This window comes from Arachis hypogaea, chromosome 12 (genome assembly GCF_003086295.3).
Source record: "Arachis hypogaea cultivar Tifrunner chromosome 12, arahy.Tifrunner.gnm2.J5K5, whole genome shotgun sequence".
Taxonomy (NCBI): domain Eukaryota; kingdom Viridiplantae; phylum Streptophyta; class Magnoliopsida; order Fabales; family Fabaceae; genus Arachis; species Arachis hypogaea.
Genome location: NC_092047.1, coordinates 31,417,127 through 31,489,215, shown reverse-complemented (window position 1 = coordinate 31,489,215; position 72,089 = coordinate 31,417,127). Strand labels below are relative to the sequence as shown.

The 72,089-nt window shown below is 36.9% G+C and overlaps 3 protein-coding genes across 5 annotated transcripts; 2 read left to right on the top strand and 1 right to left on the bottom strand.

Annotated features, from left to right (window-relative positions):
* Positions 1-4,440: 4,440 nt before the first annotated feature.
* On the top strand, positions 4,441-5,335 carry LOC112729221 (zinc finger protein ZAT11). Its single transcript, XM_025779535.2, has one exon. The coding sequence runs from the start codon at positions 4,602-4,604 to the stop codon at positions 5,187-5,189; it is 588 nt and encodes a 195-aa protein (XP_025635320.1). The 5' UTR covers positions 4,441-4,601; the 3' UTR covers positions 5,190-5,335.
* A 35,732-nt stretch (positions 5,336-41,067) lies between these two features.
* LOC112727267 (RAN GTPase-activating protein 1) lies at positions 41,068-46,046 on the top strand. 3 transcript variants are annotated; one of them, XM_025776944.3, is made up of 3 exons: positions 41,068-41,195; positions 42,105-42,525; positions 44,189-46,046. In XM_025776944.3, the coding sequence occupies exon 3, from the start codon at positions 44,199-44,201 to the stop codon at positions 45,798-45,800; it is 1,602 nt and encodes a 533-aa protein (XP_025632729.1). In that variant the 5' UTR covers positions 41,068-41,195; positions 42,105-42,525; positions 44,189-44,198; the 3' UTR covers positions 45,801-46,046. The 3 variants fall into 3 exon arrangements, with proteins under 3 accessions (XP_025632729.1, XP_025632730.1, XP_072065251.1); XM_025776945.3 differs by having other exon boundaries at positions 41,071-41,195; positions 42,126-42,525; XM_072209150.1 differs by lacking the exons at positions 41,068-41,195; positions 42,105-42,525 and adding an exon at positions 42,835-43,000.
* Positions 46,047-64,959: 18,913 nt separating this feature from the next.
* Positions 64,960-66,342, bottom strand: LOC112729933 (uncharacterized). The gene has a single exon (XM_025780064.1). It carries the CDS (start codon positions 66,340-66,342, stop codon positions 64,960-64,962), a length of 1,383 nt encoding a protein of 460 aa, XP_025635849.1.
* Between the last annotated feature and the right edge of the window lie 5,747 nt (positions 66,343-72,089).

The following is a 72,089-nucleotide window of genomic DNA, read 5'->3' as shown; positions in this document are numbered from 1 at the left end:
GGGATGAATTTGAACTAAAAAAAAAACCTCAAGGACGATTTTGATTTTCAAGCTAAATCTTAGAGATCAAAATCGTACTTAACCCTTTTTATTATCATATTTTTTAATTTGTTATATATAAATATATACAATACAAAATATATTTAAAATACATAAGAGTTTTTTAACAATACATTTTCAAAATTTTTAAAACAATTTAATTCTTCAAATATAACAATTTCTCTTTATGACTGTTATTTTTTTTGATAGAAAAATTTTAGCCTGTTAAAAAATAATGGCTTAGCTCCCACCCCTAGCGATGGGCATGGTTTCGATTTTAAAAAATTCAAACTGCATCCACTTTAGAATTCGTTTTGTTGTTTCAAATTCAATTTTTTAAAAAATTCAATTTTAAAATTAGATTTTTGTATTTGAGGCATGAGTATTATTTGTATCTTTTTTATGTGATTCAATGGTTTCTATTGAATTGTTAAAAAATTTTAGTAGATTATTTTCCATTGGATGTTACTTTGAATTTTGTGCCTTTTGATTGATTTTAGATAGTATTCTGATGAAGAATTAATGAAAAAGCGCATGAAGAAGCAAAGGAGGCTCATGTGTACACATCACTGGAGTAGAAAAGGAGATCGTCCACACATACGACTAAAAAAGCTTAAACAAAGACCATTTCCCTCTGGATGCCTGGCACTAAATGCCATGACCCGACGTTAAGTGTCCAAAACTTCGTAATTTGTGCCTCAATTTAGGAGACCTGTGCGCTAAACACTCAGCCACTGACATTTAGTGTCCAATCCCATATTTCACGTGCAACCCTTGCTACCTGGGTGGCGCTAAACGCGCAGTACCTGGCATTTAGCGCCAAGTGCATGCACAAGAATGGGGACCACATATTATAATGCAACAAATCAACAAGGATTGTGGATATTTGATTTTGTAAATTACATGACTATTAGAAAAGATCTCTTAGGATTTTATTTAAGTTTTAAATCAATTTTAATTAGGACTATTTTTGAGATCCGCCCATGCGGGGACGTCTCTTCTCCTAATTTTCATTCCGCACTTTTTACACTTTTCTCTGCTAGAATTTTTTATACCATGAGCAACTAAAACCTCAATTGTTAAGGTTAGGAGCTCTGTTTACTTGAATAGATTAATAAATATTTGTTCTTCTACTCTTGATTAATGCTTTGATTATTGTTTTCGTTCTTCATCCTAAGAATTGGTGATTATTGAAAAATAACTCTAATTCAACTTGAATTCTATTTGAGTCTTGAAAAAGTTATATCATTAGAATTACAGTTTGAAACCAATCTCTCATAATTCCTAATTATCTAGACTTAGTGTAGTACGTGACATATAACTGCATTATGCTTTTGGGTTCTTAGGGTTGTGTGGTATATAAATCGAAATTTGAACTTCACCTTCTAATACAATTTAGTGATCAAGGGATTGATGGTTGGGTGCATTAGAGGAGATTAGATTGCCTAGGAATAGGAATTTAATCACCTGCGATTTGCCATAAACATAATCATTGAACAATCAAAATAGTTGATATTGAATATTAATCCGGGCATTTAAACATCTCCAAAACTTTAACTCCATTCTCATGCCGTTTTCTCAACTGTTTATTGTTTGCTTTGTTAATTCATTGCTTTTTATGCTATTTGACAATCAAAACCCTCATTTCAACTTGTCTAACTAGCACAACTAGTCGATAATTGCTTGCTTAGTCCGTTAATTCTCGTGGAATCGACACTCACTCACCGTGAGTTATTACTTGGTATGACCTGATGCATTTGTTGGTAAATTGTGATTTGTAAATTCAGCACCAATATCAAAAGTCGGGTTTTAAATTCAATTTTTCTAAAAATATTGTTTTAGGTTTTCAAAACATATTTTTGTATCGAAAGTCCGATTTTAAATCCGATACTTTATAAACCAGTTTTAGAACCAGATTTTTAACCAAAAATTTATTTTAAAATTAATTTTTAAAAATTCAATTTTTAAACCTTTTTTTTTTACCAAAAATTTAATTTTAAAATTAATTTTTTGCTACAAATTTTGACAGTAAAAAAGATGATTGAATATTAGTAGACATATTTACTGCCTCAATACTATTATTATCAGTCATCTGATTTTGCATATAATATAAGAACAATATTAATAACGCCAACTTATTTTTTTTCCAATGTCAACTCTTTTTAATTTAATTAGACAAATATAAAAATATAAGAAGACAATAAGTATAATAGGTAACATATCTAAGCTAGTTTTTCTCCGTCCCCTGTCCCAAATTTAAACTTTTAACTGTATCAAACAAACAAACAAAAGGTCTAACAAGCAATATTACAATACACTATAGCTTTTAAATGAACATAATAACAATCTATACGAAAAGAAAAAGAAAATATAATACCCACAAGGAATACAACATGTCATTCACAGTCACTGCACTACAAAATCATGATTATACAAGTTAATGCACACCTGCTCTAATATAAACTGAAATTCACACATTGCAGTTTGATTTTCAAGAACAAAATTTGAAAGCTTACAGAAGTTTGGATTGGAAGTTTAAACGACGATAAATATCATAGTTTGCAATGTGAAGCAAGCTTTCAGAGAACGGAGAAGAATGGAATTGGGTCACAATAAGGAAAGGCGGTGTAGAATAGCAAACGGCGGTTATTTTTCTTTTTTTATGATATGAATTGGGATCTGGATTTAAATACGGATTTGAGATCGGTTAAATAGTTTGAATTAAAAAAACTAAAATATAAAATTGATATAATTTAGTTTGGACTTTGGACATTTTTTACTTAATATTGGTTTTTTTTTTCTCAAATGATCTAACTTGGATTGGATTTAAAATCTTGCACATCCTTACTCGCCCCTATATCTTAGAATCCTTGTTTCTGCCAACGATAATAATTAAAAATGTTATTTTTATATCAAAATTATTTACTAGGATCAGCTACCAATGTATTTATGTATAAATATATGTGTAGTTTAATTTATTTTTAATATGTATTTATATTTTAACATGTATTTTATATTTGTGGTTGATTTTGGTGTACACGTAACATAATCGATAATAATAAGACGTATTTTAACTTTACTAAAAAGAAAAAGACAAAAATAAATAAAGAAAGTAAAAGAAATATAAAGATGGTGTATATAAGCATATTTATATATAGTATGAAAGAGAACAAATTAAATCCTAGTTACATTTGCATGCATAGTACATGAGAATTTCTGATTCAAGTTTCAAACCATGACAAATGCAAGTTGATAGCTTCTTCGATTGTATATGGAAGCAGCTAGCTCGCCTCAAACGACTCGATCATTCAGTGTGTATTACTATTACTATTTAGCACGCCAATAAACGCGAAAACAAGTTGCTTCCACAAAGAACAAACACGCTTATTTTGTTATTACAAATAAAATAGTAAGCTCAACTTTCACGAGGCCAACAAATACTTTTTATTACATGGAATGTTCAATCCCAAATTATATATGAATATGATGAAAACATCAATTACCAATTACCGATTAGTTATTTATATAAAAATGTATATCAAAATGCGAACGATCATATATTTATATATGCAATAATATAATCAAATTAAATTTAAATTTATTTTTAAAATATGCATAAAAGTATACAAATATAATAGTGACCAATTTTCTTTGTTCATGAAAAGTTTGATTATGTTATCGTTAAACTTGATTCTTCTAAACCATATATAAAATGTTTGATTATTTATCTCCATCAAAAGTTTTATTATTTTGTAGAAGCAATGCGTAAAATAATATACATAAATAAAAAAAAAACACGCAGTGATTACTTTAATTTGATAGTTTATTTTTAATATATACATGAAACATTTTTTTTAATGCCAAATTTGCATTTATTCAACACCTAAGAAATTTAAAAAAAAAAAAAACAAGTTTCTAATATTAAAATAAATTAAAAGATCCAATATTGAAAAATAATAAAATTAATTAATATCGACAGAGAATATTATATCCAAGTGTTCAAAATATATTTTTCATGTTTATTATGCCAACAAAACTGTCACCAAAATTAACACATGCAAATAATCTATTACGCAAAGAAGGGACCTACATAGATACGTAATACACGTTCATTTATTTAATTGTAGTAAATTGGCTCACAAGTTAATTAGTTATGGATATATGTATCAATGTATATTGGTCAAATAGGCACTCCAACAACCATTAACTTAACTAAAGACTCTGATGCCTTCAAATTTAATTTTCATATATTTGAATCATACTAATAGTCAACATTCAATAAAAAGCAAAAAATGCCTCCAAGAATTCGTTGAATTTATATTAGTCAAAATCTTTGACTTTTTCCCCTAGCGGCCTATATATACCTATCTCCATCCCCAAGCCAGTGTTCCTCATATTCATCACATACATCTCAATCTCAAATAATCTCAAATCTCATCATCTCAGATTCTTTTTTCACCCTACACGAATTATACCAATATACTTATTAGCTTGTATTAATCTTTAATTCTAGGCCAATACTTTAGATACAGAGTAATAATATACATAGAATACAGAGAGATATGAAAAGACAACGAGATCATCAAGTAATAATGGATAGTAATAGCATTGACTTGGCACAATGTCTAATGCTACTTTCTCATCAAAACCCTAAAGATCAAAGCAAAGTCCACCATTATCATCGTCACCAGAAACATTTTCACCCAACGGAATTTGAGTGTAGCATATGCAACCGCAAATTCTCTTCATTTCAAGCCCTTGGTGGTCACAAAGCTAGCCACAAGAAACAAAAGATGGAGAAGAATAACAAAGAAGAAGCCACAACTACTCTCAGCTTAGGAGTAGGGAACAATAATAATGTTTTTGTTAACAAACCCAATAAAATGCATGAGTGTTCAATTTGTGGTCAAAGATTCTCTCAAGGGCAAGCACTTGGAGGGCACATGAGAAAGCATAGACTACTTGCCAATCAAGAAACGTTTCTAATTCCTTCTATAAACGACGTCGTCCTGGGAAAAATCCCACCAGTTCTAAAGAGATCTAATAGCTTCAGGGTTATGAGTTTGGATTTGAACCTAACACCTCTGCAGAATGATTTGAACGTATTGTTTGGAAACATGGCACCAAAAGTTGATCCAAGCTGGGTTTGACTCTTAATTTATTTCTTGTAATTAACTTTGTCATATAGTTTCTTTATGAAATTTGTATTTAATTAGAAATAGTCTTCATTATAATATTCTTTTTTATATTGATCTCAAAATAAGGTAGTTATTTTTAACAGTATGTATTCTTTCAATTCTTTAGTGTCAACTTTGTAATCTTATTTTAGTTATTTTTGTATTCATGACTACAACACAACTGACATTTTGCGGCGGTTCTAGGGCATATATTGCGGCAGTTAAACTAAACGCTGGAAGATGGGCCACGGGTAAACGATTAGCGGCGGTTTTAGCTAACCGCTGGAATAACCGCGCGCGTAATAAAAATGGTTTCGCGCTGCTAAATGGCAGGGAATTGAAAACGACACTCGATTTGCGGCGGTTGAAAACTGCCACATCAACCGCCGCTAAATGTCAGAAAAAATACAATATGCATATTTTGCGACGATTAGAAACCACCGTTGCCGAATTCAGTATGTCCTTTAAAATTCTAACTTTTTTTATTATTTTGCCTCTTTTAAAATAGTATGTTTATTCAACTTTACTTTATTAGTTACCGATTAATTTAAAGAACTTCAAATAAAATAAAACAAGCAAATAAACACAACAAACCAAATTATATATATGCAAACATTACTTATATAAAGATATTGTCATAAGTGCATGATTCAATATAAAGTAAAATTTCATAATTTGAAGAAAATAAACATAAAGCACTAAACCAACTTAAATTCAATAGTGTCTAATAACATTGATTGAAAGTAATTATTTTTGTTGGGGGTCATGGTTGCCAGATGAAGATGGCCTTGCGCACGCCGAGGTCGGTGTACTGCCCAAATCATCCAGCGCTACAGCAGCGTCAGCTAGCAAATTGCCTCCTTGCTGTTGGATTATATACCCCAAAACCTTTCCCATTGACTGTCTCTTCGCCTGCTCTTCTTCTATCTTAGTAGTTAATTCTGCAATCCTCCTCTCATACTCCTCATTTTGCTCACCAGAACCCGACGGTTGTCCAGCAGTGTTAACAAATACTTGGGTGGGACATGGTCCAGCACCTAAGGCACAAACTCGTCCTGGGTCCTCCTTTCCAAGAACTTGTGCTAGCGAATCATTTTGTGAAAGGTGCTTAGAGGATTCATCCTGCCTCTCAACATTCGCAATTGCTTCCTACAAATATACAAGAAATTGGAAAGGCATGATTTAACATTAGCACGATATATACAGTACTCTAAGTTTAAAATTTTCAGACGTTACTTACACTAACAACACGCGCATCGGGATGGATATACGAGCCATTTTTTTCTTATGAGTGATGATAAACAACTCTCCTCTACCAACGGGCCTACCTTGTTCTTTCTTCTATATCATTAATATCGATACAATTATGTAAATAACAACACCATATTCAGGAACATTAATCAAAATCTCAATGCAAATAATTACTTATTACCACTTCGTCTTTTTTTCTTGCCAATATTTTGGAGCCCCCAGTATGTGTGTAAAGTTGCTTGCTCTGATTTAAAGCATTTTATTTACACTTTTTCTATGAACAAATAATAGAACAAATATAAATGAGAAAGGGATGTTGAATATAAAATGTAAGGGGTATAATATGTATACACATGTATGTTTTTGTGGAAATAATAAAAAATACCAAGGCTTACCTTTGTTTCTTCCTTCTAGCGATAGTCAAGGAACCTTTTCCATTCATTTTCTTCTATTCCTAATGGGCGATGCTTAAGATTTTTCTTAAAAGTCCTTGTTTCTTTGTAACACTTATGATACAAGTTGTTTCTTGTATCCTTCCAGTTTTTTCCTATCCTTTTCATAATTCTGCACTTTATTTTTTCTCCGGCATCATCCTCATAATGAAAGACCCGCTGCAATTAGTTGCCATTGTGATTAACCAAAACCAACTAACAAGTATAAGACTGGTAATTTGAAGAATATCCACAACCATTACAGGCCACTTTAAATTGAAAAAGTATAACACTCAAATCCAGTACAAGCAGTCGCAATTACATATAAGATAGAAATGCTGAAATAAACATGTGGAAAATGAAATTTGAAAATTTAACCAGCCATATAATTTACCCATCCAAAAACTCTTACACAAAAAAAAATTGGATACTAAAATTGCTTAAAATGTTGAAGCTGAAAGATGTACCTTAATCATGTTGTATGTATGTTCCTTCTTAGTTTTGCTCACGTGCTTCCAACTCTCTTCACATATAGGGAACTGGGAATAGTCAGCTGATAAACTACTATTCTATGGTTTATCTTGTGCTAATTTGAGTGGTTTTCATCAACTCTTTACTCACTTATTCATATAAATTGCATGGTTTTACATTTTCCTTCCTAATTTTGTTCTATAATTGGAAACTTGCTTCCCAAGCCTTTAAATTACCAAAAATTCATTCTCCTTTATACCATTCGATATCGTGATATGTGTGTTAAGTGATTTCAGAGATTACAGGGCAGCAATGGCTTAGAGGATGGAAAGGAAGCATGTAAAAATGGAAGGAATACAAGAAGCTGAAGGAACTGCAAAGCTGTCCAGCCTGACCTCTTGGTACTTAACTGACCATAACTTGAGCTACAGAGGTCCAAATGAGGCGGTTCTAGTTGCGTTGGAAAGCTAACATTCGGGGCTTCGCAATGATATATAATTTGTCATAGCTGCTCTGAATCCAGGTGACGCGCATGCGTGACCTGGCAAAAATCCAATCCACGCTCACGCGTGACTTTGCAGCGTGCTGGATGTATCCGAAATCACTGGGGGCGATTTCTGGACTGTTTTTGACCCAGTTTTTAGCCCAGAAAACACAAATTAGAGACTATAAAGTGGGAGAATCCATTCATTCATCAGACAACACTCAAAATTCACAAACTTAGGTTTTAGATGTAGCTTTTAGAGAGAGAGGCTCTCTCCTCTCTCTTAGGTTAGGATTAGGATTTCTTCATTTCTTCATTCCAGGTTCAATATTCCTTTAATTTAATTTCTCTTCTACTTTTATTTACTTTATCACTTAGTTGTTTATTTTCCCCAATTTGATTTATGAAATTTCCCATGTTAGAATTGATTTTTTTATTTAATATAATTTGAGGTATTTCAGATTTATGATTGCTTTCTTTTATTTATGATATAAATAATTTGGATTTTTCCCTTTTGACTTTGGTTGAGTAATTGGTGACACTTGAGTTGTCAAACTCAGCTGTTGATTGAAAATTGGAATTTGCTGATTGATTTGGATCCCTCTAAAGCTAGTCTTTCCATAGGAGTTGACTAGGACTTGAGGAATCAAGTTGATTAGTCCACTTGACTTTCCTTTATTTATTAAGGGTTAACTAAGTGAGAGCAATAAACGATTCTCATCACACCTGATAAGGATAACTAGGATGGAATTTTCAGTTCTCATACCTTGCCAAGAGATTTTCTAATTATTAATTTATTTTTCTTGTCATTTAAATTACTTGTTACTTATTTCAAAAACCCAAAACAAAGATACTTTTTCCATAACCAATAATAAATCATACTTCCCTGCAATTCCTTGAGAGACGACCCGAGGTTTAAATACTTTGGTTTATTATTTTTATTGGGTTTGCTTAAGTGACAACCAAAGTTTTTATACGAAAGGATTCTCTGTTGGTTTAGAAACTATACTTACAACGCGAATATATTTGTGATTTCTTTACCGACAAAAATCCATTCGTCATTAGCACCCAAACTCCCTAAGAAACCACTGAATAGTCCAGCTGCCTGACCAATTGGTTGCAACTCATTGTTAAATAGGAGTATTATCTTTGTATTGGAAGAAAGTGCTATAGCCTCCTTCAGGCTCAGCTTAGACCCTTTTCTCATCCCGTCCTCTAAGAAGTGTATGGAAAAAAATTACTGTCTAATCATTTCACAAAAGAGAAATAGAAGTAAAGAACTTTCAAAATAACTATTTATAAAAATAGGAGAAAAACATTATATACCGATGATAGTAACATTCCAGTAATCTGTATCTTTGCGTTTCTCGTCGTTGTTTTAACCTTCGCCTTCTCGGACAGTAAGCAAGTCGTCAATGTGGTCATCAAATGACGGAACTTCATCCGCCTCCGGGTCGTAATCCTCATCCTCCGGTGTCCAATGTGATTGCAAATTTGTCAGCATTTTTTTGAGAACTTTGTGGGCAAGCCATAAACCCTATGCAGCTAGCTAACCTTCAGAATCATGTTATGCAAACCCTGTGTCAGATGGAAATAATTTTTCCTCCATCCTTCTTCACCGTCATGGTTCACCTGATGGTGCATCTCGTTGATGAGGTAACTTTTGGTGGACCAGTACATTATCGGTGGATGTATCCAATAGAAAGGTTAGTTTGCTGATAAACCCCTTTAATACAATCAGTTAAATTAATTGTGTATTTACTGAGCGTTATGTTGTATTTATATAAAAGGTATCTAGGACGTTTAAAGAAATATGTTTATAATAGGGCACAACCAGAAGGCTCAATTGCAGAAGGCTATATATCTGAGGAAATCCTGACTTTCTGTTCTAGATATTTGGATAATATTGAGACTAGAATCAACCGACTAGGGCGAGTTGATGATCAATCCGTTGATGTTACACATAATTCAGGGAAAACTATGTTCCCAACTAGTGGAAAGGCATTAGGGGCTATTTCGTATTTCGAACTTACTCCAATGGAAAAACATCAAGCACATCGTCATGTGCGAGACAACTACGATGCCGTGGTTCCGTTTGTTGAGTAAGTATACACATGTATTTTTAAAACACCAATATAAGTCTTTTCTCCCACTGACTAGTTGGACTAATTTTCTTTTCTCTTGTAAAGTACATTTAGGAAAAAGACAAAGCAAAGCTTACTGTAACACCCTACCATACAAAGTCTTATGCTTAAGTCATAATTCAGAGATGGCAAGGTATTACGACCTCTAAAACAAAAATTTAGTACGTATAGTAGTATGAATAATTGATTATAACTAGGAGCCTTTGTAGAAAAAGGGGGTAAACAAAAACCGTAACTCGAACGCGCAACACTCCGATCGATAACGTAACGAACCGGGATAAGCTAACGCGAGGTCATATATATAAAGAGTGTCAAAAACAAGAATATCAAGACTCAAAATCCGGCTGCGAAGATAACCGGTCCGAGCATAGCAATATATACATATGATAGAATAAGGAAAACCCCAAAGGAAACCCAAAGGGACACAAATACAGAAATCTAATCTCCAAAAATCCCCTCTAGAAGGAGTCATCACAGTTTGTATTATTTAATGGAGATAAAAGTAACTAAACAAGATATATAACCCCAAATAGAATCCCGAGAACAAAGGATCTTCGCCAATCCAGAAGTCTCCAGCATGCCTCAACGAGAAGCCTCGCGTCCTGCATCTGAAAACCATAAAATCCGCATGGGTGAGAACCAGAGGTCCCCAGTACGGTAACAGCTTCCACATATATAATACATAATAATAGAGGAAAGCCGAAGGCAATCCTAGAACTTCCTCCAGATAATATCAAAGCTTATAAACAAGCTAAGCCGTAAGTGGCAACTGACTAAAGATTTTTCAGTCTAACTAATACTTCCCTTTCCAATTCCTTCAGACCTCCCAACCACCAGCAGGAGTATAATATAGCAAACACAGTTATATCAGACAAGAGATTTACAAATAGGAACAGATAAGGCATTTAGGCAATTAGCAAGTAATATGCAGTCAAATAGGCAATCTCAAACAATTCATGTAGTATGCTTATGATGCATGCCTATCCCTAGTGGCTGATGATATCATCTGTCGGTTATAGAGCCAACCCGACAAGTCCTGGTAGCTAACCATTGGACTGTCCCTCTGTCGTGCATCCCCAACTCGAGTTATACTCATCATAAAATTGATCATAATCATGATCTATATCCATCACCATCACTGGTGAATATTTATCCATCACCATCACTGGTGAATATTTATGGGGGAGAGCTCATCCGGGCCTTTCACAGTGCCCGGCCACACTTACGACATTGGGTTAACAGAGCTTCGAGTCTCAACCTGGAGCACATGGTGGCTAGCCATTACTACTACCCAGGGAAACCCTCATCTCCAATGGTGGAAGTGCAGACATTCACAATTCAATCAACAGCATATATGCATTTATACTTAGCCATAAACATGGCTCCGCCGCCACACGGCATAATCCAGCCATCCGGCTCACGGTTAAATCCATAACCAGCCAATTCATTAACAATTACGGCCATTCGGCCCATGGCATAACAAGCACTTCCACCGCCATCCTCCACATCTCACATAATCATCTTTGATCCTCATGGATCATTCATTTTTCCCTTGCTTCACTCGCAAGTTACCACATTCACTAGCCCTTTTCCTCATGCTAGGCATATCATAATGATTTAAGACATAAGTGGTGAGATCGGAGGCTTAGAAGTATGAAGTTTGGCTTTTAAAACTCAAAAATCAACTTTGGGATGAAAACAGGGCCACGCGTACGCGCACTCCACGCGCATGCGTGGATGATGCTTTCTCGAAGAACGGCGCATACGCGCCAAGTGCGCCTACGCGCGAGGGGTCATTCTGCTAAAAATTTTCTAAGTTAAAAGCTGCAGAATTCACAGATTCAACCCCCCAATCTTCCGACGGTCATAACTCTCTCATTTTAAATCATTTTTCACCCGTTCTTCGAACGGCATGGACATCCCGGATCCAATTTCATTTCTAAACAGATTTGGCACAAATCAAAGATCCGTAGTCCAAGTTATGTCCCGTCAAAGTATGCCCAAAAACCATATTTTCATTCAAAACCACAAAGTGCCATTTTCAAAACAAGCCACTTTCAACTCTTTTCAAGATCAATCAAAACATGCCAATTTCAACCCTTCTCTTTGAAATCATTCAAAATGTACCAAAATCAACAAAAGCCATCCTCAACTCACACATTGACATTTTACCAAAATTCCCAAAACTACCTCCAACCATTTTAACACTTCTCAATCAATGGCTAAAGGACAAACACAATCTCATGTCATACATCCTTCTCATCCCAATTTCCAATAATACCAATTTCCAAATCAACCATCATTATACATGATCAACATCATACTCACCATCAACATGATACCACCCATCAATTCAACCTCAATCATCCATCAAGCACATATCACAACATGCATTTCTCATATATCACACAATCAAGGCATCAATATTCATAATCACATATATGAACACATCATATATCCCAACCATTCAACAACACCAACAATTCAATGCCTATCTTAGGGCCTCTAGCCTAAGTATTTCCTACCACATTACATATTAGATACGGGAAACCGAAACCATACCTTAGCCGATTTCCCAAGCTCAACCGGAGCACTTCCAAACCACTTGTCCACAAGCTCTCAAGGTCTCAACACCTCCAAGAACAGATTTTGTCACACAAAACCCTCTCCCAAGCTTTCCAAAATCACCAATCAAGCTCCAATATTTACATATACACAACCTAAGCCACAATCATCATATCCATACACAACATCTCAATACCCAAACATCATAGAACAACAAATTGCACTAGAGTTGAGAATCTTACCACACCCAAGGTCCAAGGAGACAAGATTAACCTTCTCCTTCAAGAGAGTTGGGTCCTATAACATCAAAGAACCCAAAATCTCAATATTTTTGCTCATAAAACTCGAAATCAAGGACTGAAATTTCGAACAGTAAAACATGGCTTACCTCAAGGTTAATTGTATGGCTTTTGTAGAGCTCTCCATGGTGAACGCGTGGCCGCAAACGGAGCGGCGATCGGAGCTCTAGATCAAAAGTTATGGTGGTTTGAAGATCAAGTGAGAGATAGAACTTGAGAGAGTGTTCTTCTCCTCCCTCACTCCATTTCAGCGTGTGTGTGTGTTTAATGAGGAGAGAGAATGTTGAAAACTAGGGTTTTGGTTTAGTTATGTTGGGCCAAGGGCCCACTTTGGGTCCGGTCGGTCCGGTTTGGCCCGTTCGGTCCAATCTTGGTCCGATTTTTATAAAATTGGTACCGAAATTCTCGTCTCAATCTCCTCTATCATATTAAGCCATAAAAATAACATTTTTGGCTTTCTAGAATAAATTCTCATTTATGGGTTAATTAGCCGTTAATTAACCGGGTTTTACATTCTACCCACCTAATTGGGAATTTTGCCCACAAAATTCAAATCAAATTACCTGAGAATAAGTGCGGATAATCCGTACGCATCTTCGACTCAAGTTCCCAAGTGTGTTCCTCAACACCGCCTCGATTCCAAGCCACTTTGACTAATGAAACCTCTTTTTCACGCAACCGTTTGATACTAGTATCATCAATTCTAACTGGAGCCACTGGAAGCGTCAAATCTTCTCTCAACTGAACCGATTCAGGTTCTAACACATGGCTAGCATCAGGGGTGTACTTCCGAAGCTGCGACACGTGAAACACATCGTGCAGGTTCGAAAGATGAGGCGGTAGAGCCACTCGATACGCCACCGGCCCAATCCTCTCTAGGATCTGAAATGGACCAATGTATCGAGGATTCAACCTCTTTGCTTTAATCGCTCTACCTACTCCTATGGTCGGAGTAACCTTAAGGAAAACATGATCTCCTGCCTCAAATTCCAAGGGCTTCCGCCTCTGATCGGCGTAACTCTTCTGACGACTCTGCACCGTAAGTATCCTATCTCGGATTTTCTTGACTTGTTCAGTGGTCTCAGCTATCATTTCCGGTCCCAACAAGCCTTTCTCTCCAGCTTCATACCAACATAGCGGAGATTGACATTTCCTCTCATACAATGCCTCATACGGAGCCATTCCGATGCTCGCATGGTAACTATTATTGTATGCAAACTCCACTAACGGCATATACCGATCCCAACTCACCGGTTGGTCCAAAACACAAGCTCTCAACATATCCTCTAGTGTTTGGATCGTCCTCTCGGATTGACCATCTGTTTGAGGATGGTAAGTTGTACTCAAGCTTAATCGGGTTCCAAAAGCTTTCTAAAATGCACCCCAGAACCTCGAAGTGAAACGAGGATCTCTATCAGAGATTATAGTAGCAGGTACACCATGGAGTCTCACAATCTCCTTTATGTATAACCGTGCTAGCTCCTCGAGGGTGTAAGTCATCCGAATGGTCAAAAAGTGAGCTGACTTCGTCAGTCGGTCCACAATCACCCAGATGGCATCAAAACCAGTCTTAGTCCTTGGCAATCCCGACACAAAGTCCATTGCAATATTTTCCCACTTCCATTGCGGAACCTCTAAGGGTTGCAACATCCCGGAAGGTCTTTGATGTTCAATCTTTACCTTTTGACAAGTTAAGCACTTTGAAACATATTCCGCCACATCATTCTTCATACTCGGCCACCAAAACATCGCCTTTAAATCATGGTACATCTTAGTACTCCCCGGGTGAATGGAGAATCCGCTTTTGTGTGCCTCCTTTAAGATATCTTGCCTCAAAGTGCCAACATCCGGCACAATGATCCTACCCTTGAATCTCTATAACCCATCTTTTTCTTCCGACACTCTCCACTGTTTTCCTTGCTCGATAGCCGGTAACACCTTCCATAACGCTTCATCATTTTCATGAGCCTTTAGGAGTTCGGACTTAAAGTCACTCGAGATTTCTAATCGGCTCAAACACAAGGTTCCAGATACTTCTCGAGCACCAATTTTTAGACTCTCGATTCCCTTGAGCATCTTCTCCTCTTGAAGCATCATCCAAGACGCATATAACGACTTCCGACTTAACGCATCCGCCACTATATTCGCCTTTCCAGGATGGTAATTTAACTCAAAGTCATAGTCTTTCAACAATTCCATCCACCTCCTTTGCCTCATATTAAGCTCTTTCTGATCAAAGAGGTATTTCAAGCTCTTGTGATCGGAGAAGACTTGGAACTTAACCCCATAGAGATAATGCCTCCACACCTTCAAGGCAAACACAACCGCAGCGAGTTCCAAATCGTGCGTAGGATAACTAACTTCGTGAGGTCTCAACTGTCGTGAGGCATACGCCACCACATTATGATGTTGCATCAGCACGCACCCTAGGCCCTTTAACGATGCATCACAGTACACCTCAAAAGGCTCGTTCGGCTCAGGTAACACTAACACAGGTGCAGTGGTCAACTTTTTCTTCAATGTCTGAAAGCTCTCCTCGCACTCAGGAGTCCAAACAAATGGAGTGTCTTTGTGAGTTAACTTTGTCAACGGCAAAGCTAATTGCGAAAAGCCTTTGATGAACCTTCGGTAATAGCCAGCTAAACCCAGAAAACTCCTTATCTCAGTTACTGTGGTTGGTTGCTTCCAATCCATCACAGCTTCTACCTTGGTTGGATCTACGGCTATTCCCTTCTTACTCACCACGTGACCCAAAAACTTCACCTCACTCTTCCAGAACTCACACTTAGACAGTTTCGCATAGAGTTTCTTCTCCTTTAAAATCTGCAACACGGTCCGCAAGTGTTCCGCATGCTCTTCTTCAGTCTTGGAGTAAATTAGTATATCATCAATGAAGACAACCACAAATTTATCCAGAAACGGACGGAACACTCTATTCATGTAATCCATGAATACTGCAGGAGCGTTCGTCAACCCAAAGGACATTACAGTGTACTCGTAATGACCATAACGAGTCCTGAAAGCGGTCTTAGGGATATCCTCACCCCTCACCCTTATCTGGTGATAACCGGATCGCAAATCGATCTTAGAGAAAACCCCAGCTCCTTGTAACTGATCCATGAGATCATCAATCCTCGGCAATGGGTACTTATTCTTTATGGTGACCTTGTTCAGCTGCCTGTAATCCACACAGAGTCGCATACTTCCATCTTTCTTCTTTACCAGTAACACTGGAGCACCCCACGGGGAAACACTTGGTCGGATAAAGTTCTTACCCAACAATTCCTCTAACTGAGACTTTAGCTCGGCCATCTCTAACGGTGACATCCTATAAGGAGCACTTGAGATTGGTCCCGCCCCAGGCACCAATTCAATAGCAAACTCGACCTCTCGGTTAGGTGAAAATTCCTCAATATCATCGGGAAACACTTCCGGAAACTCACACACTACCGGAATCTGATCCAACCTTTGATCATCACCCGAAACACCCGCGGTTAACAACAGGATACCCTGACATTCGGTTCCAGAACAGTTCACCATCATTGAATTCAAGTAATAATTATTCACCACAACCGGCCCTTCTGTATCCTCCGGCATAAAGTACATCGACTTGGTAGAACAATCAAGCAGGACATGGTTTTCGGATAACCAGTCCAATCCCAAGATAAGATCAAGACCGATCATCGGTAAGCAGATTAGATTATGGACAAAATCACGCTGCTTGAACCTAAACGAAACTTTCGGGCATCCTAGTCTAGTTACCATGGCTTCATGGGTAGCATTATACACTTTTAAGTCATAACCTAAGGTTACGATCTTCAACCCTAACTCATGGGCTTTCTCAAATGCAATGAATGAATGCGATGCTCCCGAATCAAATAAAGCATTTAAAGTTTGACCAGCCATTTCACAGTTACCTCGAATGAGTGTCTCGGATCCCTCTGCACCCACAGCTGAGGTGGTGAACACCCGACCAGTCTGTTGTGCTTTCCCAGCACCTTGCTTTTGCTTCTCTGGACAACTTGCGGCTTTATGCCCCGCCTTTCCACAATTGTAGCACAAACCCCATCCGGCCTTGCATGGTACTCCCGGATGGTGACTCCCACACCTAGTACAAGCTTGATCATTCTGAGGCTGCTTCCCAAACCTTTTCCCTTGGGAGTAGTTGTTGTTGGGCCTCCTAAAAGAACCTCCCCTCTTGAAAGGCGGACCTCTAGGTGCAAAGCTCTTCCCTCGGTTCTGTAAAAATGATCCTTTGTGACTTCCTTTCTCAGCGGTTGCCCTCTTCACACACTCTTCAGCAACCCTACACTTGTTCACCAACTCGGAGAAAGTCCTAATCTCCATTGGTCCCACTGAACTGAAAATATCGCTCCGGAGTCCTCCTTCGTACTTAACACACTTCCATTCCTCATATTCCACCGGAGTCCCTTGACACATACGAGAAAATCTGAACAGCTCCTCAAACTTGTCAGTATACTCAGATACAGACATAGCACCCTGCTTCAGCTGCAACAATTCAAGCTCCTTGGCTGTCCTGGCAGAAGTCGGAAAGTACTTCTTATAGAACTCCTCTTGGAAGACATCCCAGGTGATATAGTCATCACCCTGCTGCAGGAGGCGTCAGATACCCTGCCACCAATGCGACGCTTCACCAGTGAGCAAATAGGTAGCGAACTCCACACGCTGCCCTTCAGGTACCACCTGCGCTTGCAGTGCTCGTTCCATAGCCTGAAACCATGTATCGGCTTCAGTCGGACTAGTAGTTCCCTTGAACTTCGGTGGATTAACCTTCAAAAAGTTCGCCAGTGTCATCGGGCCCTGAACTCCACCTCCGTCATTACCATGGTTGTTCATCTGTTGACCAAGAGCCTCAGCAGTGGCTTGCATAGCAGCAGCCATGTTTCCAACGCAGTCATAAAGTTCACTGGATCATTAGGGTTAGTCTCCGGTGCCCGAGCATTAGTACGACCTCTCCCACGACCTCTACCGTGTACACAAGGCGCCATCTGGTCCCTATACACACCAAACAATCGATATTAAGTTGATCAGTCTCAATATCGGAAGTTTAATGCTTCAAAGTCCCAAATGCATGCTCATGAACGTTTATGCCAATTATATCAAGCAGATATACTAACAGCACATAACACACATACAGAGAATGCACAGAAGCATAGTCAGTTCATTCCTCAGGCTCTACAGGAACGAACTGCTCTGATACCATAATGTAACACCCTACCATACAAAGTCTTATGCTTAAGTCATAATTCAGAGATGGCAAGGTATTACGACCTCTAAAACAAAAATTTAGTACGTATAGTAGTATGAATAATTGATTATAACTAGGAGCCTTTGTAGAAAAAGGGGGTAAACAAAAACCGTAACTCGAACGCGCAACACTCCGATCGATAACGTAACGAACCGGGATAAGCTAACGCGAGGTCATATATATAAAGAGTGTCAAAAACAAGAATATCAAGACTCAAAATCCGGCTGCGAAGATAACCGGTCCGAGCATAGCAATATATACATATGATAGAATAAGGAAACCCCAAAGGAAACCCAAAGGGACACAAATACAGAAATCTAATCTCCAAAAATCCCCTCTAGAAGGAGTCATCACAATTTGTATTATTTAATGGAGATAAAAGTAACTAAACAAGATATATAACCCCAAATAGAATCCCGAGAACAAAGGATCTTCGCCAATCCAGAAGTCTCCAGCATGCCTCAACGAGAAGCCTCGCGTCCTGCATCTGAAAACCACAAAATCCGCATGAGTGAGAACTAGAGGTCCCCAGTACGGTAACAGCTTCCACATATATAATACATAATAATAGAGGAAAGCCGAAGGCAATCCTAGAACTTCCTCCAGATAATATCAAAGCTTATAAACAAGCTAAACCGTAAGTGGCAACTGACTAAAGATTCTTCAGTCTAACTAATACTTCCCTTTCCAATTCCTTCAGACCTCCCAACCACCAGCAGGAGTATAATATAGCAAACACAGTTATATCAGACAAGAGATTTACAAATAGGAACAGATAAGGCATTTAGGCAATTAGCAAGTAATATGCAGTCAAATAGGCAATCTCAAACAATTCATGTAGTATGCTTATGATGCATGCCTATCCCTAGTGGCTGATGATATCATCTGTCGGTTATAGAGCCAACCCGACAAGTCCTGGTAGCTAACCATTGGACTGTCCCTCTGTCGTGCATCCCCAACTCGAGTTATACTCATCATAAAATTGATCATAATCATGATCTATATCCATCACCCTCACTGGTGAATATTTATCCATCACCATCACTGGTGAATATTTATGGGGGCGAGCTCATCCGGGCCTTTCACAGTGCCCGGCCACACTTACGACATTGGGTTAACAGAGCTTCGAGTCTCAACCTGGAGCACATGGTGGCTAGCCATTGCTACTACCCAGGGAAACCCTCATCTCCAATGGTGGAAGTGCAGACATTCACAATTCAATCAACAGCATATATGCATTTATACTTAGCCATAAACATGGCTCCGCCGCCACACGGCATAATCCAGCCATCCGGCTCACGGTTAAATCCATAACCAGCCAATTCATTAACAATTACGGCCATTCGGCCCATGGCATGACAAGCACTTCCACCGCCATCCTCCACATCTCACATAATCATCTTTGATCCTCATGGATCATTCATTTTTCCCTTGCTTCACTCGCAAGTTACCACATTCACTAGCCCTTTTCCTCATGCTAGGCATATCATAATGATTTAAGACATGAGTGGTGTGATCGGAGGCTTAGAAGTATGAAGTTTGGCTTTTAAAACTCAAAAATCAACTTTGGGATGAAAACAGGGCCACGCGTACGCGCACTCCACGCGCATGCGTGGATGATGCTTTCTCGAAGAACGGCGCATACGCGCCAAGTGCGCCTACGCGCGAGGGGTCATTCTGCTAAAAATTTTCTAAGTTAAAAGCTGCAGAATTCACAGATTCAACCCCCAATCTTCCGACGGTCATAACTCTCTCATTTTAAATCATTTTTCACCCGTTCTTCGAACGGCATGGACATCCCGGATCCAATTTCATTTCTAAACAGATTTGGCACAAATCAAAGATCCGTAGTCCAAGTTATGTCCCGTCAAAGTATGCCCAAAAACCATATTTTCATTCAAAACCACAAAGTGCCATTTTCAAAACAAGCCACTTTCAACTCTTTTCAAGATCAATCAAAACATGCCAATTTCAACCCTTCTCTTTGAAATCATTCAAAATGTACCAAAATCAACAACAAGCCATCCTCAACTCACACATTGACATTTTACCAAAATTCCCAAAACTACCTCCAACCATTTTAACACTTCTCAATCAATGGCTAAAGGACAAACACAATCTCATGTCATACATCCTTCTCATCCCAATTTCCAATAATACCAATTTCCAAATCAACCATCATTATACATGATCAACATCATACTCACCATCAACATGATACCACCCATCAATTCAACCTCAATCATCCATCAAGCACATATCACAACATGCATTTCTCATATATCACACAATCAAGGCATCAATATTCATAATCACATATATGAACACATCATATATCTCAACCATTCAACAACACCAATAATTCAATGCCTATCTTAGGGCCTCTAGCCTAAGTATTTCCTACCACATTACATATTAGATACGGGAAACCGAAACCATACCTTAGCCGATTTCCCAAGCTCAACCGGAGCACTTCCAAACCACTTGTCCACAAGCTCTCAAGGTCTCAACACCTCCAAGAACAGATTTTGTCACACAAAACCCTCTCCCAAGCTTTCCAAAATCACCAATCAAGCTCCAATATTCACATATACACAACCTAAGCCACAATCATCATATCCATACACAACATCTCAATACCCAAACATCATAGAACAACAAATTACACTAGGGTTGAGAATCTTACCACACCCAAGGTCCAAGGAGACAAGATTAACCTTCTCCTTCAAGAGAGTTGGGTCCTATAACATCAAAGAACCCAAAATCTCAATATTTTTGCTCATGAAACTCGAAATCAAGGACTGGAATTTCGAACAATAAAACGTGGCTTACCTCAAGGTTAATTGTATAGGTTTTGTAGAGCTCTCTGCGGTGAACGCGTGGCCGCAAACGGAGCGGCGATCGGAGCTCTAGATCAAAAGTTATGGTGGTTTGAAGATCAAGTGAGAGATAGAACTTGAGAGAGTGTTCTTCTCCTCCCTCACTCCATTTCAGCGTGTGTGTGTGTTTAATGAGGAGAGAGAATGCTGAAAACTAGGGTTTTGGTTTAGTTATGTTGGGCCAAGGGCCCACTTTGGGTCCGGTCGGTCCGGTTTGGCCCGTTCGGTCCAATCTTGGTCCGATTTCTATAAAATTGGTACCGAAATTCTCGTCTCAATCTCCTCTATCATATTAAGCCATAAAAATAAAATTTTTGGCTTTCTAGAATAAATTCTCATTTATGGATTAATTAGCCGTTAATTAACCGGGTTTTACACTTACGGGCTCAGACAATGTCACAATCTAAGATAGACAGTGTTGTGCATGCGGAATTTTCTTGGTGGTTTAAGCATGAGGTTGATAGAATATTAACCTGATCAATGTGTTTTTAGCCTAGAATTAGTACTTTATGAAATCCGATTTTAATATAAAGCATGAATGTTATGTGGTTCCAGGTTCCAATGGAAAGTACGCTTCATTTGAAAGAAATGAAGTTGTTTGCGTGCGATCCCATGATTCAGGCAAGATGTTTTAGGGCGTACAACGTTAACGGATACAAGTTTAGAACTATCACAAAGGAAGACGGACTGAAAACTCAAAATAGTGGAGTATATGTATCATCTAATATAAGAAGTTATGCAAGCATGCATGATAATAGAGTCGCTGTTGGCAGTGTTTCATATTACAAAAAATTATGGACATAATTGAATTGAATTATAGCTATCATTTCACAGTGGTATTGTTCAAATGTGTTTGGGCTGATACCACTACCAGTAGAGGCATCAAACAAGACCATTTGGGACTTACCAGCGTTAATTTCTCTCGTCCGATACACACTAATGTTCGAGAAGAAGATGAACCATACATAATGGCCTCAGAAGCTCAGCTTGTATACTATGTGGATGATGAAGTAGCTAAGGAATGGGGTGTTGTGGTTCATGTGAAACCACGAGATTTGTATGACATGGGAGAAAAGAATGAAGAAGCTGAAGTTAGTTTTTTTCCACAGCCAGGATTGAACATGTCAGTGGAAGGTGACATTGAAGATTTGCAGTTGACAAGGGAGGATGATATAGAAGACCCCACAGAGAATGCTTCAGAGAATATCGATGATGTTGCGTAATGCTTATATGAAAAATTTAAACGTAATTTAAAAAGAATCTTTGTGTCATGAAATAAGTTAAATAAACCCAATGTTGTACGTTATTTTCTTTGGTTACAAAAAATTTGGTGTTTCTTCGATTTGCAGTTAAGTACTTATTGTATTGTGAATTTTTGTGAGTAAAAGCATATTTTCTGTTTCTTTAAGCAGGTTTTTTCATCAGAAGTTAGTTTACGTTAAGTTAATATTGTTTCAGTTGTTGTTGTTCTTAACGTTGCAGTTTTGATAATCTTGATATCTAATAATCAATATCAATTCCAATAGTGTTACGTTTTTAAAACATTAGTGAACATAACATGACGGTGAAACAGGACAAATAAAAATTGAGGACTTTTCATCATCCTCTGCAAGCACAACATTCACTATAGAGCTTCTGTCTAAGAAATTTGCCCAAACTACCAACAAAGAAAATGGTTATTGTGGATAATTTGTGTTTAGTTTTAAAATTGTCTTATCATATTGTCGTCCTTTTTTTTCTAAGTCAGTATCTAATGACTTGGGAGTTCTCAATTTCTTCTAGGTATACTTATTTTGTTGTATGCATATTGATATTTTCAGTATCACCTGAATATTCTGGAGAAATAGTCCCTGACAGTCTAGATGGGGAAGAGTGTGATTCAGAAGACAATTTAGATGATATCTCCTCTGTTCGAATTGACAGATCCATACAGTTTGATCTCAATAAAGTTTCGGAAGAAGACAATGAAATTTTAGAAGACCAACAAAGAGAAGATGATATACATTTTAAAAAAAAGGTGCTTTAATTTGAACAAAAAGCCATGGTATGGAAATAAAATATCAGATCCTGTAAAACGTGAAACCCATAGATTCTTGACAGAGTATTTTTCGCCAGGTCAATACAATGTTAAAGAGAAATTTTGATCTTTTATTATAAGAGTTACGTTGATTCCTTAATTTAATGATTTGGGTCGTAGTTTTACATGTTTATCTACTTTTAGAGTTTCTTGATTTAGGTTTAGTAAGGCATAACTTCAAAGAGGAGTAACTTTTATTTATGCTCATTAGAACTTTATTTTAACTTTATAAATTCAGAGTTTGACTTCATTTTCTTCTTTTACATTTATGTTTGAATGCAAATTTAAATGCCAATAAAGTAAACAAGGAAATTTTATTGGTAAATTTGTTCACATGAGTTAACATATATAGCTTATTTAATTTGTGAAATTTTTTACATAAAAGTGTTACGAGTTTAAGTAACAATGATTTGAACATATGTAGCTTAAAATAGTCGTGTTTACTTAACTAGATTATACCCAGATGGTTATTACTAAAAAAAACATTGTAATATGTGGTAATACACATTTTGCGACGGTTCGAAGAAAACCGCCGCAAAATGTTAAATGATAACTCACTTGATGGTACATATAGCGGCGGTTCTAGAACAACTGCCACTAAATACAAGGCTGATTGCAGTCCAACCCCTAACCACCGCTATATGCGCCATAGGTGGTCATTTTACGGCGATTTTATAAAATAGCCGCAAAATTTCCGCCGCTATCTATTGAAATTGTTGTAATGCATTTATATTGACTTGAAATGTAATTGCTTATAGGTCTTAATTAATTAACAAAAATACACAGTAACATAAAAAAATTATTTATGGTTGTATATATATATATATGTTCTGGGGCAACTTTTTATAACATACAGAATATATTGATTATCTGAAAGAATAATATAACAATGCTTTTAATTTGATGATAGGTCATTCTAATAAAAAGAAATGATAATTTTTTTGCTTCTAATATCACATCAAATTTGAGAAATTTTTTGGTGACTTCTTTTATACCCTTTTAATTTGAGGGTATTGTATACCCTTTTTGTAACAATCTAGATTTTTCAAATTTTATACATTAGGATTCATAAAATTTGAATGACCAGTTAGATTTAGTTTGGCGAGCTGATTATGGAATATGCAAAAAATTAAATAACAATATTTTAAGGTAATAATAATATTTTATTATAAATTTTATAAGAGTCACTTTATAATTCCCATAGTCTCACCACATCTGGCCACCTCCTACTTGTTTTTTTTCTTCGTATATCATATCAAGAACTATCTTTTGCTTCCTTTCTTCTTTTTTTTTTTTGTACGTGATTTGGAGAAAAGGTAAATGAGAGAGAGAAGCTGGAAATGTAACACCCTCACTATCTGAATGTCATGCTTTCGGTTGCATTTAAAATACTTTTTCATTTAAAACACACACACACACACACACATATATATATATATACACAAACCAGATACAATACTTTAAAATTATATATATACATAGCAATAATTTACAAGCATACATATCACAAATTCCTATTCCTCTTACAAAATTGGTAGAGATAAAGGGGAGGGAAAAATAACAACTAAGATAATACAAAAATATCGAATAAATAGAAAATGAAATAACTCTTCTAAAACTTTGTCGTCCATATCCTGAAAAGAGAAAACCTGTAGGGGAGTGAGAACATCGTCCTCGCTGGTTCTCACTATAGGTTTACAGAATTGCTATAATAAGATATGTAAAATAAACTATTTCTAATGTACAGTGGTCATTGCTCCTCTTATGTATCTTTTCAAAAACCAAGGGTTCACATTCAAAATCCAAAAATCCTTTTTAAAAGAGACTTGATTAATTCCTCAAAATAAAAAACCTTTTTTCTTTCTTGTAAAATCTTAAAATTTTTCCTAGACAGTATGAATGACTAACATGTCCCAAGCATAGGTTCAATTAAGTCTATGCTGTAAGAGTTTGATTTTTCATACTTTACTAGACCATAAACATAAAAGAAGTTACCTAAGCTGTATAAATGACCATCCTGTTCCAAGCATAGGTTCATTAAGTCTATGCTGAACCAGCTTTATTTTTTTATACAGAACTAGACCTCAATCATACCAATCACAGCCTTAGGCCCATCCAAAATCCAACACGTCCCCCGGCCCAAACAACTCAATCATCAACAAATCACCACAAACCAAACAATTTTAGACACAAATACAAGTAAAGAGGTTCAAACACAATCAAAGCAGTTACATCAAGTATAGCAATTAGCAGTTAAACATAATTATTCACATAGGCAAACCAATTACAATATGCAAACCCAAACAATGTCACATAGAAGCATATGATGAATGTCTGTCCTACTGGCTGTGATATCACATGTCGGTTCAACTGCCAAATGCTGGGTGCCGAAAAAAAGGCGTTAGGTGCCGGGGATGCGTTAAACATTTTTCATGCCTCGAAGGTGGTAGACGCCAATTGTGGGCGCTAAGCACCATGCTTTGTGAATAATAAAATTAACGAGGTTTCGAAAGTGGTTAAGAGAAGAAATGTAAGTTATTAAAGTTACGAAGTAAAATTTGGTTAAATAAAAATATTGAGAAAGTAGTTAAAATGTTGTAAAGTTGAAGTATAATTAATTAAAACTCATATATTAAATTATAAACAAATATAATATGTAAGGATAATATTTAGGAAGTTAAAAGATATAAAAAGAATTTAAGTAACGGTAGAAGTAAATAATGTAACATTTAAGAGTATAGTAGTAACTATAGTAAAAGACGCAGAAAAAAATATTTAGTAACCTAAACTTTAGGAACTTCTTCATAAAACTCTTAGGGAAAGGCTCGAGAAAATAATTATAATTGGTCATAGTACTAAATAAAAATTAAGAATATCAAGAGAAGATATTAATACAAGAAAAAAGAAAAATAAGATTAATAGAACCAGGCTAAATAAATAGCGTACAGCACGTAAAGCGGCATGCCAGTGTTCGGTGCGTGGATTTTGTATGAATTGGTATAACATGTGAATACTGTAGGCTAGATCAGGCCGAGTAAAACACAAATAAATCAGTATTCCAATAAGCCAACGATATATGCTAGGATCGGATAAAAGAGAACCTGTAGCTGACCCCAGACGATGATTTTCTTCACATGGTGTTGCTACAGGCTTAGCACCTAGAGGTCCTGTTTCGATGATTATGTCCAAAGTATATTTTCTTTAGCACAGGAAGATTCCAGTCCGAGATCTGACAACCTCAACTCCCAAGAAGTACTTCAACCAGCCTAAATCTTTCATATGAAAATATTTGTGTAAATACTCTTTGAAATGTTGAATTGCAGCACTATTATTTCCTGCAATTACAAGGTCAACAACATACACCAAAACTACCAATTGCATGCTATTGTGGTGAAGGCTAAACAAGGAATGGTCTTGTGGGGATTGTTGAAAACCATATCGAAGAAGGACAGATGAAAATTTTGCAAACCAGCAACGTGGAGCCTACCACAGGCCATAGAGAGATTTTTAAAGTTTACAGACCAGTCCTTGTTGAGGCACTTGAAAACCAGGCGGAAGCTTCATGTAAACATCCTCATCAAGCTCTCCATGAAGAAATGCATTATGGCCATCCATCTGGTGGAGTTCCTAATCTTGGGCTGCTGCCACTGCGAGTGTTGTGCGAATTGTTACCATCTTTACCACTGGGGATAACGTTTTATTGTAATTCGAGCCTTTCACTTGATTATTTCCCAAAATTACAGTCTTGCTTTGAACCTCTCTATTGTCCCATCAGAATTTATTTAATTTTATAAACCTACTTACATCCATGGGCTTTCTTTCCTGGGGGAAGGGTTGTGAGTTTCCAAGTGTTATTGATTTGAAGCATACGAATTTCTTGGGACATAACTTCATGCCAACGCTTATCTCTAACTGCTTCTGAGAAAAATAAGGGCTCCTGTTTTTTCTGGAGAAAAGCAAGAAAACTGTGATGTTGTTTGGAAAAAGAATTATAATTCACAAAATTTTGTATAGGATAGAACACACTTAAGGATTTTGATGGAGAGGGAGGTTGGTCAGTAGAGCTTATTGGTATCGTAGCAGTAGAGACAAATTCGCACAACCTGACTGAGGGTGTCTTCATGTAGTGACCCCGACCAAGTGGAACTTACATCGTGACTAGTGGTAGATTGGAAGTCGGCGTTGTTTCTGCTGTCGTCAGCGATGTACTCTTCAATCTCTTCATTGAGTTCATGTCCCCCTTGTTTGTCAATAGATGCTTCAATGAGGGATTTTCCAGCACAGTCATTTAAATGTGGAGTACTAGGCCCAAGTGTGGATTTTGAACTTGGCCCATTATGTGTGTCTTCTTTAACATTTGTTTCTATTACAGGAGGCCCAATATCTTCAATCCTTGGTGACGGTGCTAAAGCCTGAGCCTCTTGAAAAGGAAATATATCTTCAACAAAATGGACATTACGAGGGCAAAAAAAACTTTTTTTTCCAAGTCAAATAGTTTTCATTCGTTTTGCCCAAAAGGGTACCCGACAAACACACATTTTCTACTACGGCTAGCAAATTTTTCCCGTTGCCTATTTTGATTTTGAGCATAACACAAAGAGCCAAACACCGTTAAGTGCTCATAACTTAGAATTGTTCCATGAAAGACCTCATACGGAGTCCTACCCTTCAATATTGAGGATGGGGTACAATTAATTAAATAGCTAGCAGTAATTCACATTCTCCCCAAAATCGAATAGGAAGATTGCCTTGAAAGTGTAATGATCTAGCAACATTGAGAGTATGTTGATGTTTGCGCTCCACTCGTCCATTTTGTTGCGGTGTATTAACACATGACAATTGGTGAACAATGCCTTGTTGTAAGAAGTATTGTTCTAAATACATAAATTTCGTCCCATTATATCGCACCATTTTAACATATTTGTTATATTGGCGTTCAACCAACGTGAAAAATTTTTTCAACGTGATTGATACCTCAGCCTTTTCTTTCAACAAATATATCCAAACTGCTCGTGAACAATCATATATAATAGTTAAGAAATACGAAGAACCACACCAGGAGGGAGTTCTATAGGGTCCCCACAAGTCACAATGGATTAAATAAAAAATATTAGAAGCTTGATAGTCACTTAAAGGACACTTATCTCTTGTTTGTTTGGATTTTTCACAAGTTTCACAAACCTCATTGCTTGTAGATTTCTCATTTACATTGGGGAGCATTTGCACAATTTTAAATGATGGATGCCTTAATCTCTTATACCAAAGCGCTAGTTGATTCTCTGTTCTGGCATGACAAGCTTGAATCTTGTGTGCCCCATGATACCAATAGAACCATGATAAACCACTATTTTATGGTTTATCTTATGCTCAATTGAGTGGTTTTTATCAAGTCCTTGCCCACTTATTCATACAATTTGTATGTTTTATATTTTCCTTCCTGATTTTGTGCCATGATTGAAAACATGCTTCTTTGGTCTTTAAATTGCTAATATTAATCCTCTCTTATTACCATTCGATGCCTTGATATGTGTGTTAAGTGTTTTCAGAGATTACATGACAGGAATGGCTTGGAGGATGGAAAAGAAGCATGCAAAAATGGAAGGAATACAAGAAGTTGAAGGAACTGCAAAGCTGTCAGCCTGACCCTCTCGCACTAAAACAGTCATAACTTGAGCTTTAGAAGCCCAAACGGCGCGGTTCCAGTTGCGTTGGAAAGCTAACATCTGGGGCTTCGATTTGATATATAATATGCCATAGTTTCTCTGAAGCTAGGCAACACGAACGCGTGCTCCACGCGGATGCGTCGCAGTAACGAAAATCAGCATGGCAGATTTCTTCTCCAGCGATTTCTGGACTGTTTTCGACCCAGTTTGCGGCCCAGAAAACACAAATTAGAGGCTATAAAGTGGAAAAATCCATTCATTCATGATCATAAGCTCATAATTCATAATTTTAGGATTAGATGTAGTTTTTAGAGAGAGAGGTTCTCTCCTCTCTCTTGGGATTAGGATTAGGATTTCTCTTAGTTTTAGGATTTAGGATTATTTCTTCTTCATCACAGGTTCAATGTTCCTTTAATTTATTTTCTACTTTTATTTTATTACTTTAATTGATATTTATCTTTTCAATTTAGCGTATAAACATTTCCATGTTAGATTTGAATTTATATTTAAACGTAGTTTGAGGTATATCAGATTTATGATTCTTATTTAGCTTTTTGTTATATTCTTGGCTTTAATTAATTAACTGGAGGCTCTTGAGTTATTAAACTTATCGTGATTGTTAATTAATTCCTCTAATTGACTGGAATTCCACTAACTCTAGTCTTTCCTTAGGAGTTGGCTAGGACTTGGGAATCTAACTAATTAGTCCACTTGACTTTCCCTTGGTCTCGTAAGGGTTAACTAAGTGGGGTTAAACTCAATTCTCATAAGAATAACTAGGATAGGACTTTCGAATTTTCATACCTTGCCAAGAGTTTATTTTATAATTATTTATTTATTTTATTTATCATTTAAATTACATGTTTCTTATTTTCAAAACCCCCAATTTACAAAACTCATAACCAATAATAAGAACACCTCCCTGCAATTCCTTGAGAGACGACCCGAGGTTTAAATACTTCGGTTATCAATTTATTTAGAGGTTTGTTACTTGTGACAACCAAAACGTTTGTAAGAAAGGATGATTGCTCGGTTTAGAAACTATACTTGCAACGAGAATTTATTCTAAATTCTAAACCGTCAATCTTCAGTTCTTCAAAATGGCGCCGTTGCCGGAGAATTGCAAACGTGTGCCTTATTATTGGTTATTGTAAATATTTGATTTTTGCTTGTTTATTTGTTTTTATTTTTGCTTTTTCGTAAATTAAGAGGTTATTGGTTTTTATTTAGTTATTAAAAATTTTTCAAAAATTTGTTCTTGGTGTTCATCTTGATCTTCAAAGTTGTTCTTCGTGTTCATCTTGACCTTCAAAGTTGTTCTTGGTTGTTTTCTTTGTTTTGATCTAAAAATTTTTAAGTTTGGTGTCATTTTATTATTTTTCTCTTTCCTCATTAAATTCAAAAATATCTTTTCTCTTTATTTTAATTAAATTTTCAAAATTTGCATTCAAAATTTTTTTTTTCAGATTTTTATTTTAAAATTTTTATCTTATCTTATCTTAGTTTTAAATTTCAAAATTCAAATCTTTTTCAAAAATCATATCTTTTTCAAAATCTTATCTTATCTTATTTCAAAAATCAAATTTCAAATTTCAATATTTAAATTCCAAAATTCAAAATTTAAATCTTTTTGAAGTCTTTATCTTATATTGTTGACTTTTTCAAAATTTAAAATTCAAATTTCAAAATTTAAAATTCAAAAAATCAAAATTCAAATTCAAAATTTAAATTTCAATAACCTTTTAATTTAAAATTGTTTTTATTTTTTGTTTTTAATTTTTATTTGTTACTATGAACTCTCACCCTTTGGCTATGAGTCTGGTTACAATTATGTTGCAGGAAGAGGAAATTACAATGAGAACAGGCATCAAGGTTGGAACAATCAAAGATGAGAGGAGCCACAAGGATTTGATCAACCCTCTTGGCAACAACCCCCTCCAATGCACTATAACCAACAAGCCCCGCCATATGCTTATGAACCACCTCCTCAACACAACTCTGGACCACCATACTCACAAGCCCCTTACCACCAAACACCACCATATGACCCTAATCCTTACCCACCGCACCAACCATAATATGAACCACACCCAGAACCACCACCTCAATATTCACCATCTCCATATCCTTATCAAGAAGAACCACCTTCCTATTATGAACTCTTTCTCCAAAATAATGAACCCTCATATCCACCCCAACCTCCAGTGGATGACAAACTTCGTGTTCTTCTTCAAGGGCAAGCGAAGATGCAAAAGGCTGTACTGGAACTCGCGACTGCCTTAACTGAGTTAGTAAATAAATTAGCTTCCCAACATCTGAGCACTCAAAGTACTCCCATGGCTACATGTGGAGAATCAAAAGAAGAGCGTAGCATGAAGGAGACACTAGAAACTTCGGTGGATAATGAGGAACATGGCTTTGTATTGGAACAAGTGGAGGAAGCCATAATAGTTGCAGAGGAAGAAGTGGTTACAGACTTAGGAGATGCAGAACCTCCATGGGAAAGTCCAATCATAGAACCTCCTTCAAAGACGTTTGAAATTGATGTTGAGGAGGATGTACAACCTCCAAGGCATATCACGGCTAAAGACTTTGAAGAAGTTGATCAAGAGATGGAGATTAAAGAAGAAGAAGAAGCTTGCAAAGAGGTGGAAGTTGTCAAAGAAGAACTCAAGAGAGTGGAGCTTGATATCACTTTGCCAAAGTTGCTGGAAACCTCTCCACTTAAGTCACCATCATCCTTCACAAAATTCAAGTGGGTAAAATTCATATCTCTTAGCTTTCTCATTCCACTTGAATATGGTTTACTTGAGACAGATGGTCAGCTTAGAGCTCTTTGTGGCTTTAAAAGCAAGAGGGAGATGGTTAGTGGTTGGCAACACAATCCTAGGTTCCTCATGGTTGGAAGCTCGAAATCTAAATGCAAGAGTTGGTGTACAGCTCAACTGAATGGGTCTAGGAAGTTGTTTGGCCGCTTTAGTGAGAATTCAGATCGCCTGCCACCCGGTTGGAACATTAATGATCAACAAGAAGACGAGTGCAAAAGCAAGGTTTGGGACCCCATAATTCATTCCAACAATCAACACTCTCGGGGCCTTGTCACTTGCTTTAACTTGAAGGTTTCTACGCCTAGTTTGGGACCCTAGAGGTTACTGGAAGTACAAACATTGGTGGAGATTCCTGGATGAGTTCAAGCACAAGCCACCATAATAGGGAGCTCACCAAGTGTCCAACTTAAGGACTTTAACTAAAAGTGCTAGGTGGGAGACAACCCACCATGGTATGATCGTTCCTTTTTCAATTTTAATTTTATTTCGTTTTGCATGCTTTTAAGTTTTATTTTATTCTATTTTTTTGAACCTGGAATCATGCATAACATTCTTATTAGCATTGCATTCTGCATACTGCATAACTATAAAAAAAAATCGCACGCGACGCGACAGCGTCGCCGACGCGTCCGCGTCATATGTGCGTTGGGAAGAAAACAAGATTGAATAGAGAGTCACGCGAAAGCATGGCTGGAGGCGTGCCTTTGGCACAAATTGATCCACGTGACCGTGTCATTGATGCGTCTGCGTCATTTGCGAAAAATGCCTCCCACGCGTCCGCGTCACCTACGCGAACGCGTGCCCTAACAATCGACGTAAAAAGGGTGTATGGCAGCAAGTTGTGATGGAGTGGGGTTGGAACCGCACTAGAAGCACAAGCACCACCACGCGAACGCGTGCCCCACGCGTCCACGTCGTTTTTCAAAGTATGGCCATTCACGCGATCGCGTCAACCACGCTACCGCGTCACCCAGATTTTTGGCAAAATGCATTTAAAACAGAGAGTTGCGCGGCCGCGAGGCTGCTCTCACGCTACTGGCACAAATCACTCCACGCGAACGCGTGACCCACGCGAACGCGTGACCCACGCGTCCGCGTCACTTCAATAGAAGCGCTATCCGCGCGAACGCGTGACCCACGCGTCCGCATCAGCTGCGCCGCACAGCTTATCCAAATCAGCGCCAAAAATCTTATATTTTCTTCCCCAACCCTAATTTTTCCTCCCTCCCCTCTTCCTTACTTCTTCTCATTCTTCTTATCTTTCATTTTATTTTACTTAATTTATTTGCATATTTCATTCATTGCATCTTAATTTTGTGCACATTTTTATTTTCTTTTCTAAATTCCTTATTTTTTCTTTGGTGTTAAAATTTTCTTATTTAACTATTGCATCTTCTCTTGAATTATTTTGGGTGCTTAGTGACTTGTGTTATTCTGGTTAGGTAATATTATTTAAATCAATGCCAATCTTTTATACCTGTATTACTTTTACATTGACATGAATTTATATTATCTCTCCTTACCAACACTCTCTTCCCTATTGTTACAAATTTTTGCACTCTTGATTTGCCATGTACTTCTACTGTTTTCTCACTTGCATGTTGTAGCTACCATGTAATTGAGACCCTCATTATTTGGCATTAACCCAACCATATTTTATTTGTTTTCTTATCTTTATTTCTGGGTTACTGTTCTTCTTTTTCTCTTCTTTCAAGCTGGCCACCGAAGACAGAAAAGGGAGAAACTTCTAAAAGGGGAGACAAACAAGTCCATCTGCACAATTCTTGAAGAAAAGCATCAGTTGGAACAACCCGTCCACCTGCACATCTCAGCATGCACCGAGGACGGTGCAATCTTTAAGTGTGGGGAGGTCGATACTGATCTCCATGGGTTAGCTATTTTCTTCTTTTCAACACCATTGTTTTATTTTCTTTGTTTGTTTATTATTGCATTTGCATGTTTAATTGCATGTTTGTTTGATTTTATGCATTTAGCTACTGCTTGGTTGAGAAATAATAAGTTTCTTTGTAAGACCCTATTTTTGAAAAAATTTTTTCACTAATTTAAAATCAAAATTTTTGTGTTAAACTTGTCAGAAGTTGTATTTGGAACATGGTTTTTGAGCCAAAGAACACACAACCTGTGAGATTTTGAGATTAATTACATGGTTACATTATTTAACCATAAATTTTTATTCTTGTGTGTTTTCTTTTCTATAATTGCAATCTTTGCTTTGTTCCATTCTATATGTCCATTATTTAGTGTATTTATATGCTTGTATATGATTGAGGCCATTACTTATTTTTGCTCACTTATCCCAATTAAGCCTACCCTTTTATGTCACCTTTGTTAGCCCTCTTGAGCCTTTCTACCCCTTCTTCTATTTTATAACCACACTAATAGCCTTAAGCAGAAAAACAAAATAAAAAATCCCAAATTGAATCCTTGGTTAGCTTAAGATAGATATTGTGTATAAATTAGGTATAGGGAATTTTATGGGAACATGGGATGATAGGAAAAAGTAGGGAATTAAATTGAATAAGTTATTTGAAAATTTGGGAAGCATGCTCATGTAAAATCAAAATAATTAAATTACCATGTGCATTAAAAAAAAATACTACCCTAATCAAGGATTCACTTTGTTAGCTCACTTAGCCTTATATGTACATCCTCACCTTTACCTCAGCCCCATTACAACCCTGAAAAGACCTCATGATGTTTGCATTGGTATACTAAATATTTGTTGATTGGTTAGATGAAGAACAAAGTTTAGAAAGCATGATTAGAGAAGAGTAGAGTGAATTACCCTATACACTTGAGAGACTAGAGTGATATACACTACCAGTGAGGGTTCAGTGCTTGATTCTATGTTCCCTGCTTTTATGAGCTATCTTCTCACAAGTTTACTTGTCTTTTATTATATGATTTGAATTAGTGGAATTTGAATTATTTTTGTCTTGAAAGATTTATTTACTTTTAACCAAGTAGGTAGAAACATTTTGCATGTAATTGCATTCATCTACATAGGTTGCATTTCATATATTCTACCATTCATTTTCACTCTTTTAGTTCTATTGAGCTTAGCATGAGGACATGCTAATGTTTAAGTGTGGGGAGGTTGATAAACCACTATTTTATGGTTTATCTTATGCTCAATTGAGTGGTTTTTATCAAGTCCTTGCCCACTTATTCATACAATTTTCATGTTTAATATTTTCCTTCCTGATTTTGTGCCATGATTAAAAACATGCTTCTTTGGTCTTTAAATTGCTAATATTAATCCTCTCTTATTACCATTCGATACCTTGATATGTGTGTTAAGTGTTTTCAGAGATTACAGGGCAGAAATGGCTTGGAAGATGGAAAGGAAGCATGCAAAAATGGAAGGAATACAAGAAGTTGAAGGAACTGCAAAGCTGTCAGCCTGACCCTCTCGCACTAAAACGGTCATAACTTGAGCTACAGAGATCCAAACGGCGCGGTTCCAGTTGCGTTGGAAAGCTAACGTCCGAGGCTTCGATTTGATATATAATATGCCATAGTTACTCTGATGCTAGGCGACGCGAACGCGTGCTCCATGCGGACGCATCGCAGTAACGAAAATCAGCGTGGTAGATTTCTTCTCCAGCGATTTCTGGACTGTTTTCGACCCAATTTGCGGCCCAGAAAACACAGATTAGAGGCTATAAAGTGGGGGAATCCATTCATTCATGATCATAAGCTCATAATTCATAATTTTAGGATTAGATGTAGCTTTTAGAGAGAGAGGTTCTCTCCTCTCTCTTAGGATTAGGATTAGGATTTCTCTTAGTTTTAGGATTTAGGATTATTTCTTCTTCATCACAGGTTCAATGTTCCTTTAATTTATTTTTTACTTTTATTTTATTACTTTAATTGATATTTATCTTTTTAATTTAGCGTATAAACCTTTCCATGTTAGATTTGAATTTATATTTAAACGTAGTTTGAGGTATTTCAGATTTATGATTCTTATTTAGCTTTTTGTTATATTCTTGGCTTTAATTAATTAACTGGAGGCTCTTGAGTTATTAAACTTATCGTGATTGTTAATTAATTCCTCTAATTGACTAGAATTCCACTAACTCTAGTCTTTCCTTAGGAGTTGGCTAGGACTTGGGAATCTAACTAATTAGTCCACTTGACTTTCCCTTGGTCTCGTAAGGGTTAACTAAGTGGGGTTAAACTCAATTCTCATAAGAATAACTAGGATAGGACTTCCGAATTTTCATACCTTGCCAAGAGTTTATTTTATAATTATTTATTTATTTTATTTATCATTTAAATTACCTGTTCCTTATTTTTAAAACCCCCAATTTACAAAACTCATAACCAATAATAAGAACACCTCCCTGCAATTCCTTGAAAGATGACCCGAGGTTTAAATACTTCGGTTATCAATTTATTTAGGGGTTTGTTACTTGTGACAACCAAAACGTTTGTAAGAAAGGATGATTTCTCGGTTTAGAAACTATACTTGCAACGAGAATTTATTCTGAATTCTAAACCGTCAATCTTCAGTTCTTCAAACCCATCCTTTCGCTCACCCTCCCAAATCAGCATCCTCAAAGTGCAGTCCTGTATAATACAAATTTCATCAGTGAATTGTACTATACAATGTTTTATATCTGTTAATTGAGAAACTGAGAGTAAGTTGCATTTTAATTTAGGTACATAGAGAATATTTTTCAATTCAAGTCCTCCGTCAAGAATCACTGTCCCTTGCTTACACACTATCACATGCTCTCCATCCGGTAAACCTACTGGACATCCGCGTATAGTTTTCTTTTCGCATAAATTTCCCAGGGTTCCGGTCATATGGTTGAAAGCTCCACTATCAATGATCCATAAATAATAAAAAATTCTCTTACCATTCATTTTCTCAAATTCATTTGGTTTTTGCTTGTTGATCATATCTACCAATACGTTCCATTGCTCATTGGTTAGTCTTGATATCTCATGTCTCTTGTCTTTCGTGTTGATAGCATGGCTGTGATAAACCACTATTTTATGATTTATTTTGTATTGAATTGAGTGGGTTTTGTCAAGTATTCTCACACTTATCCATATAAATTACATATTTTTAAGTTTCCTCCCTAATTTCATGCTATGATTGAAAACATGCTTCTTTGGCCTTAAAATTGCTAATTTTTAATCGTCTTTTATTACCATCGATGCCGTGATACGTGCGTTAAGTGATTTTAGGTTTTCTAGGGCAGGAATGGCTTAAAGGATGGAAAGGAAGCATGAAAAAGTGGTAAGAACACAAGAAATTGAAGTTTTGAGAAGCTGGCCTTGATGCACACGCGTGGATGACGCGTACGCGTGACCAGTGCAGCAGGCAAGCGACGCGTATGCGTGGATGACACGTACGCGTGACCAGGAATTCATTCAGCGGCGCGTACACGTGACGAGCGTCATGTACCTCAGTTACGAGAAAACGCTGGGGGCGATTTCTGGGCTGATTTGGACCCAGTTTTAAGCCCGAAAATGAAGATTAGAGGCTGCAGAGTGGGACGAATCGATCAATCAAATATTCACTTTTCATTCATACACACATTTTAGGTTTAGATGTAGAATTCTAGAGAGAGAGGCTCTCTCCTCTCTTTAGGTTTAGGGTTTCTTCTCCCAATTTCTCCTTAGGTTCAGGTTTCAGTCTTATTTTAATTTAGTTTTCTCTTACTTTTATTTGTTCTAGTACTTTAGTTATCTACTTTCCTTATTGATTCCTTTATTTTTCTAATTTAGTTTATGAGTTCATGTGTTACTCTCAGTTTTCATTAATGCAATTTATGTTTCATGTTTCTTATTATTCAATTGCTTTGTTATTATTATTTCTTTGCTTTGGTTAGTCTTAGAATTTCCTATGTCTTGTCAATTTTCTATGTTTTTATTTTATACCTTCCAAGTGTTTGATAAAATGTTTGGGTGGATTTTAATTTAGATTTTTATATTCTTAACTTGGATTGATTAATTAGAGACTCTTGAATTGTCAAAGTCTCTTATTGAATGGTAATTAAAGATTGTCGGTTAGCTTGAACTTCACTAAATCTAGTCTCTCGCTATGAGTTGACTAGGACTTGTGAACTCAAGTTGATTGTATGCACTTGACTTCCCTTCATTGGTTAGAGGTTAACTAAGTGAAGGCAATTTATATTTACCATCATAATTGACGATGATAATTAGGATATGACTTCTAATTCTCTTTCTTTACTAAGAGCTTTCTTAGTTATTACCTTATTTTTTTGCCATTTTACTTTCTTGTTTCTTATTACAAAACCCCAAAAATATATTTTTTCATAGCCAATAATAAACTACACTTCCCTGCAATTCCTTGAGAGACGACCCGATGTTTAAATACTTCGGTTAATTTTATTGGGTTTGCTTAAGTGACAAACAATCTAAATGTTGACTGAGGATAATTTGTTGGTTTAGAACTACAATTGCAACGCGACATTTTAGTGAAATTCTTTACCGACAATTTTTCTCCGCCAGACTGCCACTTCCATCAGTGTTTGCCACATTTGCACGTGCTGGAATTCCTCCAATACGTGTGCCTTGTCGTCCGTAGCCTTTGTCACCGTCTCTTCCTTCATTCCTCGGTCGATCACCCCACCATTCTGGATATCCCACAATCTGAAAGCATCCTTTAACATCATGTACACTTTTGCCACAATTAGAGCATATTGTTGATTTTTGGCTATGATCTCCTCGTCTTTTCATCCTGTTCTCTGCCTGCATTGCGAGTTCCACAACCAATTAGCCATCGTTTTCACTCTCTCCTCTTGGACTAGCATTGCGTATACACGATTCTTTAGAAATTGGTGGACCCTCTCTTCTTCCCTTCGCTTCTCAAGTTGAAAGCCAATCCCACACTTACATCCACAACACGTGCATTTGGGAATTTACTCGCACTGTGATAATTCATCCCACAATACTTTCAATTTCCCATAATACGCTGTCATGGCCATCCTTTCCTACTTGCATCTCATCAGATTTGATTTTAGTTGTTGTTTCGTGGTCTGTTCACAGTGGAAAACCGTTCTTTGATATCTTCCCACAGTATTTGCGCGTTCTCAACATACGCAACGGTTGACCGTAGGCTTGGTTTGATCGTGTTCAAGATCTACGATACAATCATGGATTAGACTGTCCACCAATCCTCAAGATCAGGTGCATCCTTTTCTGGTTCCGTGAGAGTTCCATCGATCTATGAAGTACGGACACTTCGCTGAGTTGTTGTGTCCGCGTGTCGGAAACATTTTGGACACTACACTCACCGACACTCGTCTGACATGCGTGTCTATTGTGTCCAACCGTGTTTTAATAAAAAGTAAAAAATTCTTCTCTGGACACGCTTTGACACACCTAAATACCATCACATGTCAGCGTGTTCAGTCTCATTCTTAACATATATTCTTGAAATAAATTTAGATATAGTATATATTATTATTTATTAAAACAAAAAATATTTTAAATACTTGATATAATTAAAATAAGACATTAAAAATAATTAAAAAATTAATTTATATTTTAATATCAATAAAATATCAAAATATCATTACGATTTATCTAAAAAATACTTTATATTTTATGTGTATGCGTGTGATAAACCACTATTTTATGGTATATTTTGGATTGAATTGAGTGAATTTTGTCACTTATTCTCACACTTATCCATATAAATTGCATATTTTTAAGTTTCCTTCCTAATTTCGTGCTATGATTGAAAACATGCTTCTTTGGCCTTAAAATTGTTAATTTTTAATCCTCTTTTATTACCCTTGATGTCGTGATATGTGCGTTAATTGATTTTAGATTTTCTAGGGCAGGAATGACTTAGAGATGGAAAGGAAGCATGCAAAAGTGGAAGGAAACACAAGAAATTGAAGTTTTGAGAAGCTGGCCTTGACGCGCACGCATGGATGACGCATACGCGTGACCGGTGTAGCAGGCAAACGACGCGTACGCGTGGATGAAGCGTACGCGTGACAAAGAATTTGTTTAGCGACGTGTACGCGTGACAAGCGTCACGTGCCTTAGTTATGAGAAAATGCTGGGGTCGAACACATCCAAGTGAGACCTAATTGAGAATCAATACATCCAAGTGAGAATAATGGAAAAATACATTCTGATTTGTTAGTATAATTAATGGCAAAATAACATTGAATTATTTTTATAAATATTAGGGATTCAAATAGGACGATTTAAACATTAGAAAAATAAATATGACTTATCCCAAACGTTGAGAACAAAAGACATACTTTACTCTTAATATATATATAGTTTTAAATTTTTACTGCTTATCTTTCTAATATATGTTTTCACTTCTTTTCACATATAATTTAGAGAAAATACTAATGTTGTGATTAAAAGTTAGAATCAAGATTTAATTGTTTAAAAAAAAATTTGTGTTAATTTTATAACTATCAATATAAATTTTTTTATGCTAACATCTAGTTATATTTTTATATATATAGAGAAAAAATATTATTTTTAAATAGCAAGCACAAAAAGTAATTATTTTTATTTGTGCAGCAGACTTAATACCTAATCAAATATAAAAGCATACACGTTAAATTTTTTCAAATTTTAGATAATAAATGTTAAAATTAATTATTAATAAAAAATTAAACTCTTTTATTTAAAAATAATAACTAAAAAAATTTATTATTTATTTTTTTATTTACAGAGACTTTATTCTTTTTAGATGATAGAAACTTTTGTCTCTTATAATATTTTGGTAAAAATAATTTAATATTATAAATATTTTGTACTATAATCTATAATTTCAAGACTGACATCATTTTAAAAAATTTATATTTCTATAATGTTATTATAAATAAAATACTAATTATAATTAATTTTATTATAAATTTTATTATTAATTTAATTAAATTTAATTTATAAAAATATTTATATGTGTAGCATTACTCATTATACATGTACACCTAAATAAAATGTAAACCAAGGCTATATCATCATTTAATCACCAAAGAGTAAAGAAGAACGAAGAGGAAAAATGAAAACCCACGTATGCGGTTAAATTTTTCAGCAACCAATTATTAATCATCATTTCCCTCCAATTTTCCCACGCACGCTTTCCAAAGTTCCCAATATTTTTCCATTTTTAAATTTGACTTTACGATTAATGTATTAAATAAAATTTATTTTAAATATAAAATTTTCAGTCATTTTCTTAAATTTATTTTTAAATTATAAAATAATTTTAACTTTTATATATATTAATTTAATAATTTAATTTTAATACATTGATAATATAAAAAATTATTTAATTATTTAATTAAATTTATATATTTAAATTTTAAAAAATAAATTTAAAATCAATTATATAATAATACATAATTAACTTATTGACTTATTGCACATTCTTTTATACAATATAAAAATTAAATTCTTAATCTAATTAAATAACTCAGTAAATAAATATAAAAAGTATAGAACTTTTCAAATTGACAATAAAAAACAGAAAACCAAATTCAAATTCAAAACTCTTTTCCACGGTTCCTCTCTCTCTTATCATTCACTCTCTATCTAGGGTTTTTCCGCTGTCCAAGTTTGGTAATCGCATTTTCTCAGGTACTGAATTCATAGCCTCTGATTATGTACTCATTCACTCTTTTCTTCTGGAAAATGTCTTCTCTTTTTCTAGGGCTTTGATTTGTGTTTTAATTTTCGATTTCTTTTTTTTAAGAAAAGAAAAATTTAGCTGTTTTTCCTACTTAGCGTGATGAGTAATTGCCCTATTTTAGTTTCCCACAAAGTTTTTGGAAAATAAGCAGTGATTGGATCGGTGGATATGTTTTTAGATAAGATTATTTTCACACACTTGGGTTTATAATTTGATGTGGATGCTATGGATGTAATCTTTGTCTTTTAGTTTTCCAGCAATTCGATCTTTGTTTTGAATATCATGTTTTTATTACTAATATTTTTCCGTTCAAATGAGTGAGTGACACTATTTCCGTGCAAGAATAATATTTTATTTATGGTGAATTATACGGTAAAGATGTAAGTTTACAGATCTTTCTTTTTATGGAATGAAAGAGAGATTGAAAAAGGTAGGATCCACACTTTGAATAACAATAAAATAATAAAAAATAACTATAAAAAGAATTTATTTTCTCTCTCTATACCACTTCAATCTGTATAGTAGAGTGCCCCTTTATTTATTTGTGAAGCTTACTTCTGAACATAATCATGATAGTTGAAAAAAATCAGACCGACCCTGTTGGTCGGATCAGAAAACCGACGACCGGTCTCTAGACCTGTCCGAATTGGTCATTGGACCTAATAAATAGCAAAACCGGTGAGAACCGATTGGATTCAGCCGGGTTTTATTGAAACCAGTGAACCGACGGATTTAAAAAACCCGGACCAATTCAGAATTTTTTTTAAATCCCCCGCCCCAGAGCGACGTTCGACATTTAAAAACAAAACCCTAGTTCTGAAGCTCACCCCCAACACCCGAATCTATCTCACTTTCAGTCTCTCACTGCTCGCCCACAGACACCACCACATCATCAGAGCTCACCTCAGCGGCTCGGCCCATCTCCGTTCACCGCCAACGCACGATCTCCTCCATCTGTGCTCGACTGCTGGCGTCTCGCCGCGCCTCCGCCGCTGAGTGCTCGAGGCCTCGATCTGTGCTTCCTGCCGCGTTTCGTCGTCGTCCGCCATCACTGCACCCAACCCAACGCCTCGTTTGCTCGCGAAAATCGCCCTAGTCCTCCATCTCTGCTCGCCTCAGCTGCTAGCGTCTCGCCGCGCCTCCCTCCACCAGTGAGTGCTCGAGCTGTGCGTGGGTGTTGCTGCTCGTCGTCCGTGAGTGTTGCTGCCTGCACTGCACTGCTCGGCTGCCTGCACTGCTCGATTCTGCCTCTGCAACAACAGTCAACAACAGTAACAGGTAAGTTTTTTTTAAGTTATTCTAATATTCTATACTAATTATTAATAGTTGATTCATTGATGTTATTTCTGTTAATTTTGTTGTTGATTGATTTATGTATCTGATTAGAATATAGCAGTGGTTGAACTTGAAATGTTGAATTGGTTGAAATGTTAATGTTAATTTTATTGTTGAATTGGTTTATGAATTGGTTTTGTTGACTATGAATATGCAGTGATTTTGCTGAGTGTTGAATTGGTTTATGAATTGTTTTGCTAATTATGAATGATTGTGTTGATTGTTGAATTGGTTTTTCTGATTATACATATGCAGTGGTTTTGTTGATTGATGATTGTTGCTGCTGTAATGATGCTGATTGGTTTTGCTGTTAGTTACTTAGTTGATTGAATTTTTCTCTTTTATGGGATTTTAAGAAGGCATCATCACATACACCATCAGAAACACCATTGTCCCAAGAACAAGGATGAACACATTTGTAAGATGAAGATACATACCTAGAGTTTGAAATTACTCCTTGGACATAGTTTATGGATTGATATTCTTATTATGTCAAATTAAGATACTATTGTAGTAGTACTGACTAATTTTATGTCTATTTTTGTATAGATGTTTTTAGAATTTGAGACTTGATTGTTGCTAAAATGTGTGTGAAGACATGTATTTCAAATTTTAATTTTAAGTTTTTGACTATTTTATATTTTTATTTAAATAATACCGGGTCAACCGGCTCAACCCGTAGACCTAGTGACCTAGTAGCCCGATGCCTTGACCGAAGATCACTGGATTCATTTTGACAACTATGAGAGTTATAGTTACAAATTGATTTTATTTATTTTTTTAATTTTTTTTATGGAAATGATACAAAGTTTAGATTCTCAATATATTTGTTATGCATTTGCTAAAGTAAAAGATTTAAAAATCTTAACATGGCCTTTATTGGTTATTTATTCTTTTTTGTTTTATGTCTGATTCTAAATCACCCGATCCATACCTTTTAAGTTCCATTGACATCTCATGAATTCATGTTAAATAGCTTTTGAATTTTGTATTGGAATTATTGACTTCTAAGTTGGATTTTTATTCTTCCTTTAAAAAAAAACTTAAATTGGTCATTAATATTATATCTCATCCTTGCAACAATGTGTATATCCTAATCTTAATATTAATATGCATACTATGGTTCTTTGATTTTGTATGAGTCTAGGTTGCAGTTACTGATAACACTTACAAACATCATGATTTCCTCGACAAAACCATGTGATGATTAATATCATTTTACCACAATATAACATACTATGCGATAGTTCTTTGGAAGAATCTAAATTTCATGGTTGATTAGGTTTATATTGATTGTTGATTGTTTCTCATGAGAAAAAAAGTATTACATAATTGTACAACTTTATTCTTTGGACATCATTACTCTGCTCATGACTTATTGAATGGTCTGCTTTTGTTGTCTATTGCTTGTTGTAAACTTAAATGCTATTTGTTGTTGTGGTAGATATACAAAACTAGGATTTGTGGCTATAGAGTAGGAATAATTATATGAAATTTGTTGTTATTTTCCATGAGTAATTTTATATCTCATTGTTTTCTAGTACTACACTACTATTGAAATGTATAGATTTGTTCTTTTAAATGTGGTTATTGCATGTGTTTCCAGGTTGGTTGATATGGATTCCACAGCACAGACATACCAACATCGCCCACTTTCAATCAAGTTATGGCCCCCTAGCCAGGGTACTAGGCTAATGCTTGCTGAACGAATGACCAAGAACCTTACAACCCCATCCATTTTCTCTAGAAAGTATGGGCTGCTTAGCAAAGAAGAGGCCGAGGAGGATGCTAAGCAAATTGAAGAAATTGCTTTTACGACTGCAACCCAGCACTTTGAGAAGGAGCCTGATGGTGATGGGAGTTTTGCAGTGCAAATTTATGCCAAGGAATCGAGTAAGCTCATGTTGGACGTTTTGAAAAGAGGTCCGAGAGTGAAGGAGGATGGAGTATTGGTATCTGAAAAGGTCACTGTAACCGGTGAAACTGTTTTTGACATATCTGGTGGTCGCAGAGCCTTCATTGATGCAGAAGAGGCTACAGAACTGTTGGAGCCATTGAGGGCACCAAACTCTTATACTAAGATATGTTTCAGCAACAGAAGTTTTGGCTTGGAAGCTGCTCAAGTTGCTGAACCCATCCTACTGTCAATTAAGAATCAATTGAAGGAAGTGGACCTGTCGGATTTTATTGCTGGCAGGCCGGAAGCAGAAGCTCTTGAAGTGATGACTATATTCTCCTCTGCACTGGAAGGTTGTGTTTTAAGGTACCTTAACCTGTCAAATAATGCCATGGGTGAAAAGGGAGTTAGAGCATTTCGGTCCCTCCTAAAATCACAAAATAACTTGGAGGAGCTTTATTTAATGAATGATGGTATATCAGAGGAAGCTGCAAAAGCAGTATCTGAATTAATTCCTTCAACCGAGAAGCTCAGGGTTCTTCATTTTCATAATAACATGACTGGAGATGAAGGGGCAATTGCTATTTCTGAAATTGTGAAACGATCTGCAGCTTTGGAAGATTTTCATTGTTCATCTACCAGGGTAGGTTCTGATGGTGGTGTTGTCCTGGCTGAGGCACTTGGAACTTGTAAACACTTGAAGAAGCTTGACTTGCGTGACAACATGTTTGGTGTGGAAGCTGGAGTCGCCCTGAGTAAAGCTGTACTTGGATTTGTTGATCTGACGGAGATATACCTTAGTTATTTGAACTTGGAGGATGATGGTGCAGAAGCCCTTGCAATTGCATTGAAGGAATCTGCACCATCGCTGGAAGTATTGGATATGGCTGGAAATGACATTACTACAAATGTTGCTGCTTCTCTAGCTGAATGTATATCATCAAAACAGTTCCTTGCCAAGTTGAATTTGTCTGAGAATGAACTGAAGGATGAAGGAACAATTTTGATCAGCAAGGCATTGGAAGAGGGTCATGACCAGTTACTTGAGGTTGATTTGAGTACAAATTCAATTACTATGTCCGGAGCTAGGGTTTTGGCTAAAGCTGTTGTGCAAAAACCTAGATTTAAGTTGCTAAACATTAATGCTAACTTCATATCTGATGAAGGGATAGAGGAGTTGAAGGATATATTTAAAAGTTTACCTGATATGCTGGGTCCTTTGGATGAGAATGATCCTGAAGGAGAAGACATTGATGAGGAGGCTGAAGAAGATGCGGATCGCGATGAATTGGAATCAAAACTGAAGAGCCTTGAGATTTAGGAAGATTTATAGGACATAGACATCCAACTTTTATATTAAATTGATTTGTAGTCATGAGCTATTGTATGTTAGACTTCTGAATTCCATGTTAGCTTTAGAATCATTTAGGGTCAATTATGTTTTTCTATGGCTGTTGGTTATCTTTGGTTGGTTGATCTATTCTCTTCCTTTTATCCTAGAGCTATAGACCAGATCATCATCAGATTAATCTACCAGAATCTAAAATACGTAATATTTGCTCCTTTATTATCTATTTTTATTTATATCTTTTCCTTTATTTTACTTAAGGCCATGTAGTAGAAAGAATTTCTCAAAGTATGCTAGACATTCCCTTTATTGGCAAATGGCAACTATGTTTGAGATTTGAGATTGTTTTGGTTTTATCAATTTTCATAGTAAAGAAATTGATCTTTGTTGCGGGTGTAGACCATTCATAGATTCTTATTCTAAATAGGGAGAGCAGTAACTTTCTTCTGTAATACACTTTGTCCAATCAATGTTTATACATTATTTTTTTTAAATAAAAAAAAGACAAACTATATAAGGATCACGCAAGTACTGGAACTTTCTTGTCTCTCCCAATCTTGACATTACTCCTCAAACCTCTCTTTGGGCTGCTCTTGGTTCAGCGTAGGAGTGCTGCATAATAAATACATAAGTTCAATGAGGAAAAAATACATAAGTTCATATAAAATTTATCAGGTTTGTATAGTTGAGTGTCTAAGAAATATACATTAAAAGTGTTCATCTATTGCGAGCATACTCAACAACATAGAGTAAATAACCATTTTGCATTCTGAAAGATAAAGATTTTGACAAAATAAACTTCAAAACATGCAAATGATAAAATAATCCTTCAAAGATATATATTCTATTTGACAAAATGAATCAACTAAACCGATTAACAAGATGCTAGAACAACAATCTCTTGTTATAAACTTATGAACACTTCAATAATCGGTGATATTAGTAAAGTTAGATCACAAAGGTGCAAGTTAATAGTAATTTTACCATGTTGCGAAAAGGGAAAACTTTCTTTGCATCAACACCAACAACTTTTGGATCATAATGGACAATGTTCACTGGGCGTCCTGCAGCTTGAGAACACAGTTTTGCCATTCCATCTAGAGTCACAGCACGATTACTCACACAGTTGAAGATGCTGTTCTTTGCAGCTTCTGGTTTCTCAACAGCTTAGAGAAAGCATTGAAGACAAGACCCTAACATGAGCTATGTTGGTTAATTGCAGTCCTGACCCCGGAATCAGTACTGGCCTGTCGTAAACAATCCTTGCGAATGGCACGACACACACCCTTTCTCAGAATAGCTACTACTAATAGAAAGTTATTCACAGGAACATTGTTCCTCACTAATTAGTTTTTTCGCACAGTTTATTTAGCGACAAACTAGTGTATGAATTGTTTTTCGCTAATCGTATATCAAACACTTGCGACGGAATAGTGACAACAATATTCCTCGCTATTTTACTTTTATTCGATTGAACCCCTAAGTGACTGATTTGCTAGAACATTGTCACTCGCTAAATAATTTGTGACAAATTAGCGAAAAATCGCTCTTTTTTTAGCTACAAAACTCAGTTTGTGACCGTTCATTAATTTTGCCGTTAGTGCGTCACTAATTCCTCGCTAGTTAGTGACGGATTAGTGACAAAAAATATTTCTCGCAAAAGTTCATCGCTAATTTGTCAAATTCTTGTAGTGAACTCTAGAGAATCGAGATAGCTCCTCAAACTTGTTATTGTACTCTGCCACCGTCATAGAACCTTGCTTCAACTACAACTGCTCTAACTCCTTTGCCACCCTAACCGAGTTTGGAAAATACTTCTTATAGAACTCCACTCAGAAGGCATCCTAAGTGATCACAACATCGCCTTGTTGCAGTAAACGACAAGCTCCCTGCCACTAGAATTGGGCTTCTCCTTTCAACCGATACGTGGCGAACTCTACATACTAATCTTCTGGCACTAGTTGAGCTTGCAACGCCCTTTTCATCGCCTGGAACCAGTTATCCGCCTCAGTTGGGTTGGTCGTACCCTTGAAGGTTGGTGGATTCACCTTGAAAAACGTGACCAAGGTCATCGGCCCTCCGTTGGGTCCATTTGCCCCATTATCATTCCCATTTCTGGCCTGTTGCCCCAGCATCTCAGTTGTAGTTTGCATCGCAGCAGCCATATTCTCCAAAGCAGGTATGAAGTCAACCGGATTACTCGTCAGTCCGTGTCTCTCATTTTCTCTTCGTCTACGTCCACGAGACGCCATTCGGGTTCTATTCACACCAAACAATTGATATCAAGGTGATCGGTCTCAATATCTCAAGTCAAGTACTTCAAAATTTCAAAAGCATGCTCATGAACAATTATGCTATATTTATCAGTCAGGTATCCTAAATAGCATATAAACACAATCCAGAGTATGCTCAAAAGCATAGCCAGTCCATTCCCTAGTCTCTATGGGAACGAACTGCTCTGATACCATAATGTAACACCCTACCACACTAATCCTTACGCTATAGTCCTAAATAAGAGGTGGTAAGGTATTACTACCTCTAAACGAAAAAAATACAAACATATAGTCGAAGGAGATATAGTTTAACTAGGAGTCTTGAAAGAAAGGATAAGCAAAATCTAAACCAGAATCGCGTCACACTCAAAACGATAAAGGTAGAAAGCATAGATAATAGAAAACAGAAGAGACAATATATATATATATATATAGAATTCCAAAATACAACAAAAGCATAATCCTGTTTTCTCCAAAATCAACCTCTAAGAGGTTTACGTAAGATACATATACAAAAGTGAAGAATACATATAACTAGGTATAAAGTATATAACCCACAAGATGAAATCTTTACTTCCTAGAGAGAATCCAGCATGCTCATAGAGGTGCATCACGTCTTGTATCTGAAAAGCAGAAAATTTCCGAAACAGGAGGAAACAAAAAAGTTCCCAACAGGGTAACAGTTCTAAAATAGAGACGATGTAAAACTACACAAATCCACTAGACAATCCTAAACTCCAACAACCAAGATCCAAGCCTAAGGTTATACTAATCTAAAATAGGATAATGTAAACTAAGCCCTTCACTAACCAATGATCCATAAACTCAAGTTCTTTTAACATTCATCTCAGCCTTTCTCTTTTCAATTCAATACCACAGAATTTTGGTATTGATTTCAGTAATTATATTCAGCAGAAACAAACACAAATAATAGGATGCAAACACAATAAAAAATAGTTATAACATATATAGCAATTAGCAATTAAACAAAAATATACACGTAGGCAATCTAAAACAATGTACACTTAAACAATTTCACATAAATGCATATGATGATGCCTGCCTTATTGGCCATGAGCTCATGTGTCGGTTATTTTGTCAAACCTGACACAAATTCGATTGGCATCTCCCATATCAATCTCTCCGTTGCGCATTCCCAGGAGGAATAATTTCGAGGGAAAGTGCCCTATCACCTTCTCCTGGAGGTATACTCAGGGGAAAATGTTTTGAGAAAGAGTGCCCTACCACCTTCCCCTGGATGCCGTAAGATTCCGTGGGATAGTGCCCTACCACCTTGCAACCAGAGAGAGATGTGGGGAAAATATTCTGAGGGAGTGTCCTAACCAACAGTCAAAAGAGTATGTGGGAGGAACATTCTGAGGGAGAGTGCCCTACCACCTTCCCCAATTTCAACATATGCAATTAAAAGAGGACGTGGGGTAAATATTTTGAGAGAGTGCCTACTGACGTGGCGGAAATTGGCGAGTTAAGAAATTATTATAAGAGATACGTTGCAAGTATAGTTCTTAACCAACCAAAATCCGCTTATCAATTTAGAAGGGTTGTCACAAAATTAGAATCAAAATACTGGGAGTATGAATCCCAGGTCGTCTCCCAACGAGTTGCAGAAAGATGCGCTATTTTATTAATCAGATGTTTTCCAAAAGGGGTTGAGTTTGATAGATAGAAAATTAAATCAGAGAATTTATGTAATTTAAATAAAAACCTTGACCGGGAGTAGATTAGTCGGAAGTCCTATCCTTGTTGGAGTTTTCTCAAGATCAAATTGATAATTGAAGGTTGCCTGCTCAGTTATCCTTTACTAGATAAAGGAAAGTTAAGCAAGTTGGAAGTCAGTTTCTATTCACAAGTTTTAATCCTCTCCCTTCGGAAGGACTAGTGTCAGTGACTAGAGGGCGACCCAACGCTAAACCCAATTATAATTTTACTCTTGAGCATTCCAACTCAAGGTTCTCCTTTCAACCAACTCCCAATCAAGTTATGGAACTACTCGCTCATTATGAATGTAAAATTCACAAAATAAGAAAGGAAAATAAAGAAAGGCATGATAAATAATAATCAAAAGGATCAATTAAAGATAAAAATAGTTCTTGTATTAATAAATTCTAAAAATAATCCAATAGTAACTCTGAATAAATTAACGATATGAAAGAGTAAGTAACAAGTAAGGAAACAAACTAGAATGATGAAGTCTTGACGGAGGTAATAACTCTTTTCAATATCCCAATCCAAAAAGCAATGAAATGAAAAATCCTAAGAACTGTGAATGTGTAGAGAGAAAACCTAGACGAGGAGTAAATTCAAATCTAAAAACTAAAATTATGCCGAATGAATATTGTTCTTGGTCTCTGCATGTTCCCTGGCTCTAATATGCTTTTCTGGGCCAAAAACTGGGTCAAAACAGGGCCCAAAATCGCCCCCAGCAAATTCTGCAGATCGCGCATGTCACGCGAGCGCGTCATCCATGCGTTCGCGTCATCTGGCGTTTTGCCTTGCCTCGGGTGCGCGTCGTCCACGCATTCGCGTCACTTGTGCAGTTTCCAATCCATGCGTTCGCGTCAGGCACGCGAACGCGTCACTGCAATTTCCTCTAATTCGCGCGGTCGCGTGAGCCATGCGTCCGCGTCGCTTCTCGCTGGTCATCTCTTCAATTTCTTGTGTTCCTTCCATTTTTGCAAGCCTCCTTTCCAATCTCCAAGTCATTCATGCCCTATAAAGCCTGAAACACTTAACACACAGATCACGACATCAAATGGAATAAAGGAGAATTAAAATACATAATTAAAAGTCTCTAGCAAGCAGTTTTCAACCATGGAGTAATTTTGGGAAGGAATTGTAAATACATGCTAAATTAATGAATAAGCGGGTAAAGATTCGATAAAACCACACAAATAAACACAATATAAACCATAAAATAATGGTTTATCACCTACCACCTTCTCCACTCTCATACTGTAACCACATCCCTAGGAGGAATAATTCTGGGGTAGAGTGTCCTACCACCTTCCCTTAGAGATAGTGCCAACTCAATACGCAAGTAGGATAACACCCAGTCCTTGCCACGCAAGTAGAACGAACCTCTGTCCTTGCCACTCCAGCCATTTAGGCCACAATCAATCAATATCAAAGTCTTTCAGCAAATTTCATAAGTTTTGAAACTCCTTAACCCTAATTCAATATTAATTTATCACACTTAGGACCATTAACCTAAATTCATTATTAATTTGTCACACTTAGGTTCATTAACCCAATCTTAGATCAGTTACTAATTCTATTATCATGTGAGTGGGAGGACACCACCGTCCTCACCGTGGGCAGGATAAAACCACCATCCTTATTTTGGCATAATTTAGCTCAGCACAAGCTGGATTTAACCTCAGCCCTTGCTCGTACAGTAGAATCAGATCATCATCAGTCTTATCTTTCATGTCTTAAGTCAATTTAGTATTCACTAATTTTATTATCCACAGACTTCTCCCAATTATCATCAACTCTGACACCTTACTTTGCAATCTCATCCAAACATATCAACCTAATCTATTAAATATGCTCACACTCATTCCAAAGCCTAAAAACTAGCTAGCGGACCTTAAACAAGGGTTACAGAGGTAAAAAAGTGAATTGGATAGGCAAAATAGTTAAAAAATAACATTTTCTTGAAAAACAGGATAGTCGTGCGTACGCATGAGTTCCCTTTCGGCGCGTCTGCGTGGAATGAGTATGAAAAACATTCAATTCTGTAATGCAAGTTGTGCATACGCATGACTTGGCTTTTGTGCGTACGCATGGTATGCGCACAAAACTCTTTCAATTCTGTAACACCTCTCATTCGCACGCATGGGTCGTATGTATGCATGACCTCAATTTTCTGCAACTTCTGCAGAATTTAGATTTTAACCATAAATTTCAAACGTGCATAACTTTTTGGTTAAAAATCATTTTCCATCCATTCTTCGAATTTCATAAACTAAACAGACCCAATTTTCATTTAAGATAAGTTTCACAGAATTTAAAGATCCGAGAACCAAGTTATAGCCCGTCGAAGTTGGTTAAAAATATGTTTTTACCAATTATCATTAGATCAACAATTCCACCTACTCATTTATCCAATTCCTATCAAACCAGCCCCAAAACATTCCCTCACAACTTATTACAAAATTATAACCATTCCAAACCTAATCAACTCAATTTTAACTTATATATCACAATCCATCAAATTATCCATTCACAACACAACACACAATACTTATACATTCAAAATTCACATCCACACTAAAAATCACTCATCCTCATCATTATTTCAACATATGGAAATGAGGTAACACCACCACTTACCTCAACTTACCAAGTAGGAGATTTCTTATCCTATCATGGCCTTCGGCCCAGATTTCACACCGATTACCATTATAAACAATCAAACCATAACCCCATACTCAATTCACTTTACACAAATACATTTATATTATTCAATAACCATTCTATTCATAAATCACAATCAATTAATCAAAACAACTACCATTTTTATTCAATTCTATCCTAGGGACAGTTAACCTAATCATTTACATAATTTTATACAATGCCTACTTGATACAAAAACCCGTATCTCTTAGACGGCGGCCCCAAATTCTCGAATCTTTTCCGTCGGAACTCAAGCCTCAACTGAAATCCTCAGCACTTTGATCTTTGCAATCACTCCCGCACCGAAAACCACGCCAAGCAAGTTCTGCTTCACGGTAAATTCAATCCAAACAAGCTCTACTCCATCTAATCACATATTTCCACACAATTCAACCTAGGTTTTCACATAAAATGGAAAAAATTAGGGAATTGAAATTCTTTACCTTGTCTCATACAACCTTGGGTTAAAACTCCATTAGAACTCAAGGTTGAACCTCCTCTAAATATCAAAAGTTGAAACTTCTCAATAACTCAACCCCAAAAATGTAAAATTAAAGAGAATAGAAAATTGGGCAAGAATTTTATATTTACTTACCACAATACCTAGATAGAATTGAAGAGAAATCTGAGACGAATGCGTGGTCACAAATGGCTCATCAATCGGAGCTCTAGATTGAAAGTTATGGGTAATTGAAAGAGATGGTTAATTGTGACATTGGAGTTTCCTCACTCTCTTATCTCCTATCCATTCCCTCTCTCTATTACTAAGGGAAATATGCTAAAATGGTTGCTAAGTGTGAATTTATATGTTTGAGCTTAGGCTCGGTGAAGGCCCATTACGGGTTCTAACTCGTCTAGTTCAACTTTGGACCAAAATCTTTAAGATAAGTGTCTGGTTTTCTATTCTAAATCTTTTTCTTCTCATCTCTACAGTTTTAATTTTCACACACGCAGTACCAAACAGATTTAAGCTGGTACAACTGATTTTAACGTCGTTACGCATTTTTTCGCAATTAATTATTTACCTTTTTTTTGGGTTTTACAATAGGTGGGTAAGTTTAAATGTGAACTTTTGTGTAAAATTAAAGTGTAAAAGAATTTTGTTTAAGAGGCCATTAAAATGGTGAGAAAAAAGGGCCTGCACAGTTACAATTTAGTCTAAAATTGACATAATTTAAAATTTAAATTACGTAAAAGCAAGGTGAAAATGTGACATTTCTAATAGAAAATAATTAATTCAACGAGATTTAGAAAATCATTTGTTAAGTGTCTAGTAAAGGTTGGGCTTGAGTGAGGAGTTGGTGGAATGGATTAGATGTGTGATTGACAACAGAGACATTGTGGCTTATGAGGACGGGCTAATAGCTGATTAGGGATCATTGTGTTGTCTTGTCATTCATTCCTGACCTTGGAATTAGTAGTAACATTTGTGCTTAAATAAGATATCACATAATTTCAATAAGGGAAATTACTTCTATTAATACCTTAACTGGCCACATCTGTAAACCTCAGAAAATTAATGAATAATTAGCCAATAAATTAATTATTATGCAAAGAGGTTAGAAAATTAAATTTTTATAATCTAGAGAGGTAAAAAAATTTAAAATACGAATTTGACACTAATTTTAAAAATTTTAGCCCAAAAGTTGGCCAATAGGCCGAACCGGTTAGACTGGGCCCAAGGCCCAACATATAAAACACTCAACTCAACCTTTTCTTTCTCAAAATGATATGAAGCACGCTGAGGATGAAGAGAAGTGAGGAATGAACCATAACCCTTCCACTTTACCCTTCCACTTTCAATTTCAAATCCTTCTAACTTTCAATTCGGAGCTTCGATCGCCACATCGTTTGCAACCACGCGACCACCGCGTTGAACTCTTCAAAATCATCCAAACAACTGTAAGGAATTGACAATTTCTCACCGAGCCTTCTTCTCTGAAAATTCAAAAATTTTGGATTTTGGTATTGAGGAATTGAATGATTTTGATGGTTTAGGTGAACTCTAGCAACGGGTAATCACTGGGTTTCATCTAATACACTTGTGGGTACGGTAAGAAACTATTAAAGCTTTGTGAAATTATTGGATTAGTAAATTATATGTTAATTATAGTGATATTGTATGAATTAGATTGTGTTTCATGTTGATTTGGAGTCCAATTGGTGGTTTGGAACGAAATTCTGGTGGTTGAGCTTGCGGAGTTGATATTTAGAGACTTGGAGCTTGTGGAGGAGAGGTTTTTGAGGTGTTCCTGGTTTAGGAAGCAACTGGCCAAGGTAAAATTTTAGTTTCTCGTAGTTAATGTATAATATTACGTGAAAACTTAGACTAGTAGACCTTAAGTTAGGAATGAACTAAATGAATTGTTGAGTGAATTGTTTATGTAGTATATGAATTGTGAATGAGATTGAATGAGTTATATGTGTTGGAGTATGATTTGATGATTATAAGATGATGATATTAACACACTATGAAGTAGAGACATTTTGCTAAGCTGTCGTGTCTATGTGTTGGACACATTTTGGATATATTTTAGATACGATATTTATCAACATTCGTCTGACACACATGTCTGTTGTGTCCAACCGTATTTTAATAAAAAATATATTTAGACGACACACCTAAATATCATTATGTATATTCTTGACATAAATTTAAAAATAATATATTATTATTTATTAAAATAAAAATATTTTAAAATACTTTATATAATTAAAAAAATATTAAAAATAATTAAAAATTATTTTATATTTAATATTAATAAAATATTAAAAAATTATTATTATTCATCTAAAAAATACTTTATATATATATATATTATATATCGTGTTTTGTATCTTGTAAAATTTTTGAATTCGTATATCTACATGTTCCATATCATATCGTGTTACTTCCCGTATCCGTGTCAATCAGGGACGGATTCAGAAATGATATTGTGGGGGGGCCAATAATACATATAATATTAAAAATTATGTAAAAAAATTATATAATATAAGATGTATTATAAAAATATACGAATAGAAAATATATTTTAAAGTAAAAAAAAATATGTGTATACTTTTTACTAACGAAGTGGTCGATTCTTCGTATCATAAAATTCACCGATAATAGAATTTGTGTCAAAATTTTCAACAATTTTCTTTTCAATATAATTAAAAGACAATTAGCAAGAAATTCATCTTTTATTTTGTTTCTAAGTTATTTTTCACAATATTCATAGTTGAAAAATATCTCTTAATTGTAGCAGTTGAAACAAAGAGAATTAATACCAAACGAATAAAAAAAAGGCCACAAGAAGAAAAAGAATTCACTTTATGAGATTTAAAAAATTTTATTTAATTAAAAAATATTAGTAATAATATATTTTTCAGATTTTTTGAATATTGTTACTTATTTTTTAGATATTAAAAATTATTAATATTTAAATTAGACTGAACTTTTATTTATATTAGACAAAATACTAAATATTTTTTTTTAAAATTTAAATTATACACAATAATTTATTACTATTAAAAAAAGTTGGGGGGCCGAGGCCGCCACTCGCCCCCCTTATGTCCGTCCCTGGTGTCAATGCATTATAATTAGCACACGATGGATTGAGATAACACATATTTCTTTTTCTTAAATAGTGGTTTCGAATTCAAATTTAGTTTTAGCCAGGATCAAATTTGCATGATCATACTTGAATCTACACACTTAAACTATTCTTAAGAGAATCATAAGACATACATACACTAGGGCACACATCCGAATAAACCAAGCTTATTACTAAAAAGAAATGATATATATGGTTTATATTCTAAACAAGAAGCTAATTAAGTAGGCAAAAGTCCAATCATCATTCTGAAAGGCTTACAAACTTAATAAAGAAGCTTTCATTTTGAGAAGTGTAAGCAGTCTATTATATTATTCAGAATATTCTTTTTGCATCTAATTTTTTAAAGTACATTTAATGTGTGTGATAAAGTTATTTACAATCACTTTTTTTTATCACTTGAAGCATTTCATAAATTTTGTTAAAAAAGTTAAGAATAAATGATTGTAAATATTTTTGCAACACACATTATTTTATACCCTATATATATATATATTGTAACACCCTAATATTCAAATTCTTATACTCGAGTCATAAGTCAATGATAATAAGCTGGTATGACTCTCAAGAGGGATTTTTAATACATAATTATAAGTAAAATAGAAAGGAGTATTAATCGAGAAGTTGAAAAGAGTAAAAATAAAATTGCAAAGTCGTATCACTCACGCATCGACAACTTAAGATGAAGCGTGAAGTCGAAAGCGATATACAGATGAAGGCATAAAGGAGAATAAGAGAAGGACAGTATATAGATATATAACATAAGTAAATAGCCACTAGTTGTGACCCGCAAAGTTTAGGCCAGCTAGGTACAGTATGAAAGTAGTTGACAACAGTATCTCCTAATCTCTCCCAAAAGAAACATAAGAGCCTCTATAGGCAAGTTCAAAAGAGTTCAATACATAATATAAGCTTTTCAAAATAAAGGTAGAAAGATTCTAAGCAAAATATAAAGTAGAGAATATAAAGATCTTCGCCATCTCTCAGATGAACCACAGCTCACTTCTGAGCACCTGGACCTGTATCTGAGAAACAACAGATATATACGGAATGAGAACCCCCGACCCATGGGTTTCCAGTACGGTAAAAGTGCCAAATAAATACAATGCATTGTAATAAAAACTCACTAAGCATCCTAAACTTCCTTTTCACCAAATATTCATCCTCTGTTCTCGCTAATCCATAAATAGGCAGCTGTCATAAGGGAATGCTAAATCTGATTCATATTCCTCATGCTTCCCAATTTTCTAACTCTCCGACGATTCACAATCAGAATTATAAACGAAACCATCCCCAGCCATTCTATCTCAGCAATTCTATATCGTTACCTCATATCCTCACATGGAGCAAGTGAAATCACTTCACTGCATCTACCCAGGGAGCTCAAATTATCTCATTCTGTACCTGGAGCAAGTGAAATCACTTCACTGCGTCTACCCAGGGAGCTCAAATTATCTCATTCTGTACTTGGAGCAAGTGAAATCACTTCACTGCGTCTACCCAGGAAACTCAAATTATCTCATTCTCTACCTGAAGAGCCGTTTGCGGCCACGTGTCTCTCTTCTCCTCCTCTTCGAGTCTATATCTAAGTTTTGTGGTGAGTATTTAACTCTCCTCCGCCCAGTTTTGATTTTCCTCTTATATTTCGAATTTGGTTTGGCTTTTGAGAAAATCTTGTGATTTTGGTTGTTTAGGGGTACTCTAGTATGAGCCATTAGTGATATTCATCACAAAATTTTGTGGGTTAAGGTAAGAAACCCTCTAACCCTTGTGATTTATCAATTACATGAACCCTAGGTTGATTATTAGTGTGAAATTAGTTATGTTAGAGTATTGGTTGATTTTGGTTAACAATGGGAGGTTGGTACTGCTTGTGGAGCTTTGGTGAGGCTTGGAGCTAAGGGTTGGTGGTGACTTCCAAGAAGGAGCTCAATTAATTTGGCTACAAGAGGTATGGTTTAAGTTTCATTTAAGTACCATGTGGTGTGATGAGAATTCCTAGGCTAGATGCCCCTACGATTAAGTTTGGATTGTGTAAATGGTTGGTACTAATATGCATAGTTGATATGTAATGTAAATTAATGATTGGGTTGAGAATTGTGTGAAATTGTATATTTGGTGTGTTGAGGATTTGATGAATTGGATAACGAATATTGGTTTGTAGAATATGCATTTAAATTGTGAATTTGGGCCGGAGGCCGTGAATCTTGGGCTGGAGGCCGGAAAGAGGTAAGGAAGGTAAGTTGTTATGTGTATTGTGTGATGATATAAGAGATTGGATGGATTTTAGATATTGAACATGTGAATAATTGGTTTGGTTATTGAATAATAAAGTTTGAGGAATTGAGGTGTGAAATTTGATAGTTTTAGGTGAAATTGTGTAGATGAGGTAGGTTTGGTTTTGGTTGAGTGTAATTATGTGAATGTGGTTGGGTTGTGGTCATTTGGATGAGTGAAAATGAATTTGGCTTGTGAACATTGGGAAAATTGGTGATTTCTATTTTTGGGTAAAAACTTATTTTTGACCAACTTTGGTAGTCCGTAACTCGGTTCATGGAGTTTGGAATTCTTCAAAATTGAATATTTATGAAAGTTTATTCAACGATCTTTCCAACGGTTCAGAAATGGTTGAAAAAGGAATTTTGTAGAAGAAGTTATGTATGTAGGAAGTTTGGGGTTTAAAAATATAATTCTGCAGCTTTTTAACTTAGTAAATTTTTTGGTAAAACGTACCCCGACGCGCACGCATGGCCGATGTGTACGCGTCGCTGCACTAATGCGAATGCCTCAAAGAAACTCCAGAGTTTTGTGTGGGAACTGTGCTGGTTTTGTGCGAGGAGCACAAAACGCATCCACGCGTACGCGTGGCTGAGGCACACGCATCACTCTACTTTTCTGACTCCCACGCGCGCGCATGGTCGACGCTTACGCGTCATTCTACTTTTTCACCTTCCACGCGTACGCGTGGGCGACGCGCACGCGTGATCCTGTTTTCAGCAAAAGTTGATTTTTGAATTTCTAAAGCCAAATTTCAGACTTCTAAGCCTCCATTTTCATCCTCTAAGTCCTAAATCTTTATAGTATGCCTAGTAATGAAAAGAAGTTAGGACATGTGGTAACTTGTGGATGAAGTAAGGTGACAATCAATGATGAGTGATGAGTAATGATGATTGTATGAGTTACTGAGGGTGATGATGGAAGTGCGGTGTATGCCGTGAGCCGAAAGGCTGTATTTAATAAGGATTATTGGCTGGTTATGGGTTATGTTATGAGTCGGATGGCTATGATAAATATTGATTTATGGCTGGAAATGAAAATATAACTTTGAATGATTGTTTTATCTTGAGCTCTCTTTCTTGAAAGTGCGACCCCAGATAAATGAAGGAAGGTGAGGATCCCTTTCCCTGTTCTTCCTGGTATGTAAAATCGCCCCCAGCGAGATGGTGGGAGGTTAGGATCTCCTCCTTGGTTCTTCCTGGGCATATGAGAACGTACCTCTTGGGTAGATGCAAGGGGTGTGGTCGTGCCCCACTTTCTCCAGGTTGGTTAGTATAGAGGCTCCCCGGGTAGACGCAAGGTTTGTGGTTTTGCCCCACTTGCTCCGTGATGTGGTGAAATATACCTGCCTGGTTAGATGCAGTGGCATTGATCCACTTGCTCTGGGATGTGGTGAGACATACCTGTCTGGGTAGATGCAGTGGAGTGATTCCACTTGCTCCGGGTTTGGTTTTGAGACTCCTAGGGTAGAGGTAGTGGTTAGCCCCTACTTGCTCCCTGTCGAGTATGATTAGAGATTGAAACTATTTGAGTCTCGGATTTCCTTGTGTAGATACAGTGAGTTGGATCCACTTGCTCGAGGTTGAGATCCGAGATTCTGGTGACCCTATGTCGTAAATGTGGCCGGACACTGTGAAAGTTCCGGATGAGCTCGCCCCCGTGAATAAACACCAGTATGGGTGTTGTGTGATTATGATTATGATTGTGAATAACTCGAGTTGGGGATGCACGACAGAGAGACAGTCCAATGGTTAGCTACCAGGACTTGTTGGGTTGGCTTTATAACCAACAGATGAGACTCATCAGCCATAGGGCAGGCATACATCACTTGCATATGTTTGAATTATTTGGGTTTGCCTATTTGTTTTGGATTGCAATATCATATATGCTATGTTACCTGATTATGTGCTACTTGTTCTACTTGTACTTTAATTGTGTATTACTTGCCTGTATTGCTTGTGTTTGTATAACTGAGAGGTCCTTTATGCTGGTGTCGATTGACGCTGAGGGCTGTTCTTGTTGAAATGGAATAATGATATGATTATTTAAAATGATGATTATTTAATGAGATAATTTGAGTTCCCTTGGTAGATGCAGTGAAGTGATTTCACTTGCTCCAGGTAGAGAATGAGATATTTTGAGCTCCCTGGGTAGACGCAGTGAAGTGATTTCACTTGCTCTAGGTGATGATATGAAGTATTGATATAGAATTTCTGAGACAAAATAACTGGTGATGGTTTGGCTTATGATTCTGATTCTGATGTGTTGGAGAGTTAGAAAGTTGGGAAGCATGAAGAACATGAATTAGATTTAGCATTCCCTTATGACAGTTGCCTGTTTATAGATTAGCGAGAACATATGATGAATATTTGGTGAAAAGAAGTTTAGGATGCTTAGTGGGTTTTTATTACAATGCATTGTATTTATTTGACACTTTTACCGTACTGGAAACTCATGAGTCGGGAGTTCTCATTCCGTATGTATCTCTTATTTTTTAGATACAGGTTCAGGTGCTCAAAAGTGAGCAGTGGTTCATCAGAGAGATGGAAAAGATCTTTATATTATCTACTTTATATTTTGCTTAGAATCTCTCCACCCTTACTTTGAAAAACTTATATTATGTATTGAACTCTTTTGAACTTGCCTTTAGAGGCTCTTATGTTTCTTTTGGGAGAGATTAGGAGATACTGTTGTCAACTATTTTCATACTATACCCTAGCCCGACTAAACTTCGCGGGTCGCGACTAGTGGCTATTTACTTATGGTATATATCTATATACTGTCCTTCTCTTACTCTCCTTTATGCCTTTATCTATGTATCGCCTTCGACTTCACGCTTTATCTTTAAGTTGTCGATGCGTAAGTGATACAACTTCGCGATTTTAATTTTTACTCTTTTCAGACTTCTCGATTAATACTCCTTTCAATTATACTTTTATTTATGTAATAAAAATCCACCTTGAGGGTCATACCGCCATAATATCATTGACTTATGACTCGAGCATAAGGATTTGAATATTAGGGTGTTACAATCTCCTAATCTCTCCCAAAAGAAACATAAGAGCCTCTATAGGTAAGTTTAAAAGAGTTCAATACATAATATAAGCTTTTCAAAATAAAGGTGGAAAGATTCCAAACAAAATATAAAGTAGAGAATATAAAGATCTTTACCATCTCTCAGATGAACCACAGCTCACTTATGAACACCTGGACCTGTATCTGAAAAATAAGAGATATATACGGAATGAGAACCCCCGACCCATGGGTTCCTAGTACGGTAAAAGTGCCAAATAAATATAATGCATTGTAATAAAAACTCACTAAGCATCTTAAACTTCCTTTCACCAAATATTCATCCTATGTTCTCGCTAACCCATAAATAGGCAACTGTCGTAAGGGAATGCTAAATCTGATTCATATTCCTCATGCTTTCCAATTTTCTAACTCTCCGATGATTCACAATCAGAATTATAAACGAAACCATCCCCAGCCATTCTATCTCAGTAATTCTATATCATTACCTCATATCCTCACATGGAGCAAGTGAAATCACTTTACTGCGTCTACCCAGGGAGCTCAAATTATCTCATTCTCTACTTGGAGCAAGTGAAATCACTTCACTGCGTCTACCCAGGGAGCTGAATTACCTCACTCGATAATCATTATCATTATTCAACTACATAATCAACTCATCTCATCATGAACAGCCCTCAGCGTCCACCGACACCAACATGAGGGACCTATCAGTTGTACAAACACAAGCAATACAGGCAAGTAATGCATAATTAAAGTACAAGTAGAACAAGTAGCACATAATCAGGTAACATAGCATATATGATATAGCAATCCAAAATAACTAGGCAAACCCAAATAATTCAAACATATGCAAATGATGTATGCCTGCCCTATGGCTGATGAGTATCATCTGTCGGTTATAAATCCAACCTGACAAGTCCTGATAGCTAACCATTGGACTGTCCCTCTGTCGTGCATCCCCAACTCGAGTTATTCACAATCATAATCATAATCACACAATACCCACACTGGTGTTTATCCACGGGGGCGAGCTCATCCAGAACTTTCACAGTGTCCGGTCACACTTACAACATAGGGTCAGCAGAATCTCGGATCTCAACCTGGAGCAAGTGGAGCCGACTCACTGCATCTACCCAAGGAAATCCGGGACTCAGATAATTTCAATCTCAAATCATACTGGACTGGGAGCAAGTGGGGGCTAACCACCGCATCTACCCCAGGAGTCTCAAAACCAAATACGGAGCAAGTAAATCAATGCCATTGCATCTACCCAGGCAGGTATTTCTCACCACATCCCGGAGCAAGTGGATCAATGCCATTGCATCTACCCAGGAAGGTGTTTAAAAGCTCAACCTGGAGCGAGTGGAATCACTACTACTACTGCTACTACCCAGGCGTCACAATCTCTGACCTAGAGCAAGTGGAACGAACCACAACCCTTGCATCCACTCGGGGAGCCTCTATACTAACCAACCTGGAGCAAGTGGGGCGCAACCACAACCCTTACATCTACCCAGGAGGTACATTTTCATATGCCCAGGAAGAACCAAGGAGGCGATTTTACAATACCAGGAAGAATAGGGAAGGGAATCCTCACCTTCCTACATTTCTATGGGGTAGCACTTTCAAGAAAGAGAGCTCAAGATAATACAATCATTCAAAGGCATATTTTCATTTCCAGCCATAAATCAATATTTATCATAGCCATCTAGCTCATAATATAACCCATAACCAGCCAATAATCATTATTAAATACAGCCCTTCGGCTCACGGCATACATCGCACTCCCATCATCACCCTCAGCAACTTATACAATCATCATTACTCATCATTCATCATTGATTCTCACTTTACTTTATCCTCAAGTTACCACATGTCCTAGCTTCTTTTTATTACTAGGCATACTATAATGATTTAGGACTTAGAGGATGAAAATGGAGGCTTAGAAGTCTGAAATTGGGCTTTAAAAACTCAAAAACCAACTTTTGTTGAAAATAGGGTCACGCGTGTGCGTAGCCCATGTGCACACGTGGAAGGCGGAAAAGTAGAGTAACGCGTGAGCGTCGCTCATGCGCACGTATGGGAATCAGAGAGATCAAGTGCCGCATGCGCGTCAGCCATGCGTATGCATGGGTGCGTTTTGTGCTCCTCGCACAAAACCAGCAAAGTACCAACGCAACTCTCTGGATTTTTTACTGGGCATTTGCATCAATACAGCAACGCGTACGCGTCGGCTAGGCGCACGCATGAGAGAGTAAAAATTGTAAGTGACGCGTGCGCGTCGGCCATGCGTGTGTGTCGGAGTACGTTTTACCAAAAATTTTACTAAGTTAAAAAGCTGCAGGATTACATTTTCAAATCTCAAACTTCCGACACACATAACTTCTTCTACAAAATTTCCTTTTCAACCGTTTCTGGACGGTTGGAAAGATCGTTGAACAAACTTTTATAAAAATATAATTTTGAAGAATTCCAAACTCCGAGGACTGAGTTACGGACCGTCGAAGTTGGTCAAAAATTAGTTTTTACCCAAAAATAGAAATCACCAATTTTTTCAATGTTCACAAGCCAAATTTATTTCCACTCATCCAAATGACCACAACCCAATCACATTCACACATTTAATATCTAAAATTCATCCAATTTCTTATATCATTACACAATATACACATCAACTTACCTTCTTTACCTCTTTCTGGCCTCCGGCCCAAGATTCACGGCCTCTGACTCAAAATTCACAATTTAAATGCATATTCCACAACCAACATTCATTATCCAATTCATCAAATTCTCAACACACCAAACATACAAATTCATACAATTCTCAGCCCAATCATTAATTCACATTACATATCAACTATGTATATTAGTACTAACCATTTACACAATCCAAACTTATCCTAGGGGCATTTAGCCTAGGAATTCTCATCACACCACACGGTACTTAAATGAAACTTAAACCGTACCTCTTGTAGCCAAAATAATTGAGCTTCTTCTTGAGAGTCTCCACCAACCCTTAGCTCCAAGCCTCACCAAAGATTCTCAAGCAATATCAATCTTCCAATTGTGCACCAAAATCACCCAATACTCTAACATAATCAATTTTCACACTTATAATCAACCTAGGGTTCATGAAATTGATAAATCACAAGGATTTGAGTACTTCTTACCTCAGCCCATATGAAATAAGGATAGAACCCATTTAGAATCCATGTTAGAGTATCCCTAAACAACTAAAATGACAAGATTTTAACACTAACTACCCAAAAATGCGTAACAGTAGAGAAATTCAAAAATTAGACAGAGATGAGTAGAATACTTACCACAATAACTATATAGAATGAAAGAAAATGAGAAGAGCGACGCGTGGCCACAAATGGCTCGTCAATCGGAGTTCTGGAGAGAAAGTTATGGTGATTTGAAGTTTGATGAAATTAGGATTTTCTCTCTTCTCCTCTCTTCTTCATTTCAACACCCCACACCCCCTTCTTTAGGGTAAATGAGCTGAAATGCTCATAACTAAAGTTATGCTCATAACACGTGTGTGAATGTGACTTGTGGGAGTGGGGTGTTGACCTCAGTTCCACCGCCTGGGCTGTCCACCGAGCGTATTGCTCGGTATGATCTTTTCCTAGCTGAATTTGAGTGTCCTCCGTTGGCGTATCCTCCTAAAATACAATTAATTATACCTCGGGGCCTTTTGTAATTGCTCGGTGTTGCCTTTTCTTTGCCCCGATGTGGTTGTTCAGGTAGGTCATTGGTTGTAGATGTGGGACGTTTATGCATGTGGCCTCCAATATATTTGTCGAGGTGGCCTTGCCGAGCCAATCTTTCCAAGAGGTCTTTTGTCACTACACAATCGTCGGTAGTGTGGCCGTGCTTTTGGTAGAATGCACAATATTTGGACTTATCCACGTTCTTAGCATCTTGATAGGTACCGACCTTCCTTGGTGGTTTGATTAACTTTAAATTCAGGATTTTTTTTATGATGTCCTCACGTTTGGTGTTGAACTGCGTGTAAGAATCAAATCGGGGAGTTAGCTTAAAATTTTTCTTATTGCTTTGGACCTTGTCGTCGTCTCTAAAATGTGTTTTGTCTGACTTTCGAGCTTGTCTTAGTTCCTCGATATCAATTTGGCCTTTGGCCTTTTCGCGGAACTCGGCGAGAGTCTTCGGCTTAGCCACAGCAATGGTTTCTTGGAACTTCCCAGGCTGGAGTCCACTTTTGATTGCGTGAAGATGGACTTCAGGGTGAAGGTCTGGTATGCTAATAGCGACCTTGGTGAAGCAAGTCATGTAATCCTTCAGGCTTTCATTTTGGCCTTGCTTGATTGTATTCAGATAATCCGAGTCATGAAGGTAAATTGCAGATCCGTCAAAGTGCTCTTCAAATAGCTTCGCCAGCTGCTGAAATTGCGAGATAGAACCTGCAGGCAAAGCACACAACCAGTCAAGTGCAGGACCGTCTAAATAATTTGGAAAACAACGGCATAAAACAGTATCTGATGTACCATTGACAATCATTATTGATCGGAACTTTTTGAGAAATTTCTTCGGGTCTCCGAGCCCATCATAAGGTGTGAGGGTTAGTGGTAGGGTGAATCTCTTCGGCAATTCGAAGTTCATCACTTCTTCTGTGAAGGGTCCTACAAGTTCGTCGGACTCTTCCTTTTCATCTTCGGGTTGAACTTCGTCGGGTCGAATAGTCTCCGAGACATGAGAGGGCTGGGAATGATGCTCATTATCTTCTGGTTGCTGGTGATGAGTGTCGTTATGTTCTATTCGAGCATGGTTCAGTTCAGCGATTTGAGCAGCCATTATTTGATTTTCGTCGGCCATTCGTTGATTGGCTTGTTGTAGCTCAGCTACCATTCGCATAAGTTCGGATAGTGAGGGAGGTGGTACGTCAGCCATGGGTGCGAGCAAAAACAATGGGACCAAAAGAAAGAATTCTATATCTTCGGCCCCACGGTGGGCGCCAATTGATCTTGCCTGCGAAATAGGTCGGTTGTTGATTGCCGAGCTATCACCACAAAAGCTTAAACACCCGATCCTCGAATCCGAGCTTTCTTCCTTCCGAAGGGATGTGAGAGTACGAACAATGAAAAAAGGGAGGAGTATACCTGCAAAGGCACTCCGAAACTTAAGTCAGTATATTGTATTCTCTTAAAAACTTACCTTGGTAGAATAGTTTACCTTGCTTTATATGATGAGTTCCTCGTCTATTATGATTTTGGCATTAATCGTCAGTTTCGAAATGATTGATATTGTAACTGATTGATATGCCATTTGAACGTCAGTTATGGTAAGAGTATTATTCTGACCGAGTTATGGCTCATAATAGGTCGAGCTTATAACGAGTGGCAGTTACAACTCTTAGTGACAACGGCTATAACGCTGAGTTATAGCTCGCATTTAAGGCCGACCATATCATAGCCCCCAAGCTTGACCTGAGGAAAAAATTTTTAATGAAGCAGGTTGTGCTTATTTAATGATTTATAACTCAGTCAGACAGGTTATTGAGTGAGCCCCCAGTTCAACTTACTTCATTAAAAATAAAATAGTTGTTTTTAGTGACATGGGGACTCACGTTTCCCCTTTTACTGAGGAGAGAGGGGCATTTATTATTGCATTTAAAATTTTGGTCTGTTTCCAATGTCTGCTGCGTCGTTTGACGTGACTAAGGAGCAGTTAGATCATTTTGAAGCTTTGATTTGTGGTGTTACTCTTATTCCTTTGTTTAATGCTCCATTTGTTGCTTTGTTTCATTTGCCGTTTGGTTTTTCTTATTCTTTGAGGACAGAATGAGTAAGAGAGGTATGTGTGTTTTATCTTTCTATTTCTAATTTTTTTCTTGTTCTTTCATTCCCATCTCTGTGCTACCTTATGTTTTGTTCGTAATTGGTTTTGAAAAAGAGGAGAAGGATGAGATTGACTGGTCTTATGAGTGGGTTAATGATGATGTGAAGTCTCGGGTGTCGTTGTTTCTTGATGAAGCTTCTGTGAAGGAGGTGGATGTGGAGAGAGTGGTAAGGGTAGGTTCTGGTTTACAGGTTGAGTTGTTACCGTGTAGTGTGGATGACAGGGTATATCATCGAGGGCAAGGGTTTGAGTTTTTCTACATGCACAGCTGTGTGCTAGAGGAACTGAGAGTAAAGTTGCCATTTACTGATTTTGAATGTCGGCTATTGAGGCAGTTGAATTGTGCTCCATCTCAACTTCACCCAAATGGTTGGGCTTTTCTTCGTTCATTTGAGATTCTGATGGAATACCTGGAAGAGACGCCATCAGTGGATTTATTTTTTTCTTTATTTCAAGCAAAAGGGGGGTGTGGAAAGGGGGTTGGATTAATCTTAACAGTATCCCTGGCTTTGGCATTTTCAGGTTGTATAAATCTTCCTTCAAGGATTTCAAGGAAATGTATCTTAAGGTTAGGAACTTGGAAAAGGATTTCCATTTTTATATTGATGAGTATTTGGCAGAGAGGTTTCCATTGTGGTGGTGCTCGGAATCTCAGAACATACTCGGTCCCGAGGTTATATCTCCGAGGAATATTTGTTTGATTGAATTCTTGGTTGAAAATATTGGTCGTAAGGATTTGATTTCTATGTATAAGTTAATGAAGTGGGAAGAAGATAGAGATTCGGTGGTAGAGTACCTGGGTGAGTTTAGGGTTCTGTTTTGCTTGTTTATGATTTTCGTACATGTTTCTGATAGGTTGTGTTTGGTTTTTGTAGGTGGCAAATATCCTGGTGTTTCAGCTACATCACTTAGATCTCGATTCAAGAACAAAAATTTAGAGAAAGAAATATCCTCGTCGAATCGTGAAAAAGTGGTTAGGGCTGGAGAAGTTAGCCAGCCTTCACGTGGGCGTACGAAGGTAATTCTGAAGAAGAGAAAATCAAATGTGGTGGAGTTGTCTGAGGATTCGAGTGGGAAGGGGCGGGGGGTTCCTTTGGAAGAGATACAAGCTTTTATGGGTAATCAGAAAAAGCTCCATGAAGTGTTTGGGACGAGCGAGGGTTTATCTGTGTGGGGAAAGGAGTATCCCTATATGGCTGTGGTTGACGAGTATTGTCAATCTTCTGCCGATGTCTCTCTTGCGAATGAGGTTGGAGAACTGGTGATCGGATAATACATGCAGGTATGTTCCGAGTTTATTTGTTCTTTTATGTTGTTGTAGTGAGAAAAAATTTTTTGAGCTATATTTGGTAATTTTTGCCTAGGTTGTGGGTTTGCGCTTGGCCAGTCTTGGGCGTAGCCAAGAGTTGAAGCACAAAAAGGCTTCTGTGGAAAGGGAAGATCTTGCTTTGGTAAAAGAGGAGCTCAGGAAGACTAAAGCTGTTCTTGCCGAGCTTGAGAATAAGTTGAGTAATGCTGAGAAGTTGATGAAGGAGACTAAAGATAATTATGCTAAGGATGTCGAAGATTTGAAGAAAAAGGAAGGTGATTTGGCTAGAACAGAATCTCGGTTGATTGAGGTTACTGCTCAGCTTAAAGAGATCAGAAAGAAGAAGAGTGATGAGATTCTGGATTCCTTTGTTGAAGGGTTTGTGATGAGCGGATAATTTATACGCTTTTTGGCATTGTTTTTAGTATGTTTTTAGTAGAATCTAGTTACTTTTAGGGATGTTTTCATTAGTTTTTATGTTAAATTCACATTTCTGGACTTTACTATGAGTTTGTGTATTTTTCTGTGATTTCAGGTATTTTCTGGCTGAAATTGAGGGACTTGAGCAAAAATCAGATTCAGAGGTTGAAGAAGGACTGCTGATGTTGTTGGATTCTGACCTCCCTGCACTCAAAGTGGATTTTCTGGAGCTACAGAACTCGAAATGGCACGCTTCTAATTGCGTTAGAAAGTAGACATCCAAGGCTTTCCAGCAATGTATAATAGTTCATACTTTGGCCGAGTTTAAATGATGTAAAAGGGCATTGAACGCCAGTTCTACGCTGCTGTCTGGAGTTAAACGCCAGAAACAAGTCACAAACCAGAGTTGAACGCCAGAAATACGTTACAACCTGGCGTTCAACTCCAGAAAGAGCCTCTGCACGTGTAACATTCAAGCTCAGCCCAAGCACATACACAAGTGGGCCCCAGAAGTAGATTTATGCATCAATTACTTACTTCTGTAAACCCTAGTGACTAGTTTAGTATAAATAGGACTTTTTACTATTGTATTAGACATCTTTTGATCATTTTTAGATCTCTAGACCTCCATGGGAGGCTGGCCATTCGGCCATGCCTGAACCATTATTACTTATGTATTTTCATAAGGTAGAGTTTCTACACTCCATAGATTAAGGTGTGGAGCTCTGCTGTTCCTCAAAGATTAATGCAAAGTACTACTGTTTTTCTATTCAATTCAACTTATCCCGCTTCTAAGATATTCATTCGCACTCCAATCTGAATGTGATGAACGTGACAATCATCATCATTCCCTATGAACGCGTGCCTGACAACCACTTCCGTTCTACCTTAGATTGAATGAGTATCTCTTGGATCTCTTAATCAGAATCCTCGTGGTGTAAGCTAGATTGATGGCAGCATTCATGAGAATCCGGAAAGTCTAAACCTTGTCTGTGGTATTCCGAGTAGGATTCTGGGATTGAATGGCTGTGACGAACTTCAAACTCGCGAGTGCTGGGCGTAGTGACAGACGCAAAAGGAGGGTGAATCCTATTCCAGTATGATCGAGAACTTCAGATGATTAGCCGTGCTGTGACAGAGCATTTGGACCATTTTCACAAGAGGATGGGATGTAACCATTGACAACGGTGATGCCCTTACATAAAGCCAGCCATGGAAAGGAGTAGGATTGATTGGATGAAGAACAGCAGGAAAGCAGAGGTTCAGAGGAACGAAAGCATCTCTATGCGCTTATCTGAAATTCTCACCAATGATTTACATAAGTATTTCTATCCTTGTTTATTATTTATTTTCAAAAACTCCCTAACTATTTTATATCCGCCTGACTGAGATTTTCAAGGTGACTGGTGCACGAAATTGTGATCTCTGGTACTGGCTTCTTAGGCCAGATACTCTGATCTAGTTTTACAGTCTGTCACAACTTCGATACAACTAACCAGCATGTGCACTGGGTCGTCCAAGTAATACCTTACGTGAGTAAGGGTCGAATCCCACGGAGATTGTTGGTATGAAGCAAGCTATGGTCATCTTGCAAATCTCAGTTAGGAAGATATAAATGGATAATGGTGTTTTCGAAAATAAGTAATAAAAGAAGGATAGAAATACTTATGTAATTCATTGGTAGGAAGTTCAGATAAGCGAATGGAGATGCTTTCGTTCCTCTAAACCTCTGCTTTCCTGCTATCTTCATCCAATCATTCTTACTCCTTTCCATGGCTGGCTTTATGCAAGGGCATCACCGTTGTTAGTGGCTACATCCCCTCCTCTCAGTGAATAATATGCTCACGCACCCTGTCACGGCACGGCTATTCATCTGTCGGTTCCCGATCATGCTGGAATAGGATTCACCCTCCTTTTGCGTCTGTCACCAACGCCCAGCACTCGCGAGTTTGAAGCTCGTCACAGTCATTCAATCATTGAATCCTACTCGGAATACCACAGACAAGGTTTAGACTTTCCGGATTCTCTTGAATGCCGCCATCATTCTAGCTTACGCCACGAAGATTTCGGTTAAGAGATCTAAGAGATACTCATTCTAGCTTAATTCATGTAGAACAGAAGTGTTTGTCAGGCACGCGTTCATAAGGGGGAAGGATGATGAGCGTCACACATAATCATCACCTTCATCACGTTCTTGGGTGCGAATGGATATCTTAGAAGAGAAATAAGAAGAATTGAATAGAAAACAGTAGTACTTTGCATTAATCTTTGAGGAACAGCAGAGCTCCACACCTTAATCTATGGAGTGTAGAAACTCTACCATTGAAAATACATAAGTGAAAGGTCCAGGCATGGCCGAGATGGCCAGCCCCCTAAAACGTGATCAAAGGATCATAAGATAATCCAAAGATGCCTAATACAATAGTAAGAGGTCCTATTTATAATAAACTAGCTACTAGGGTTTACATGAGTAAGTATTTGATGTATAAATCCACTTCCGGGGCCCACTTGGTGTGTGTTTGGGCTGAGCTTAAGTGTTGCACGTGCAGAGGTCATTTGTGGAGTTGAACGCCAGTTTTTGTGCCAGTTTGGGCGTTCAACTCTGGTTTTGGATCCTTTTCTGGCGCTGGACGCCAGATTTGGGTAGAAAGCTGGCGTTGAACGCCAGTTTACGTCGTCAATTCTTGGCCAAAGTATGGACTATTATATATTGCTGGAAAGCCCTGGATGTCTACTTTCCAACGCAATTAGAAGCGCGCCATTTCAAGGTCTGTAGCTCCAGAAAATCCACTTTGAGTGCAGGGAGGTCAGAATCCAACAGCATCAGCAGTCCTTCTTCAACCTCTGAATCTGATTTTTGCTCAAGTCCCTCAATTTCAGCCAAAAAATACCTAAAATCATAGAAAAACACACAAACTCATAGTAAAGTCCAGAAATGTGAATTTAACAAAATCTATTAAAAACATCCCTAAAAGTAACTAGATCCTACTAAAAATATACTAAAAACAATGCCAAAAAGCGTATAAATTATCCGCTCATCACAACACCAAACTTAAATTGTTGGTTGTCC

What these genes read in the sequence shown, in the direction of transcription:
- LOC112729221 (XM_025779535.2), top strand. Translation starts at nt 4,602, where the DNA reads ATGAAAAGACAACGAGATCATCAAGTAATAATGGATAGTAATAGCATT.
- LOC112727267 (XM_025776944.3), top strand. Translation starts at nt 44,199, where the DNA reads ATGGATTCCACAGCACAGACATACCAACATCGCCCACTTTCAATCAAG.
- LOC112729933 (XM_025780064.1), bottom strand. Translation starts at nt 66,342, where the DNA reads ATGGCTGACGTACCACCTCCCTCACTATCCGAACTTATGCGAATGGTA.